The sequence below is a fragment of the Ochotona curzoniae genome, unplaced genomic scaffold (assembly GCF_017591425.1).
Source record: "Ochotona curzoniae isolate NIBS_2020 unplaced genomic scaffold, NIBS_Ocur_1.0 scaffold_3208, whole genome shotgun sequence".
In the NCBI taxonomy this organism is placed as follows: domain Eukaryota; kingdom Metazoa; phylum Chordata; class Mammalia; order Lagomorpha; family Ochotonidae; genus Ochotona; species Ochotona curzoniae.
The window spans coordinates 48,128,082-48,200,170 of NW_024467106.1; the positions used below are offsets into that span (position 1 = coordinate 48,128,082).

The 72,089-nt window shown below is 37.7% G+C and overlaps 1 protein-coding gene across 1 annotated transcript; it reads right to left on the reverse strand.

The window, feature by feature from the left end:
- Positions 1-16,380: 16,380 nt before the first annotated feature.
- On the reverse strand, positions 16,381-45,586 carry LURAP1L (leucine rich adaptor protein 1 like). Its single transcript, XM_040963511.1, has 2 exons — positions 45,278-45,586; positions 16,381-17,097 (listed from the first exon to the last, which is right to left on the reverse strand). The coding sequence occupies exons 1-2, from the start codon at positions 45,584-45,586 to the stop codon at positions 16,723-16,725; spliced, it is 684 nt and encodes a 227-aa protein (XP_040819445.1). The 3' UTR covers positions 16,381-16,722.
- Positions 45,587-72,089: the final 26,503 nt, after the last annotated feature.

Here is a 72,089-nt window from a genome sequence, read left to right on the forward strand (position 1 = left end):
GAACTTTTGGGTGTCTTTTCTGTTAAAGGCTAATTTGAATATTCTTGTTTTGATATCCTGGTACACATATGGGTGAGTCCTTTATTTTAATTAAAATTTTAATTTTTTGGAATATAATATACATTCAGATGTATTATTACAAAATCTTTTTATCTTTATAGTTTCTTATAAAATGAGCATAATTTAGACTCTTTTAAGCTTTTTGGTTGTTCCAAGATCCTAAGCATTATGAAACCTATAAAAACTCTAATGAATATGGCTGGCAATATGTATTTTTATACAGGAAAGATCCCATCGGAGCACTCACATACTGCAACATATTAAGATTCTTTATGTGAAAGAAGCAGATGATTGTCAAGGTTGACTATTATTCATTTTCAGTGCAGCATAATTTTGGAAGGATGACTTTACATATGAGTTTAATCTTAGTATAAAATGATCTCCATATTACCACCATTTGTCCCTGTGTCCTCTCATATAATTTTGAAAGGGGATTGCCTTTCTTTAAGTGCTCATGGGTACCTGACTGCACACCTCAGATGCAGTGTTAACAGGCTATCTTCAGTATTTCATTACAATTGGTTTTTATGAATATCAAGAACATTAGATTGCTAGTAAAATAATCTAGACACTTGCTAAGAAAGGTTCACTGGAATAAATATGTAAGGTCATTGTCTATTAGACAATTAAACATCCATTGTTTCAATTATATCTATGAAACAGAATTTTTGCAGGGTTTGCTACATATACACATTCGATGTGAAAAACTAATACATTAAGAAAGAGAAAATAATAAATGCTTGCAACGTTAAGAGAGACTATTCCACCTTTTTTTAAAATCAATTGATGACAATTTGCCTAAATGCATTTTTCCATTTAGATCAGCATCTGATCAGTCTTTGTGGGCTTACCATGACTGTATTGCTTCCCTCAATGACTGGAATCAATGATAATAAAAATGTGAAAATAAAATAAGGCAAATTTAATGGTTAATTCTCCCAGAATTAGCCAATTGCAAGCATTATGGGTATGTGTAATTGTGCTATTTATGGAAAGGAGCAACAGGGCATTGTTTATCAATACTAACTCTGAGCAATCTGCGAATTCACACAGAATTCACAGATATATACATATATACAGTATATATACAGCATATATACAGTATGTATGCATATATATGTATATGCATGTATATATGCATATATTACACACATATGTGTATATATATGTTTGTATGTATGAATTTCTTATACAGCCAGAAAGTAACACTTCTTAGTAAATAAAATTTAAGTTCTACTTTAAAAAATGGGAATGCACTGTCTGTCTGATTTTACTGTCTGATTTTACTGATTTTACCTCTTGGACTGAAAAGCTAGTGTTTATAAAGTTTCATGTTTTTGACCTTAGCCTCAGGGAAAAGTCTCTTTCTAGTAAATGGGACTTCAAATCGTCACTTCTGCAGAAAATGGATGTCACCTTTCTTGTTGGAGACAAGGCTTGCACTTTCAATAGGGACCCCTGGAGGTCCTGAGGTATGCTTTTTCATTTGATGTGTAAGTAGGAATCTTTACCCTAACACTAAATTCATCCTCCTGGAGGTTTTAAATGCTTTTTTTAAATTTTATTTTTTTTCTTCTTCTCCATGCAATAGCTAGATTATCTTCTCATTTTAGCAGTTCCCCCTTTTAATATTGCCTATAGATTCTTATATCAGTGTCATATTCAGTTGTTGATTATGCAATCCTTTCTTTAATAAGACAAGCTCAAGATTGCATACAGCACACAATTCTTTATTATCTGCCATTTCAATATCAAAATTCATGTGAATCTTGGACCTCATTTAGTCTGCAAAAATTTTCATAACCTTTATCCAGCCAAATTCTTTGACTGCATCTTCTATTGCCTATACTTTAGGTTTTTGTATTGCGTACTTTCACTTTCCCTGATACTAATGTATTTTGTTCAAATTGACTGTGAAAGGCTCTATCATACATTCCTAATAATGGAAGAATGAAAGTCCCAGAACTTTTCCCATTCATATGCTGTATTATATTTCTAATCATATAATGCTCATATCAGGGTCATCCCTTCATTAGTTGTTATCCTCAATACTTTCAACTATTTCTACAATGTGATTCCACAAATTCACAGTGCTCTTAATATAGTACAAATAAAATAAATATCAGTACATTTGGCCAGGTATCTTTATATATTGTTTTTCTTTTTTTTTTAAGATTTATTTTTTAATTTTTATTGGAAAGGCGGATATACAGAGAGGAGAGACAGAGAGGAAGATCTTCCGTCTGATGTTTCACTCCCCAAGTGAGCGCAATGGTCGATGCTATGCCGATCCGAAGCCAGGAGCCTCTTCTGGGTCTCCCACACGGGTGCAGGGTCCCAAAGCTCTGGGCCATCCTCGACTGTTTACCCAGGCCACAAGCAGGGAGCTGGATGGGAAGAGGGGCCGCCAGGATTAGAACCGGCGCCCATATGGGATCCCGGGCGTGCAAGGCGAAGACTTTAACCACTGCGCCACCGTGCCGGGCCCTATATATTGTTTTTCAAGCATTACACTTAATGAAGAGTGTATGTATTGAGGGGAATATTACAGAATCATTGTTCAAAACTATAAAATACGTATCATCCAAAATGTTATATGATTATAACTTCACAATTTATAATAGCATACAGACGGTCTGGAAACAAAGACTCAACATAATCAATATATTTGTTTCATTGATTTTAATTAAGAGAACTCCTCAAAATGCAATCACTAAATAATATGGATTAAATTTGAATTATCTGTAATGCTATATGTAAACCTGGGTTCATTCTATCAAGTCAGGATGGAATAGAACTGTCCTGTTTACGGAGACTAAAATGAATCCTTGGTGCATAAGCTTTGAGGGAAACACTAACTACACAGCATCCCATTCTGTTCAATTAAATTAAGCAGGATGCATTCAAGGTCAAAGTCAGATCACATAGCGTAACTTCATTATTTCTATGTCTGGTGCACTTAAGGGAAGCCCACACAACTTTTTATGCACAGTCCTGCTCATTTTCCAGAACAAGGGAAAAGGCTGGGATCCAGAACCAAAACATCTGGGATAGAAATGAATAAAATTATACATGTTCTAAAATTTCTATGATCAGAAATAAGCAGATTGTCACCTCCCGGGGAAGCCTAGCTTGCAGTTCTGACTCCCAGCTTCAGCTTAATCTAATCATCGCCTTCGCAGGCATTTGTAGAAGCAAAAGCAGCTCTCTGCTCTTTCTCTCTGTCTTTGCCTCTCCAGTAAATTTTAGCTACAATCTTTGTGTTGCTAAGACAGTAGTTGTTGATGTTTCTGCGGTTCAAAATCCTCATTGGGAAGCTAAGAAAGCAATGGTTGCCCTGATTACAATAGAGGAGCCACATATATCCACACTCAGCCCAAAGATACTCATGAACAAACTTCTGAAACCAATGCATAGATTCTTTTCGCATTTCAAACCGCCCCAGTTATAAGCATTTGGAATGTGAACCCATGGGTTGAGAATTTCTTTCTCTCGCTTTCTCTCTTTTCTCTCTCTTGCTCTCTCTCCATTCTCTCTTTCTCTCTCTGTCCTTTCTCTGTGTGTTCCTCCTCCCCCACCTCGTCCTCCCTTTGAAATAGATTAAAAAATAAAAATAACTTGGATTCAGCCTTTTCTTTTTAATAATAGTGTAGCACTTATCTCAACCAAACACATCATAGCAAAGTTGGTGAGTGAATAATAACCCGGAGGATAAGTTTTACTTTCCTGAAGAAGTCTTTTCCCTTGTATGATGTCTCACTGTTCTTCCTAACATGCAAGCAGGAATCAAGAATGTGTGAGTTCTACATTCTATGCTCGGTCAGAAAGTTTTAGAAGTGAAACCACACGTATACCAATTTTCTAAAGCCTTTTTCTCTGTGTGTAAACATCTTTCTCTTCATCAAAGTAAAAACTTCTGCTAAATTCCTAGTGTTGAAATGAGCTTTGTATTTATTTTACAAAAATTTGACTCAGATTACATTCAAATCTAAGTAACAAACCAAAATGGTAATTAGCTTATAAAATTAAGTCAAGAGAACAAAAGAAGCACCCGTGCACACTCGGACATGGATGGTCTCAAAAAACACATTTTCAATAAGAGCCATTTGGCCGAGGTTTTAATCAGGAAACCAAGCAGAGGTTTTCATGAATAATGCACACATCAAAAGTCATTCTGCAAGTCTGAGAAATAAAATGCATTATTCCCAAACCAAATTACACTAATCAAGTTACAGATCGATTTAAAACTAAAAGGCTTTCTGAAAAATTATATATTAGTGGGATTTTTTCTCATATTATCCATACGATATACAGCAAGTATCTACAATGTATTTAGCACTAGATTTTACTGATTTTTTTTCTTTTTTTCTTTTTTAAAATCTTTTCACACGTACAGATCAGATTTTCTTTAGTTACAAATACCAAGCATGATGTAAAAAAAAAATGTCAGCCTTAGTTTCAATAAAAGGTGATTATCTTTTCCAGCTTTTCTGAAACTACAGCATTTTTAAGATGGTCATAATCTATGCAATACTTCACTTGAAAGTTGTGAATAAACCTCAAAAATCCCCAAACAATAACAAATGATTGATAGATCCTTCTGCGGAGAACTGTCTTCTAGAGAAGTCTGTGGAATCATGTCACAAATCAAGAAGCAGGAAATGCTGTTTCTTAACATTTGTGGAGGATTTTGCAGTTGAATCACACTGTTGAATTTGCTCCTCCTGTAGCTCTGGAAGCTGAATTTTCAATCTGATGTGTGACTGAACGAGGCTTTTGATGATCATTCTGCTGAAAAGTGGAGGCTTTGGATTTTCAACAGTGGAATTGACCATGAATCTTAAGAGCTTCTGACCAGTCAGATCCTCTGACATTGATAGCAGGTAACGATGACATTTCCAATAATACACTATTTAAACCTGGATGTGTCGAACTCAGTCCTTAAAATGAAAATAATGTCAGTGAAAATGGCCATAATGACTGGAGACATGCATTTTCTGTGTATAGACCAATGATCCAAATATCAGTGAATGCCACTAAGAGCCAGGAAGATGGGTTGGCAATGTGACAGTTGGTTAAGATGCTGCATGTGGCATTGGAATTCCAAACAGGAGCACTTGTCCATTTTCTGGTTGTTCCTCTTTCAGTCCATCCATCTAATAATGCGTTTAGGAAAGCATCACAAGATGGTCCACATGACTGGGCCCTCACGTCCATCTGGAAGACTCAGTTTCTGGTTACTGGTTTAACCTAGCAGAGTTCTGGCTATTGTGCTTTTTAGGAAGCATTCCAGCAAGTTAATGACATTTTTCTCACTCTGTCTCTCCAGGTTTCTCAGTCACTCTGCTTTTGAAATAAATCAATTAAATTATTAAGTAAATGAAAGTCCAGGGGCCAGCACTGTGGCATAGTAGGTAAGATCAACAGGCGCAGCACTGACAATGCTGCCCCACTTCTGATTCATTTCCTCTTAATGTGTGTGAGAAAGCAGTTGGAAACGGCACAAACCCATTGGCCCATGAACCCACGTGTGAGAATTGGAAGAGACTTCTGGCTCCAAGTGTTGGACAGGTCCAGCTCCAGCCGTTGTGGCCATTTGGGAAGTGAAGCAGAGGATGGAAAATCTCCTCCTTTCCCTTTCTGTGTCTCTTCCTCTCTCTGCACAACTCTGCCTTTTGAATAAGTAAATAAATAAATAATCTTTTCAGGGCCTAGTGGGTAAAATCCTTCCAACTCCCTGCCTATGGCCTGGGAAAGCAGTCAAGGATGGGACTGCTGTACCTGTGTTGGAGGAAGGCTCGGAAGAAGCTCATGGCTGCTGGCTTCAGATTGGCTCACAAAGTAATCAACATAAACATAAGAAAACAACCTACATAAACAAGAAAAGCATCAGTACAAACAAATATAAGCTTTATTCATAGAAGAAAATGAAGGTCCCATTGGGACGAATATATACTTAATACCATTGATTAGTTAGGAAAAAAAAAACACTGATAGCAATAGGAAATAATGTTAAAATGTTTGAAAAGAAAGTATGACTAGACATGGTGAATATGATGAAAAATGGACTCAAATGTTGATTAATATTAATATGAATTAATTGACATAACCTACTTACAGGGAAAATTAGCAAAGTACTTTAAAGTTCTCTATAATTCAGAATGTAAGCATAATGCTATAATGTCTTAAGAAAAATACACAATGCCCATAAGGCAATAAATTTCATCCATATCCATACTTCTTTATTTAAAAGTCTGAATATTTATTGTGGTAGAAATATTTGCTTCATCATAATTTTATTTTACCATAGAAAATTCATTACTATCAGTAGTATTGGTTGCATTTCATTCAAGTACATGAATAAAATTTAATTAAACTTTTCCCTATTGCTAGATATTAGGTTATTTCTACATTTAAATTTAATTTTATGTCAAACATCTTTGTCCTATCTTTGATAATTTTCCATATCTTTTAGTCCCTAAATTTTAAATTTAGATGTTTTGAAATTACAAATAATAATTAGTATACAAATTGGTGGAAAATGGAATCATAATATGTTAATTTTGGCACAAAGGTTTTTTTTTAATCCTTACGTAACTTTCATAATAAGCACTTTGCACAAGATGATTTTCAGATGTTCTTATACATGTAACTGCCACAGATAATTGACTCCCCTTATGAACACGATGGAATAGACCAGCCAAGCTGTAACCAAGACACAGGGGCTTCAATGAGCAGGAAGGTGGATCGACAGGAGAAGCCTCCATCCACCCTGAGGCTGGATGCGGGAGTTCTAAGCACCATCTAAAGTTCTGAACTAATTATCACCTCTCCCTCACGAGCTCCCAACCAAGACCGCTCTCTTATGCCACTTTATTCATTGAACACTTCAAAAACTTGTTATTCCATCATTCTTTTACTTATTAGTGTGTTGATGATTTTCAGTCCAATTCTGTTATTTTTTTATTTACTTACTTTTTTAAACAATTGCTCCAACTTTCACTTATAATAAATGACTTTCATTTCATTTAAATAGTTTCACTTTAATGCTACTTAACCTTATAATTTTCAAAATCTGGTTGTTAAATTTAAGCACATCAATTTTATTACATATGTTTATTATTTTATTATTTGTTATTTTATTACTACATGTTTCCTCCAATTCCATCTTTTTTTTCCCAAATTTCAGTGTATTGGCATTTACATATAATATTTTTCATCGTTTTGGAATTTGATTCTTATTCCAATATATCTTAGACTTAAATGTATCTCTTTCTCTAGTAGTCTTACAGTTATTTTTGAAAAGAATGTTCTGATACAAATGGGTTTTAGTTTTATTTGTAGTGAGCTGCACATCAAAAGATTTTATTCAAATTCCTAAGATTTTCTCAATGTCATAAATTAAGTAAACTATTTCTCAATTTTGGGTACTTAGTTGTATAAATATTAAATCATTATATATATATTATCTAGGTTATTCTAGTAGACATCTTTCCATACTAGACACATATTGTATTAATATAGATCTAAAGCGGTTTATTATTTAATAGGGAATTATTCCTTTTAGTGTTATTTGATGAATGCATTTTTTTCATGTTTTCCCACAGTCTTCTAGCTAGCTGCAATTCAAATGCATTTTTGCTATCTTTTTTATCCTGTAATAATCTATTTTATGCTCTTATTCAGTTTAATTAAGCATTAGCTATATATATATATGCTATATATATGTTTAAGTAACCTTCCTTTCTAAATTCTTACATATTTTCGAAAAATGTATGTTTTTTTAGGTAAAACAAACTCTTTTTTCTTAAAAATCGTTCTGCTGTAGCTGTAGCCAACTGCCTGGATTACCTTGAACCTAGGCAAGTATTACAGGGCTGGATAAAATTAGCCAGTGCCAGACAGGCATTATGGGCATGGTTAATGCCAAATTTGCATTAACTATATAAGTGTGCCAGCATAGTTGCTTATTCTGTTCTTTTGGGCCACGATGCACCACCCTGGCCCCTAGCTTGGGGGGCTGCAGACGGCCCATGGATGATGGTCTCTGGGCACAAGTTAAAGTGGGCACAGCTGGAGGTATGTTTGTTAGGAGAGATGACTTCTGGGATTTCCATGGACTGAGCCATGGACTCATGAACACATAGACTCAGAGGTCTGTGAAGGAGCTGAGACGGAGTGGTTTAGAAGGGAGAAGTCAGAAGGCCTGGCAGGGGAACTGTGGGCACTGTTGCACTGTACCTACTAGTAGCGGGAAGGAGAATCTCAGCCTGCAGGTAAACAAGCTTGGACAAGGTGGTGGTATCTGTTGGGCAATGAAAGGACCTGATCTCGGGATGGGTTGGGCTGAACTGAGTTACAGCAACTATGGCAGTGCATAAGAGCTGGAGGGATGAAAGTGGGCTGGACTAGGCTGTAGCAGATGGTACATGCAAAGAATGGGGTGGGGCAAGCTGCTAGTTGTTATTGGGTATTGTCCCAACTAGGCTGTGGCATCCACTGGTATATGAGAGGACCAGATCTGTGGTGGGCTGGCTAAGCTGGGCAGAGCAACAATCAGTTCACTTGATATGGGTCCTGGATGGAACTGACCAGGCGGCTACATCCACCAGCGCATGTGCTGTGAAGACTGTGATAGACTGATCATGACCCTGCACTGGGTGGCACACACAAGAGTCAAGTCATAGGTCACCCTGGTGACATTTCTTGGGGATCTTCTCAACTATGTAGCTGGACTCAGACCTGGCCACAGGATATGAAGTCCAGCTTTGGAGTACATATGCCAGGACTGGCTCTACTAGTTGCCAATGCTTGTACAGTGGACAACATGCCCAGAAGCACATGAGTACATGATGGCCAGCTCATCTAGGCCAATCTGGGACATCGACTACCTCACCAGAGGGTGGAAAACAGAACTGTTTGCACAATTCTCCTGGCCAAACTTTTCCTGGGTCTGTGGATCCTCTCAGGTGGATTTTGTCAACCAACAGACCTTGGGAAGATTTTTGTCAACCCTGGAACAATGAAACCAACATCCATATGGGAACCTGGCACTTGAAGGGGAAGGATTAACCAATTGAACCATTGTGCTGGCCCCAAAGGTTTAATTCTATTCCCAGTGCACATTATTCCTTGCATTATTCCAAGCAAGACTGGAGGGAGTTTAATACTTGATACATCAGAAGTGACCTGTGGAGATGAGGATTGTGGCGTGGTGGGCTAAGCTATCACTTGGAACTTCTGAAACTAACATCTCAGAACTATCAAAACCATTCAAACAACACCCTTGGAATATTTCTCCCCTCATTGGGGTCTCTAAGATGGCATTAAATGATCTGCTTGGCATCAAGGAGTAAACCCTTCTTTTCTTCTACCCTTGCAGATACAGGATGGAAAATATTGAAACATTTGTCCCACTCAGCTTCTTCCATACCTGACCCTTCCCACCCTAACCAAAGGTCAACATGGGTGTGCGTCCTTCTCAACTATGTAAACAAAAATAAAATCTAAATTAAAAAAAAATTAAAGAAAAATTGCTCTGAAATATGTTTATGTAGTTTGGGATTGTGATATAATACAGAACAAAACTAGATGTTTAGAAGTATTGATCTTTTCACTCATTTCTTTAATAGCTTTTTCAGTTTAGCATTTTTAGTTTAGCAGTTGGTATGCCTGTACACAGTACTGTGTAACCTCTCAGAGCTGCTCTGACACCTCGTTTCAATATTCATGTTTTTATAATTAATTACACATTTAATAATATTGATAATTACATAACAATAGGAATTTTTATTTTACTTACCTCAATGTCAGGAGAATGTCTGTTTTTTATGTGGATATTTTAAAATGTAAATTCTGTTCATTTATTCTATAAAAATATCTGTTAAATATATAGCAAAGATGAATATGATGAAATATGTAGTATAATGGATAACAACAAACTGATCATTTGTGATCCCCTTCATGTTGCTTGTAGCATCATAAAAACACATACTTCATATAAAACGATCCTAAATATCAAAGCTTATGCTACTCAAGATCAATGAATACTGCACTAAGATAAAAAATTTGATACCTCAAGGAGATAGATTTTCATTTTTTAAACATAAGATTTGTTTATTTTTAATGACTGGGCAGGTTTACAGAGAGAAGGAGATGCAGAGAGAAAAATCTTCCATCTACTTCAAAATGAAAAACTGATGATAAATACAGCTTTTATGTCTCAATTTTGGTTTCTGGAAACTATAAAAGAACATGGAGAATTCTATAGACATTGAAATGATTTTAAATATTCTTAACTTTGTGTCTTAAATTTCACTTGAAACTAAATTTTTGAAATGGAAAAGTATTTATCTAACGTGCTGCTTTCTTCCTTTAGATTACTTGTAGATGTTTAAACACCAGATAAATGTCAATGACTTACTTTGACAGATTTATGATAGATTAGAAAAAAAAGGCCTATATATATGAGTAGGGTTAAAAATGCAATTCAACTAGCTATACTTTTCCCTGCTAAGTTTGTCAAGTAAATCAGCCAGAAAATAACAGGTGTCAAATGATGATTTAAGATTTTGCTTGTAGTCACATACACTATTCACCATAGAGATCACTGAAGTTTAGAAAGTCACCAAATAATTTATCAAAAATCTGTTATGATTCTACTTCATCCCGAATTTTTACTGCCACTCATAGCACTTAGAACAGTAAAATTCTTAAGGATTTCACTGGCATTAAAGTCCAAATATTTGCCCTTGGTTAGGGTAGAGTCCTTACCGATTTGATGGCTAGATGTTCCCACTTGAGTTAATGAGAGGCATAAAGCAAATGCCACAACATTCCAAAAGACTGGTACCCAAAGGTAACAGCTAAGATCTCATGGCTGGCAATGCAGGTACATTGAGCTCTTGAGCTCTTAGAAGAATGTATCACAGCTAAAATTTCACTGATTTTCTTTGTGATATTTCTATTTTGATGAGGAACAGCCTTACAGGTCTTTGAGTCCAAAATTATTTTGAAGTTTTGCTGTGGAATTGGGACATTGTCTTTTCACCATAAGATTGTACCTAAACAGTGCCAAAAAAAAAAAAAAATCTGGATCACCAACATCTAGGGGCACTGTGATTTGTAACTGAAATTACTTGGTTTCAAGATAAAAATTAACTTTTTTTTTTTTTTCATTGGAAAGGCGGATATACAGAGAGGAGAGACAGAGAGGAAGATCTTCCGTCCGATGATTCACTCCCCAAGTGAGCCGCAACGGGCCGATACTACGCCAATCCGAAGCCAGGAGCCTCTTCCGGGTCTCCCACGTGGGTGCAGGGTCCCAAAGCTTTGGGCCGTCCTCGACTGCTTTCCCAGGCCACAGGCAGGGAGCTGGAAGGGAAGCGGGGCTGCCGGGATTAGAACCGGCGCCCATATGGGATCCCGGGCGTGCAAGGCGAGGACCTTTAACCACTTGCGTCAACGTGCCGGGCCCTAAAAATTAACTTTTCAAGAAATACCATGCTGTGTTTATTTCTTCAGTATTGCAAATATTTCCACATTCCCTTTCAACATGTGCACTTCTAATTATGCAAGCTTGCCTTAGCTCTTATTTCATATAGATTCACTTTGAAAAACTTACAATGAATTTTATTTTTTATGTGAAGGTTTCCTTTGGCAGTGTTTTTTTCTGTATTCTAACATACTGCTGTTAGGTAATTTCTGTTTTCAGATGACCTCTTCATGCTGGCATTCAAGTCTACAGCTTCATCTCCCTAATATCACTTTTTCAGTGTAAGAGCACTCCTACTTACTAATACAATGAGCAAAACAAACAAACAAACAATAAAAAACCTAGTCATAAAAATCTAGGTTATAAACTAGAAAACAAAATCAATAGTAAGACCAATGCTAAAAGGTTATGCAAAGCCACAAGCTGTGCTCAACCACCAAGAATCCAAGACCAGGAAGATAATCAGAAATATGTGCTACATAGGCAAAAGATGTACTTTGCCTAAAAAGCATTTGATGTCAAATTGGTACATTACGGGAACTCCAAAAATGATGAAAACCCTGTGTAATTTAAGTTACTAGTTGCACTGCACATCAACCCTAAAGTGCCCACTTTACTTTCAGTGCCTTTTCTTACTAGGCTTTTAAAGATACTGTAGAAAATAAGTGTGTAAAAATCTCCAAAGATCCCGAGTTCAAGAATGGCTGATACAAATAGCTCAAAGACAGGAAAACTTCTCCAGGATCCTTTGTTATATTTTAACAAAATATCTCATTGCAATGGCTGACCACAAAGGTGATCACGGATGTTGATACTCAGTTTCTGCATTTTCTACCGAGAAAATTCTCAAGAAGGAACTTTGTTCAAAATGGTTACTAGATTGGTCATATAGTAGTATATAATAATAAAATTCTTTTGAATATATTCCTGAGTGTAGTAATTGCTGGACAGATATACTTCAAATTCAGAACATTCAAATTATATACGAACCCTTAACTGTCTATTCCATTTACCTCCCTGTCTTTTTTTCTGGTTACATTATTTATATTTTAAATGCAATTTACATATCTATTTTGCATGAAGACACCTTGAGCCAGTCATTCTTTGTGCAAGTATGAGTCATTTTCCGACATACAATATAGGAAAAACATTTTATCTGCAATTTTGGTCATGTGTACAAGTTGCTGAAAAAGGCTTCATTTATTTTCAAGATCAGATATTATTCAAAATCTCCTCTAGCCATCCAACACCATAAGATATCTGAATTAAAATGAAAAATACAATTTTTAAAGGTCTAGTAGAATAAATGTTTAATCACTTGAACCCAATTTTTACAGTCATAAATCTTAGAGGTCACTTGGCAGAATCATCAGTAACAATTTTTCATAGACAAGCCAATGAAACCAGAAAAGAAAAATTCTTTGAGAAAAAAGCCAAGTGACAAGAAGCTGGAATGTATCAGCCATAAAGGAGTAAGGAATCTCCTGGTTCTTCATAAACACCCCTTTGCACTAGAGGAAAAAATGCACAGTTGATAGCTGGAACTCTTTTTGATTTATAGGCAGATTTGGCTGATGTGAAAATAATTGTAGTAAATTACTCCAAATGTAATCTAAAAACATCAAGAACGCATACATTTCCCTACTGGTCCAAGATTGCTCATTAGTAAAGAATGAAATAATGTGACCCCTGAAAATTCTTCCTCCCACTTTGGAGAAACAGGCCTCGTACACAACGTTAACAACTTGAAGCAATGCCAACTTTGGGCAATGTTTGGAATGTAACTAGCGCTCAAGTATAGGTAGATAGCGCACAAGCCCAGTGTTGGCTCTGGTCTAGCTCAAGCCGACCTTGGATTAAGCGTGCATCACAAAATAATCCATAATGATAGGTGAGAATATTGAGGTGTTGGCTAATGTTCACTGAGGATGTTCCACAAACATTTGAACAATGATAACAGTGATTATGTAGAAGTGGTGCAAGATTTATGCCCCAATCAATAAAACTCATGTTGAGAAATAAAAAAATAGACTCTGCACTTTGCTAACAGCCTCTAGTTGGCTGATCAGCTAGAGTGTGTTTCATAAAAACACCCCAAAATGTACTAACTTTAACTCTAAATCCCTTACATTTGATATTTTCTTATATTCTGCTTTTAAGAACCCTTGTCACTACACTTGGCCCATTAGAAAACCAAGCTCATCTTCTCATCTCAAAGACTTTAACTTAACCACGTGTGATTTCCTTTTTGCCATAAAAAAGCAAATGCACAGGTTCCAGTAATTAGAACATGAACAACTCTGAGTAAATACGTTGCACTTAAGTACTGGAGCATTCTTTTCCAGTACCAAAGAGGTACTTTGTACAAATGACCTCCTTAATACAAGGATGGCAGCTTTTATAGCTTAATATAGGAAATTGAACTTGACCTTTTAGGAGACAGAAAAATTGCATTTAGAAATACAGGCTGAAAAGTGCAGCTTTTATCTGAGAACATTACTGGGAAATGTTGAGCACTGGCTGTGGGATTTAGGGATGGAAATAATACAGTACCACAGCAGTACTCTAAAGGAGACCTGATGGTGGCTTAGGATAGTGCCAGCAAACAGTGAGAACTTGAAGCCTGGCAGATATATTTTTAAGATGAAGGTCATAAGACTTGGATGCTGTGTAGTGGAAAGGGAGTAGTTAACATTTACATGAAGGATTTCAGCTGAGACTTTGCTGAGTGGAGGGAAGTACCATCTTTTCTTTATTCTTCTTACTTGAAAGTCAGCATTACAGAGAGAGACGGGGAGAAACAGAGGGCAGGGAAGAGAGATATCTGGCTCACTCTTCAAAAGTTACAAAGGTCAGAGTTGGGCTGATCTAAAGCTGGAAACCAGGAACTTTTTTCTGTTCTCCAATGTGGGTCAGTGGCCCAGACACTCTGCCATGCTCTGCTGCTTTTCCAGGCCATTAGCAGGGAGCTGGATGGGCAGTGGAGTCACCAGAATGTGAACCAGAGCCCATATGTGATGCGGGCAAATATGCCACCATGCTGACTCTAGAAAGCACAATTTATTAAACTGGGTAACGCTGCCAAATAAGAAAGTTCCAGTTTGGGATATACTGAGGTTGATTTACAAATCAAACACTAAGTAAATGTTTAATGGGGCAAATGGATGTAAGAGATTGGGGAAAGACTCATGCTTGAAGTGTGCATTTAGAAATTTAAGCACATAGGCAGTATTTCACATTATGAAATTAAGTGAATTCTTCAGGGGGCTGTTTGCGAAGTTATGTCCGTGGGTTGGAGCTGCACAGGTTCCTGTCCTGGCTGCTTAATTTCTGATCCAACTCCCTGCTAATGTGCCAGAGGAATCAACTGCTGCTGATATATCAGCAAGTATAGGACATGGAAATAAACATGGAGTGGGGAAACAAATGCTTGATTGTGTCTGCATAATGCACAGAATAGCAAGGATCTCTGTTGCCTTTCTAAACATCGATAAACACTTAAGCCTTTACGCTATGCGATTTGGAACTGATGAGTGATATAAATTTTAGTTTCCTTGAAGTTGAAGTAATGTCTCCAGTTGGCTGATCAGCTAGAGTGTGTTTCATAAAAAAAACACCCAAAAATGTACTAACTTTAACTGTAAATCCCTTACATTCAATATTTTCTTATATTCAAATCCACAAAAGTGGAGAAGCTTACTATAACTCAGGAAAGCTTTAAATTTTTTTCTGGTAAAGCATAACATAGCACAGGCAGAGTATAGTTCAAAAACAAAATTAACTTTGCTGAATTTCCTTATGATACTGACAGGGTCAAATATCACGAGCTCCAGATCAGAATTTGGTTTAAGCGATTCTTTAGTTGAAAACTGACAGTTGTGTGTATTCACTCTCCTCAGACTAATAGATCCATTGTTAATTGATGCTGATCGGCTGTGCATTCACTCCTCTTAGTAAAAGCCACTATTAAAACATTTTTGATACATAGGACAGTGCTTCAAAATTTGCAGAGAAATAAAATTAAAAGACATTTATTTTGGTACAACAAAATTTTGAAATTTTTTTTTCCTAATAAGTATCTTTCATGAACATTTTGAAGTTCCTTTGTATATTTCAATCATTGAACGGATACTTGATACATCTAGGAAAAGAAAATAAATGTTTTTGCTAATGTTCATTTCTTAAAATACAATGTATAAATAAAAAACATTATATACCATTCTCCAACGTTATGCTTTTCTCATTTCTTTTTTATAGAGGAAAAATTAAAAGATGATAGGAGGTATAGAGATATTAGGGGAAACTCTTTGCAAAAGAATGATATAAAATAATTTCCCCAGATTTCAACTTGAAACTAAGAGCTGAGAGCAGAAATTATCTTTCATGGCATGGATTCCTCCAGGCCAATAATGGATTTCATATGTGTTAGCATTTGCTCTTGTTGCTCTTACGCCCTAGTTATTTGCCCATTTTTCACAGAAGGATTAATTCCTGGCGTTTCTGTAGACTCATGGTCACATATTTCAATACTTTCTGTTTTGACATTCACCGGTTTTGGCTTTAAGGATACTTTTCATGACCAAGCATAGGGTGTACTTTTGAATTTCAATTTGACAAATAATCTGTGCTAAAAATGCCTTAATCTAATTCTAGTTGAAAACCAAATAAAGCAGTCTAATATCTAAATTCTCGCCTTGCATGTTCTGGCTATTTCCATCATTTAGGATGTAAAATAGCAGATGAAAGATCTTTCTCTCTGTAAATCTGTCTTTCTAATAATAACTAAATCTTAAAAAATAATAAGAATACAAGCCACAAACGTACTGTTATGGGACTTTGGTTTATTGTAAAATTTAGCAAAGATTTTTTGTAATCCCTGACCCCTTGTTCAGAAAACCATAATTATTGCTTCTTTTCTCCCCTGCTTTGTGCCATTTTAAAAAGGGGGGAGAAAAAATCATGACAATAAATAAAAATAGAAGTGTAAGAGAAAAATCAGTCCAGATGAGAAATATTAGGAGCAACAAAAACAGCAGCAAGCAATTTCAAAATAAGCTTCTTTCAAAAAGGTGTCTCATTAAAAAAAATTCACACTAAAAATACAGCAGTGGAGAAGAAAGATAAACATAAGTTATTTGCACACCAGTCTCATGCAGAAAACTGGGTAGTTAGCCAAAGCAGTAGTACTCAGATGCCAATTTGGGGTGCTTGTGCAGTGCCTGCGAGTCCTCGATTATGGAGCTGTCGCTGAATTGGTCCAAGTCAGAGGGGGTCTGATGGCCTGGGACATCATCAACCAAAGTGTCCAGATAGCTCCCCACAGAGATGCCGTCCAGCCCATCACTGCCATCGTGCAGGCTGTTGTAGCTGCCGTGTAAAGAGGTGTCTTGACTCTCAAGTAAACTACACAGGCTCCCGCTGAGACTGCTGCCTCGGCTGGTCATGGTGGCTTTTTCCTCAATCATCCACTTAAAGGACTCGATGCTGTCATTGATCACAAGCAACTGGCGCATGAGCCTGACATCTGTGGCTCTAAGATTAACCTATGGAAAAGAGAGAGAGAGAGGAAAGGAGTATGGTAATGTGACTGCTATTATTACACACGTTCAACATTAATTAGTAAAATATTATAATACACGACTATGGAAAATATTGTTCTTATCTGCATTTCATAAAAGAATGCAATCCACAGAAACGATCTCCTATAATTGCCCAGGTTCTTGTTGGAACTGAAATCCTGTGCCCAGAATGGAAAGTAGGGACATTTGTGGCCACTAGAGGTCTTACATCCATTGTGGTTTGAAAATGGATTCTGCTGTCTCTGGGCACTAATGTTCTCCACAGGATCCAAAGCTAATTCAGACTTGTGGCTATCTAGATGATCAAAGGTGCCCATTCTTGAATGACTCAAGGCATGAGGGTAAAAGGAGCCTATTGTCTTCAAAATTTACATTCATATTGTGAAAAATCCTTCCTGTTAGGAAGTTAATCCATAACTTTGGAGTTGAATGCACATAATGAACAAACACCACCAACATGCGGTCTCCACTAATGACTCCATAGATGCAAGATTACAGGCTTTAAGACTTTAAGTATAAAGACAAAAAGCGTAAAGTATAATTTAGAGCCTTAATTTTACTGGGATACTGAATGAACCTCAGTGATTTCCTCACCATCTCTGGGAAGAGCAGCAACATTAAAATTGCATGGATGATAATGGGGATAATTCTTTTCTTTCTAAAGAGGCCAGGAGCAGAAGGATGTGACTTTAGTATCCTGAGATGCTTTTATATTGATGTTATCTCTTTAGGCTGACAATGATGTGCTGAAGAAAGTCTTTACACGAAAATTCATATGTCCCCCAGATACCCCTACATACACACACCATGAGCCTCTAAGACAATGTGCACATTAAAATATCATAGAATGGATCCATTCTACAATAGTTGAGAAGGCTTGCTGTGCCCAGTACAAACACGGTAGATCATTTCAGAATTGCTCTCCTAAAAAACCACAGATCCATTTGTTCACATTCCCATCAGGCCACAGGAACATGTTCTAGCTCATGCCCATAGCTGCGCAAGCTTTCCTTTTATTGTGCTTGCTTGAAAAGCTTTATTCTCTACCTCTTCAAATTCTCTCCATTCTTCCTGCCCTGTCTTCCATTAAGCACTCCTTGCTGACCCCAGCCTCCGCTGGTAGTCACTAAATTTAGTCTTTTATATCTATCTCCCAGGATACCTTCATTTTCTAACACTCTAGAGGGCTAGCAATTCTTTTGCCTTTTAATCTTTTCTTCAACTAAGGTGTAAGAAAAGCCACATCTTAACATTATCCATATCTTCAAGTCTGTCCAAAGTATTGAATTTTAGGAATGGTCATAATTTAAGGATTCACAAAAATTCAGCTCTCAAGACAATAATAACCTAAGTTCCCAGCATTCAAGGGTGTGTCATTCAAGGGTTAAAACAAGCTTACATTGAAATTGTGCTAGCTTTTTTGTTTGATAGACTGGCTTAAACAAAAATAAAATTCTATTTTATTGAGCACTAAGAATAAAATGGGGAAGAGAATACAATAAACAAAGCCTCCTTTGACCATGAAATGATTTATTTGAACAAGAAAGCAGGTGTGTTTTTTTTTTTTGAAAGTGAAATATTCACAGGCAATGGAACCGTTGTTAGCAGAAGAAATGGTGAGACCAAGTTGGTTAGAATATGTTTATCTGGCTGATAATGATTATGAATGTAAATGTCTAACCATGAGTCCTGAGAGGAAAGAGTAAACAGCTTCCACCTGTGGGATAGCTGGGCTAGCAGGCTCAAGCAGTCCCCAGTCCATCACCAGCAGCTCCAGGTACAGAGGACTCCTACCTGCTGCATGCCACTTCCTTTGAGGAACTCAGGTATGGTTACACTCCTGTGAAACCTGAAGGCATGAACAATCTGCCGAACAGCTCAATCACAACCTCCCTTCTGTCTGCTACGGTTGTCCTACCTTTCTGCGCCAGTATTTCTTCCAGTCTTTCTGAAGTGTGGCCATCAACTGAGAATACAGAGCCTTGCTCTGGTGGCAGGAAACCATATCATTTCTGCACTTATGATCTAATTAGGTCCCATTATTTCATGCTAAGAATACTGAGTGTTGGCTCCCATGATCACACACACCTTTCCATTTCATTTCCATTTCTGTTGTTTCCTCAATAATATTTACAAATAGTTGAAATCATCCTGCCTATTATTTGCTTAATTTTGTCTTCTTTGTGAGCCTGGAAGCACAGGAGATCTGCTCTGTCCTGATCATCCCACTGTGACTAACCTAGAAGACTGCTTGGCACATCCTCATTTCTCAATTAGTATTTGCCCAATGGCTCAATTACAAGCTTTGCTTCAGGTTGAAATTTTCATCAGGAACATGCCGTTTTCTTGTGAGTTAGTGATCTGTGCGTTGAATGGACAGAAAAGTAAATTTCAGTATTGATGCTTTCCTAGCATATAATCTCATTTCTGTATCTTCATAGAAATTATACACAAGGTAACTAACTGGTGAAAGGTTACTCCCAGCTTAAAATTGCACAGTACATGACATCATTCTAGAAGAAGTGGACTTCGAGGTGTGAGTCACAGTCTAAATATTACCTGTTTGTTCAAAGGTGATAACTGGTTCTAGCACAGCACAGGTGTTCTGTAAACACTTTGCAAAATGGATTGAACAAAAGGGACAAACAGAACAGACACTGAGAAAGAAAAGCAAAGAAAAAAAAACAGAAATGAGGTTTGAGTCAATTGCCCCCCACCCCCAAAATGTGAATATACTTTCCTCTTTGCTTCCCAACTCTATCCTGGTTTTCGTGTTGTTCATCTTCCTGGTATCTTCTACCTAAGGATGCTCATATAATGTGTGTTGGCACTCAGGGGAGAATGCTGATTTTATTTTTCATTTTTCCTTTCCTTTGTTTTAATTGCTTTTGATAAAAACATTTTATACATGTCATAGGTGCAGTTCCAAGAAGATAACCAGGTGTCTTCCACTTCCTCCCCCCTCCCATCTCTTCATCACTTTTTACAAGGACAATTTTAATTCACTCTATATCCACAGGCTTAACTCACCACTACTCATAATATTCAACAAATAAACAACTTGTGATCTCACATCATGCTTTAGATTTTTTTATGGTAGAAGTTGAAATGAGGAATATTCATGGTCTTCATAGTTAAACCTTTCCACAAAACTGTTTTTTTTTACCCTGCCAAGTTAACACTGGAAGAATCCAAGGTTTTAAATTGGCACAAAGGAATTCAAGAAAGAATGTAGTTGGATTATCAATTGCTTCAGGAATGGGTAATCAAATTGACTTCTTTTGTGGTGTTGCATGAGAACGGAGTACAGGAATCTGCTCTGTCATTGCCATTATCTTCCTCTGTGAAAACTCAACAAAGTGGCTTGGGACACAGAACCTCAGTGGACTGCAAATCTGTTTCAAGAGTGCATAACAAAATGTTAATGAAAAGTAGAATTAACGGGCATATTTATTTTAATGCAAAACATTTTTGCACTCTAGCTATATGATATATCTTCAAAAAATTCCTGAAAAGTTCATTTTATGAAAAGTCTATGCATGGAATTTAAAAAATTGCAGTAAGACAAATTTAGCTTGTTATTCCCATTTTGAAGAACTTTCTGAATTACTCCCACAGTTGAAGAAAAATATGAAGATTTATTTCTACCTCCAGTGCATCAAGAGTAACAGAGATGGTAATACGATGTGAAGAAACACAGACTGATCTCACTTAGCTTAGTTTAACCGAAGTGTAGAATACATAATATTTTTGTTAAGTACTATTTTTTCTGGTATACTTTTTTCGGCTTTTCATAGGAGGGCTTCATTTCAATGCTACTTGATAAGGTTTTACACATCAGATCATCCCAAAATTTTCTTCCAATCTCATATCATTTCAGTTAGTTATCATTCCTGGATCCATGTGAACACTATATTGTTTCAGCCACGAGAATATTATTCAGGCTATAACACAACAGAACTTTTGCTTCTTAGTTACTCTGGCAAAAGGTGTAGCTGGTAAAAACTCCATGTAGATGTTAATAACCTTATCAGAAATTTCTCTCACTATTTTAAGTTAAATAAAAATTGTTTCTGTGTACCGAGACAATCATATATATAATTATATAATATAATATTATTTACAATATATTATGTATATAATATATATTATGTATGTCTTATATAATATTTAGCTATGCCCACCAAGCAGGGATACTTTTCAATCCATCTTGTTATTCTGGAGGCTTGAATAGCAGCCTCATCCACTACCTGTTTTCCATATTTTATTTAGGAACATCAATGAGGCAGATAAAAGAAGACCATCTTGCAGTTATGAACCCCTATGGTAACATCCACAATACTCATGTTGTAAATGTCAAACGTCCTGCCAGCTGGAGCATGAATTACAAGAGAAGAAGCTGCCCTTGCAAGTCCATAATCTCCTACAGGAATAAGGGAAATAAAAAGACTAGCCTTATTTTTTAACCTACCCCTAGTGTTTAGTAAGAAGTGTTTCAGTGCATTCTTCTCCAAACTTACAATTGATACAAGATGGTTAATGCTCATATTTATTTCCACACACACACACACACACGTTAAAGCATCTACATGAACTGAAGAGCTATTGTGAAGGTGTTGGGCATACTGTTTCACTAGCACTTTATCCCATTTTATTTGCATGTACCTTTTATTCATCTTCCTCATATCCAAATCTGCTCCCTCTTCAAAGTCAACACATTCTCAATTTAATAATGATCATCAAGGGTTTTCTGCCCCTGATCCTCACAGTTCCCAGCAGATGCATTAGTAACTACATTTATGAAACACTCCTTTGTCTTCTCAGAGAACCAATAGTTTGCTATTTCCCTTTTGCCTGCTGAGAGGACTTTTCTCTCGCTGTTGTGGGTTTGGATTGTTTCCGGCCAAAAGTCTGTGGCCAGACACAAGTCACTGCTGTTCCTGCCAACAAATCTTTCCTTGACTGCTACATCAACACTTAGAACAAACGTTGTTTCTAATTGGCAGGCAGAGGATTCCATTTTGGTATTAGATTTGTCTTTCTGCACTGGGGCTTCTGTATGGAAATGAACAATAACAGAAGTGGTTCACTCTTTCAAAAACCTTTGAGGAGCAATTTCCCTGAAGATGAAACTACGCATAAAAAGACCATCAGCAGCACAGGTGACTGTCGGTCATTGCTTTGATAATATAGCAAGCTGCAGCTGGTTTATCTGAAAGGAGCGCATGTGACTCCCTTGACCCTAATCACCGCCCCCCCCAGGTCTCCTCGTGAGATGTGTGTGCTTCCGCGGGTGAATCTTGTGAATATCAAACACGCGGCTTTCCAGTATTATCCCACCAGGTGTTGAGTCAAATTGAGACTTAGTGCCTGTGACATCAATCTGTTTGTCATATACTAATATAGTAAATGTTGCTTCCTGGAGTGATTTCAATATGTATATGCAAAGTATGTTTTTGGCTAATGGGCTGGACTATAATCCTGAGATTTCATCTGCAATGATTTAACAAAACATGTAAACTTTCAACACTGAGAGGAAGACTCTAAAGCACACAGAACACCAACATAACAAGAAGTATTTCTGTTAATTTGTAATAAAAACTATGTGCATTTTTCAATGTGGAACTTAACATGTATTGTCACATGGTACAGAAATTCAGCAATGCATGTATATGTTGTTAAGAAAATAGCCTATCAATTTTTAAGTGAAATTCTTGACTTGCTTCTCACCCAAATGCACAATCCTCTCCTTTAGTACTTTTTATTTTCCGTGGTATAGTTGTGTAGGTATAGGGGTTCATCCCTCACCCTTCTTCTCTCCACACTTTTCCTTTCCACCATTTTTTCCCCAAATTATCACGGTAGTACAGTCCCTTAGTAACAGTTACAAACTTAACTCATAGTAATTTAAATGTGTCTTGGAATGTTGGGTATAGGCAAAGACAGAAAATATGGTTTGATTGCTTGTAAATACCTAAAATTGTAAATACCCCTTTCAACACTGTTTTACTGTATCTCATCTTATTGCAGTTTCTTCAGTGCCACATGGGCGATGCAGCAGCATCAATTTCTATAAGATGTTTTTTGATCTATTTCATCACTCCAGCAATGCACTTGTATTTTGTAGCAAGATTGTTAACTTCACGTTAATGAAAATGTACTATTTTTTCTCCTTGTTGTGGACTGTGTTCACTGACTGTGTATTTAAGCAGATGTATAATGGAAGTGTAACGGAGACTGACATGTTCAGATGTGGACACAAAATGCAGTACGTCTCTCTGCATGCAGACCAAAGATGGAGTCCCAGTGAAACAGTTGAAAATATCCTAACAGTAGGATGCTGGACTCTCCACGTTGTTCATGCCTACAATGTCAGGAATCACGTCAATAAACGCATGATGGACTTATGACTGTTCATGAAGGACCACTCACTGTAATACCAGAGAATGGTGGAGCGGGAGAGGAGGGAACAGGTGAGGGGGACAGGAAATCCCAGAGCCTATGGAACTGTACCATAAAACAATAATAAAAAATAGTTTTTAAAAAAGAGAAAGTCTAGTGTCATAAAGGTATATTTAAATGTTTCACTGGAAGTCCTACTTTTATTCAGGAGTAGAGACACATATTGCAATGCATGTTTACTCCCCAGGATGCTAGTGTCTGATGTATAGTTCATCTATGAGAATACATGTATATAGTTGTTAACCTATATTTATGTAAAAGCTGTCATATCACAAAGAACATATTTGGTATTTCTTCTTTTGGGGTTGACTTATTTCACTAAATAAATAAATAAAATTTTCATCAACATTGACTGTGTCTCTTGCTGTACAGAACCTTTTTAATCTGATGTATTCCATTTGTTTATTTTGGCTTTAAACACCTGTGCTTTTGCTGTCTTTTCTAAGAATTCTTTGCCTACATGTGCATTTCATAGAGTGTTTTCTACATTTTTTTTCTTATAATTTGATGGTATCTAGGTGCAGATGTTGGCCCTTGATTCATTTAGAATTTATTTTTCTAGAAGGTGACAGATGTGTGTGTGTGTGTGTGTGTGTGTGTGTGTGTGTATGTGTGCAGGAGTGGGCAAGTCTTATTTCTTACTTCTGTAATTTGCTATCTAATTATTTCAACAGCCTTTGTTGAACAGATTGTCTTTTCTCCCTGGGTTATTTCTTGTTTTCTTGCTGCAGATCAGTTAGCTGCACATGTGTGGGCTCACTTCTGAGGTTTCTGTTCTGTTCCATTGATCTTCTCAGACTGTTTTGATGACCACTGCCCTGTAGCACATCTTGTACTCTGGTATTGTGAATCTTCCAGCTTTGTTTATCCTTTTCTTATTGTTTAAGACAGCTTTAGCTATTCGTGGTCCTTTGTTCTACCATATGAATTTTTTACATCATTTTTTTTTTTAGCTGAGACACATGTTTCTGTGATATGATGTGTAAGTAGGGATGGGTGTTTCCTCACTCATCAAGCAACCTACTCTTTCTACAGTGGATGCCAGCAAGTTTGAATTTTACTTACAAATAGTATCAGAATCTTAAACACTGCAGATTAGGACTCAATCCCACAAGATTCTCTCTATCCCCTATTATGATACTGATTGCCAAACCTAGGGTATTGTGCCTATGCTTCTAATTTCTTACAAATTGGGGTCCCACAAACCCCTTCCTAGATTTGACTATTTCCTAAACCAGGTCATAGAACACACAAAGCATTGTATTTACATTTAGTTATTTATTATAAATTATATAATCAAAGACAGATGAAGTTACACTTAGGGCAAGCACAAGGGAAAGACACAGAACTTCCGGGCCAACCTCCTGGGACCTAACTTCCTGTGCTTGGCTGGCTGGCTGCCAGCGCTCTGCTCCCAATACTCATAGGCTTTGAATGAACCTGCATGAAACAGATATAAGTGATTAAGCTATTGGCCTACTTATCTTACAATCCTTCATTTGGGTGATGGTTAAGAAAGTCCCACCCTCCAATCTTGTCTTGATCTTTGCGGTCACATTTCTATGCTGAATTTACCAAGAGGCTGCCAGTTCTCAGTCAACTCTCTAATATTCAAAAAGCCATTGGTTGCTTTGGCCAGTTTCAATGATTTCAGGAATTGTACACCAGGAAACAAGGATGAATATCAATATTTCACCATATCACACAATGATTCAGCATATAATAAGTATTGACTATTGTGATGATTCAGCACTAATAATTTTATCTCTACATTTTGTTTCATAAATATCTTAATGGCATCCTTGGTACTATAAAGTGACTAAATTTCTCTCAGGGATTAAAGTGCATGAAGTGTCCTTTATCATGCTGCTGTTTAAATTATTGTGTTGGAAACTTTTCAGGGTTTATTTCTTTATTTGAAAGACAGAGCCACAGAGAGAAGACACAGAAAGATGGAGAGAGACGTTTCATACATGGTTCACACCACAGATGGCTGAAAGGACTAAGGGTTGGCCAGGTCAAAGTCAGGAGACCAGAGATTCTTGTGGGTTTCCCTTGTAGTGCAGTGGCACAAATACTTGGGCCATCCTCTTCTGTCTTCCCAAGTTTAACAATGTGGAACTGGAAGTGAAACAGCTACATCTCAAACTCACACCCATATAGATGTTGTCTTTACATATACTTTGCCACCTTTACATTTATGCTGATTGGTTTCACATGTAAACAGCATAACAAAAAGTTTAAAAGAGAGGATAGATAAGTAAAAATTAATGTTCAAGAAACAGTATAGAGCCCTACATTTGATAAAAAGAAAAAAAGGGTTCCTCCAATAAAGTAGCTTAAACCTAATCAATAATCTTAAACCCTAGTGTGGAACTCAGCAGATTATACAAGACAGGGCCTTAGTGTGTGGAATACCCAGAAAAAACGATAATGAATTTCTTTCATTGGCAAAAGAAGTCATGTTATTGAGATGCCAGGAAGACAAGGTCTCAGAGATACAGGTATTTATTTTTTATGAGGTAGCAAGCCACACACAGTGGCTGAGCATCTCATCTGTGGTTCAAGGTGAAGGTGGAAATGTGTCTTGGAGGATCTGGAATGATGTATATGGATTTTTCATGGCAATGCTGTCACACCTTATACCATATCAAACCTCACCACATTATCCTTAAGAGAAGCTCTTCATTGGAGCTGCCACTTACTTCTCTTCTGTGGGTCACTAACATGGGATTGCTCTTAAAAAAACAAAAAAGGTTTAGAAGGTTTAAGGAGAATCTCTAACACACTACCTTATGTCAGTCAAAGTGCACTAATAACAGCAAAGGATGTTGCAGGAAACAAAAAATGCATCTGGTTACATAGGAAGGACCTGCAGCTTATGTTGACATGAGGTCCACCACATCAGGGCTTCTCTTTCTGGAATGGATGTTAACACTTCACAGTACTCATCTTACTAAACTGTAAGGGAAACCCATTTTCTCGAATTGGGAATGACAGATTTACTCTTAGGAAGCAAAGGGCAGTTAATCAAAAATAGCTAATTTGTACATGTGAAGCAGCTGTTTTCTGTTTCTCCATTAGAGTTAAAATAAGGACCAAGTGTTTTTCAAGTATGTGACACAGAAGGCCCAGAGGGCTTGACTCCAGATTCTCATCATATTGTTTCATTTCCTCCCCATAAAGTGATTCTTGCTACTTCAAAGATTCTCATGACGAATGGCATCTTCCTCTTGGGTTTTGACTCCTCTCCATTTTGAGGAGACATCCTTCAGTTTTTCTAAAGTTCATTTTTGTACTTTTATTTAAGGCCACAAAGGAAATTTGTCATTCAAGTTTCACACGCAATGAAACACACTGTTTGGAATTTTAATATTTAAATCCACTTTAAGTTTAAAAATAATCAAGTGATACATGTTTAAGTAAGATTTACTTTAAAATATATGTTGGTAGAGAGAATCCAAGATGAATGACTAGGAAGATACACGATAATTTTGACCACAGGAAGATAAAAGAAGAGAAATATAGTAACTGCATTAAGCCAGGAGAGTTGGAGAGAAGTCTGAAGGAAAATTTTTACAAAAGAAAAAGAAACACTGCGGAGCAGTGTGGAAAAAACCAGCAAACAACAACAAATTTTCATCAGTGGCCAGAGAAAACAGACAAAAAATATCAACAGGGGAATATTATAGCTAATCACATAGGACGAAATGAACCTAACTGATGTTAATAGATTGTCCCATCCCACAGCTGCTGCATCCACATTCTTTTCTTCAGTGCATCAGATTTTCTCTCTATATTAGACCAGATGCTAGGCCATCAGCAAGTCCAAACAAGGTATTAAAAAGCAAAATCCCACCATGTATCATTTCTGACCACAATAGAATGAAGTTCAAAATTGATATTTTAGGAAACTCTGAAAAGTATGCAACAAGACAGGAAACTATGCTCCCGAATGAAAAAAAAAATTAAAAATCTAGAAAGAAATGAAAATGCCAGCAAAACATATAAAACTTTAAGGCATGTGGAAAGAACCATGCTAAGCAGAACATTTAGAGCAATTAGTGTCTACATTCAGAAATTGGAAAGGCATAAAATGAATGAACTAACAATTCATCCCAAGGACCTAGAAAAACAACAATGTAAATTCAATTTAGTAGAGGAAAAGGAATAATTAAAATTACAGAAAAATATATACATGTGAGACAAAAATTACAAAAGGTCAGTTAAATGAAGAGCTTTTCTTTTTAATGGATAAAATCGATACATCATTGGCTCAATAAAGCAAAAGAAGAGGCATGGGGGATGGGGGCAGGGAAGAAGAGAAAAATTAAATGAAATAAGGTTTGCAAAGTAGATGCTATTGGATATTCCTGAAATAAAAGAAATCATCAGGAATCACTATAAGCAGCTATACGTCAGCAATTGGAAAATCTAGAAGAAACCAGTAGATTCCTGGACACATGCAAGCTACCAAGATTGAGTCATGGAAGACTTGGGACCCTAAATATACCAATAATGAAGATGGAGACAGAATCACCGAGACTATCCCCAAATAGAAAAGCACAACACAGGATGGCTTAAATGCTGAATTCTACCAAAATTTTAAAGAAGCATTAATTACAATTCTCAGACTACTGAGAACAATAGAAATGGAGGCAACAAAGGGAAGAGGCAACCATTAGAATTTGAGAAAATATTTGCAAACTATGCGACTGATAGAGGATTAATATCTAAGACCTATAAAGGCTTTAAAAAATCAATGACAAAGCAAGCGATCCAGTTAAGAAATGGGCAAATGACATGAATAGGTCTTTTTCAATAGATGAAATCCAAAAGGCCAATGGACACTTGAATGAAAAAGTGCTCAGGTTCACTAGCCATTAGGGAAGTGCAAATAAACCAAATGATATTTCACCTCATCAGCTAGAATGGCTACCACACAGAAATCAGACAGCGATGAATGTAGGTGAGCAGGTGGGGAAATGCCCCCTGCCTCCATGACACTATTGGTGCATTATGGAAGACTACATGTCTATTCCTCAGAAATCTGAAAATAAATTTATCATATGACCTATAGCCCCTCTATTGCTGTGAATTTATCCAAATGAAATGAAATCTATATATGAGTTATCTGTATCCCCATGCTTATCGCAGCACAATTCAAAATAGTTCAGATATGGAATTAATCTATATGTCTATCAACTGATGATCAGAGAAAATATGATATGAATCTACATATATAAATATACATGTTGTGAATATATATTACAAAATATTACTTTTGTCAAAAAAAAATGAATCCCTGTCTTTCCTCAGATGTGTGGCAATTAATATAGGATACCCAGAAAATGAACCTCATAGGATATTATTTTGCAGCAATTTAATGAAAATTACAGAGCAGAAACTTAAAATGATGTGTAATGTCAGAAGCATTCCTTCCAGGTGAAAAAAAATACATACACACACGTGCGTGCACATTCCTTACACTCAGTATAAAAAACAGAGGTAAAAAATCCGAACCTATACATCCAATAAATCTTCACCTTGAGGAAATTTTCTAACATCTCTTTTTGTATTGCGCATAACCACATTTAAAGCTATATACTGGGAACTAGTGCAGTAGCCTAAAGGCTAAAAATTCTCACTTTGCATGCACTGGGATCCCATATGAGAGTCAGTTCGAATCCAGCTCGCTGCCTGTGGCCTTGTAAAGGAGGATGGAGGATGGCCCATAGCCTTGGGACTCTGTACCCATTTATATGCAAATCCCTCCTCACAGTTTTCTAATTAAAAAAAATATAAATAAAACTATGGAGATGATTCAGTTATCTAAATGATATAACCTGGATCAAAAAATGGGGTTGAGAAGACAGATACTTTCTCACTTCTTTGTCTTGATATTTATTGTAAAGTCAGATATACAGAGGGGAAGAGAGACAGTGAGGAAGAGGCACATCTTCTGTTCACTGATTCACTCCCCAAGTAGCTGCAGGGCCGCCGGGATACAAACCAGCACCCATATGGGATTTCGGCACATGCAAGGTGAGGACTTTAGCAACTAGGCTACTGTGCCTGGCCCTATTTCTTACTTCTCTCCCTAGCCTCGTGTACTCTTACCTGAAAATTATTGCTGTCGCATTAGATGGTTTGTAAATATCTGCTCTCTAAGTTAAATTAGCAAAAATTCCATGTTAATTCATTGCTTCTAGCGTTGAAGGACTACAAATGAGGGTGACTAAAGCAGATGTCCGGCATATGGCACCAGATGGGCCACCACATTCAGAAAAGATACTTGGATTAGGCTGGCTTATTCTCTTCAATTTTATCACAAAAGGTGAAAAGGATGGTGAAGAAAACAACCTAGACAGTGCAAAGTTATTTGTGCCTTGACTACAACAGTTTTAAAATATCCTATCAAACACAGAACTTAGAGTTTGCTGGTTTGCTTTATGTCATACTTTTCTGTCCAAAGCTAAAGAGAAAATTCCACAATAGAAAGGGTCAAATAATGATAGCTAGGGTCCTACAATCTCCCTTGCAAAATATGGGTGTTAGAAGCAAGACATATTGGAGCAGATGGCTTGTGATGTCTGTATCAGAATGTGCCCAGGCACCCAGCTTCATCAAACCAACTTCGGCTGCTTAATTCAGATGCTATCCTAAAGTTATACTGAAAACTGTACTTACGAAGAAATTACAATTTTCTATTATGATATTGTATATCTTTTGTTGTAAAATAGAAATAAGAATGATGCATATGTTAAAACTTTGACTCAAAATCGATAAAACACTACAGAAATACCTTGAGACAGGATTCATGCCCAAAGATTAGCAGCTACATTACTATTCATTTTTTGAGGCGTAGTTCATTATCCATCTGGAGTAGATTCAATAGAAAACAAGCTGCTCATAGTTATATATGTCTACATAAAGAGTAATGAAATTTTATTAGATATATTTTGTTGCCTTAAAATTAGCCGCGATTACGCCAAATTACATGCTGTCTCTTGATATGTTTTTAAACAAAGCTCTCTATCAACATTAGTACATAGTTCTTAAATCTCAGAGAATCTTCTGAATTTAAAAGAAAGCACAAAATCTTGCCCTAAATTGTAATATAGAAAAAAAAAAAATAGGTCACAGAACAAGTGCAAACATTTTTACTCAAACTGTCACTGAGCTTGAAATGAAATTCTAGTAATCATAATCATGTTAGACACACTTTTGCTTTAAAATAATCTCAAAAATTTTTTTAAAGACAGTGTTTTTTCCTGTTTGCATTATTGATGTCAGTGATTCAGAAATATATTTTTGTAAAGAAGTAAATTTGGCATTGATTCCCTTTAATGTTTTGGGCTTCTTTATAAAATAATTAGAAACGTGGGTCCCATTGCCACAATTCAGTAATGCAACAGCAGCTTTCTGGCTTGGTTTTGCAATGATCAGAGGTTGCTACTTAGGATAATAGGGTAAGGGGTAGCTGGTTATGAGATATTGAATTCTGAAAGTCACACATTTTGAAAATAAAGCTCTTCGGTTGACAACAAAAGTAGCCCCTGTTGGCAATGAAATTTTTCAGAGGTAGTGGATGTTTATGCTGTTTTAAGGGTATTTCTGTCTTGATTTTTCTCATTGGCTTTGCCTTGTAATCCCATACACAGATTTTTGACTGGTTTACATGGATATCAGTATTGATAGCACAAAAATCATCATTATCATAATAATGGCGTACACATGAGTTGCTAACTTTCAAAAAGTGCTAGTTCAGGCACCATGAAAAGCACTCAGAAAATACCTCTTCTCACCTAGTCTTACAATTTCTAAAATCCTCAAGGGAAGATATCACTATCTCCAAACTCAAACTCTCTTGCCAAGATTATATAACTAAACATTTCTGAACACCATATGCAAGAACTCACAAAATTCAGATTATAAGCCTTCTTATCGTAAAACTCTGCTCTAACATTGAATCCGACAAAAAAAAAGTAAATCAAGAATTGTAAAATTATGTTACAAAAGGAATACCTATTTATCCCACTGTGCAAAAGATTGTCATCACAACAAAAATTTAAGAATAACTTGCTTATCAATCTTAGATGTGTATAGAGACATAGAATATTTTTCAAGTAATGCAAACTAAGTTATAAAAAAAGGTTCATAATCCCATGCAAGGGAGGAGGTTCTACAAAAAATAATATTTCTATCAATTCAAAAATACCAAAAATTATAGAAAAAATATGCAAAAAAGTAAAATGCCCTCTGGGTTATATAGTGATGAACTTGATTCTAATTTTTTCCTGATATTTTATGTACTTAGAAAATATTTGACAATAGTGCATATTACATTTTATTCAAAAATATTCTTTAGTTGTAAAATAAACCACCTCATAAAAACAGAATTTTATAGATGGATAATCAAAGCTAAATATAATTGCATTCAAAAATCCTTCTGCCACATTTGACTTTAGTGCTTATTATCATTCCTCAGAAATCAACAGTGTGTTTTCTTGATTCTTGTTTTCTTATTTCAAAAGTCCAACATTTCTATGGCCCATAATACAAAACAGATGGAAATTGTTTTGTTTTTTTAGAAGAGTACTGAAGAAAAAACTAAAGCAGCAAAAGTGCAATATACGTTTTTTTTGATAGCTTCCCCAAAACAGCCATGACAATTTGTCCTTACTGCCTATCAAACCATATTTAAACTTCTTGTTATTCAATATTCTGTTTTACTTTGGATATTTTACTTCTTAATATTGGTTTCATTAACTCTAAGATAACCACCCAGCCTGTCTCAATTGTTCTCATTACAATTTCCTGGACAATCTGTACTGATCACCACCCCAAGCCTACTGAGCTCTTCTCTATTTCCTCACAAGGACAATGTAGCTAATTAAGTCACTCTTCATTACCAATGAATCCTTCCAATTCGGAGCTCTTTACCCTGTTTAAGTCTAGAAATGAAATAAATCAGGCATGAGTTAAGTTACGGAGAATGCATAATTTAATGAAAGCTACAGAAAGGCTGAAAAAGCAAAACCAAAATTACAAACAAATAATGGTAAAGCAAACGTTACACAAATAATACAATGTTATAACAAACAGTACAACAGTAGAATCACTGGCATGGAGTCAAAGATAATAACATAGAGTTATCGCAGAGGGTAAGAGACAGCGTGGGAAAGCAAGAAAAATTCACACAAAAGAAAAAGTACTTACAAATGTTAACAAGCAAAGGAGTTCACAGGACCAATCATAGAAAATAAGATGTAGCTTGTCTTGTAAATTAGGATGCAAATGACCAATTTCTAAGCATAGCACTGAATGGCTGTGAAATATAATATGTGTGTACACGTATTATATTTTTGGAACATCTACAGAAGCAGGGATGGGGACACATGTCCAGCATGGATACTGAAGCATTAACTAGGGTACACCTCAAAGTTTCTAGCTGTCAGTATGACTGAAATTAGAATGTGCATATGCGTATGTGAGAAAGTTTGTATCATATGGCATTAAATAGTAGGTTTACTGTTGAAACAAAACTTATGAAATTATACACAGATGAAGAATCTCCCAAACTTATACTGAAAAACTAGTCTCAGATTTCCGATTCTTCTCACCAAATCATTTACCTTTTAGTATTACTTTCTGTGAACATTTTGAAATCCTCTTACTATACTTGAAATACCCTTTACTATACATCCCCCTCATCAACACTTAATTATAGGAAACAAGAGTTTGGGCTAGGACAAAAACTAAGTCCATATGTAGTCATAGAGATGAGAAATGAATTCTAGTTAGACTCATTTCCCAGTGTATGACTCAGTCTGACATTCTTTGCCTAGATTTAACTCACTTTGTTTGTTCTCAGAGTTAGCACACTCTAGTCATTCCAGATTCTGTTTACAGAAGTACATTGGAGAATTTTAATAAAGGGAATAACGTTTTCAAGTTATTTGATTCTATTGACATAAAATCAACTCAATGACATTAAACAAAAGTAAGAGTACATTTCTCCTTCATGTCTGGGTAAATCTATATTTAATCAACTCTTCTTAAGAGAGAAAGCGAATAAAAATGACTAACTCTTTATACTATGAAATGACTGAGTATTCCCCACTATGACGCCTGGACTTTTGGACTTGGATCTCTTTATATTTATATTGGCCACTGCATTACACCTGATTAACCAGCCGGGGAAGTAGAAAAGCTGGTCCGGTCTTTATCTGCTATGAATCACTCTGTTTCTGTATCTCCACTTCCAACTCAGCAATTCAAGCATTTGATATTGTTCCTGGGAAACTTAATTAATGGTTTGTGGCTTTGAATAAAGAAGTGTTAGAAACTCCAACAGTAATCATCTCCACCCACTCACCTGCTAATGGCAATAATGGTTTATGCTGTGATTATTTAAAGTCTCCAACACAGAAAGTGATATCTACTTACATTTATGCTCATCTTTCTTTTTCTGTGACTTGCTAATTACCATATTTTTGAATTCATTTTACTAATTAAATCAAAACATGTGAGTAGTTCCATTTTGTACTTCTACTACTCTTCAAAGCATGCTGATTTTCCATGCCTGATGAAAGTAAAGCTGTATTTTTGCTAAGAGATTTTGCTGTTCCATGACTGGAACCATCATGTTCACTCTTACTTTTCTTTCATATGTATTTATTTGGAAATCAGAGGTACAGAATGAGAAGAAGCGATAGACAGGTTTTCTTTATTTCGTGGTTCACTCCCTAGATTGTCCTAATAACCATGGCTGGGCCAAGCAGGGCTGGACCAGGGCTGAGTCAGGATAAAGCCAGCATCCGAGAGCTGAGTCTGCTGCTTGGGTGGCAGAGGCTTAAATACTGGAGTCATCTTCCTTTGCCTTCCCTAGGCCATTAGCTGGATTGAAAGTGAAGTACCAGGGACACGAACCTCCACTCCTATCAACCTTCACTCGTATGTAGCCTGGTGTGACAGGCTACAGCCTCACCACCTGTATCATGACGCTACCTGTTTCCTGTGTCTTTAACATATGTGTAGTCATTCGAATATCAAATTTCTGATTTTATCCTGCATGTATACACAAGATTTTTAGCAAAACAGAATGGAAATAGTCACTTCACTCAGTAATTTCTCTACTTTCAGTAAAATCAGTCTCTTATAACACCTTTATTGGTGTGGAATAACTGAAAAGGAGAGCATTAAGAGAGTCATGCTAATCATCTTTAAGTAATAAAGTAAGTCCAAAAAGTAACTGCAAGAAAATCTAGAATGTCAGCTTGGCACGATAGCTAAATAGCTAAACCCACACCTTATATGTGCCAGGATCCCATATAGTCACCGGTTCATGTCCTGTCTGCTCCACTTCCCAACCAGCTCCCTTCTTGAGACCTGGGAAAGCATTAGAGGATGCCCTAAAATCTTGGGACCCTGCTCCCACATGGGAGACCCGGTGGAGGCTCCTGGCTTCTGTTCAGATGGGCTCAGCTTTAGCTGTTGTGGCCTCTTGGGGCGTGAACCATTGGGTAGAAGATCTTCTTCTGTGTCTCTCCTCCTCTATATATATATCTGCCTTTCCAATAACAAAATAAATAAATCTTAAAAGAAAGAATTGATTTTTTTAAAACATGTAATCTGAGTTAATCAACATGAGCTTGGCATTATCAAAATATTCTTTTTCATAGTCTAGCTCTTTTTTTCCCCACTGACAAAACACACATATACAGAAGACCATAAATCTCTTAATTGCCCCTTTTCTCACATATTTATTCTGGCATTTCTAAACTAACTTTTAGAAATGTCCAAATAAGGAATAAATGGAACAAGTATTGCATTACAGAGACATTTTGAAAGTAAATTGAAAACAAAATTAAGAAGCAAAAATACAAAAAAAATATTCAATGTCATTTCTCAGCGTTCTCAGAGCCACACTCACTGGTAAATACTAATCAGAACCAGATTAAGGCAACGATTGGGTCATTTCTACGAGTAAATTCTACAATTTGGATTTTACTATTAAATACAATTCCTTCATGGAATTTGAATTTTTAAAAACTGACCTATTTATATATTTCAGAGAGGAAGAGAGGGCGAGACAGAGCAGTGAGAGAAATAGATCATTTTTATCCACAATTTCACTCCCCAGTGTTTTCAACAACTAGGAGCTGAATCCATGTTGAATCCATGCTGTGGTAACACAGTTGGGATCTCCCATGTGTTTGGCAGGAGCTCCACAGCTTAGGCCATCACCAGTCCCTTCCAAAGTCTGCTTTAGAGGCCAGTTGAAATCAGAAGTAGCTAGTTAAAGAATCAGAGTTGGGAAATCAAGCCTAAGCACTTCAGTGTGGATCACAGGTGTGTTAACTCTTAGGCTCAGTGCCTATTCCCTTAGAACCAGATTTACTGTAGATCACGGTAATAGTGGTGGAATAACTTGATTCCTTATCTCCTTGGCCACATATTTATACTATCAAGGGGAAGTTTATTACTAATAGCCATACTTATTGGGCAAGTATCTATTTTAGGAAATACATACTAAAACATTATATATATATATATATACACATGCTACAATTGCTATATTCATCTCATCCAATTATTGTAATCTCATAACTTAAGGCTGGAAAAAAGAAAACATGAGTGAAAGTATTTGCAAACTCCTTTCTTCCTCCCTCCCTCCTCCTCTTCCTTCCTTTTCTCCTTCCCTTCATTCTCTCCCTCCCTTCCCTCTTCCTTCCATGCCTGCCTGCCTGCCTGCCTTCCCAATGATAGGTCTTAGTTACTGGAATTTAAAGGAGATGCTGAGGTCTTTGTTCCAGTCCAAAAATGAAAATGCTGCTACTACATTCTAGACAAAAACTGGAAGTAGAATTAGTGTGTCCGTAAAGGCACGTTATGCGAATAGCCATCAAATAATTGCTGAGGCCTTGGGCAAGTATGAGTATTGATCAGTCACATTTTCTTCCCCAAGGTGATCATGTTTCAGGAGCAAAAGAAGATTAGAAATTTTATAAAGCAAGTTGGAATACAGAATCCCAAAATGGGAATGTTAGGAAAATGATAGATGAAATCATGTATATAGAATGTTTGTCTGATTTTCACTCTGAGAAATTTTTAGATACAAAAATGTATAAATATTTTTAAAGCAATAAAATTCTTAATCTTTGGAAAGGTTTGTGTTGATGCAGTCTAGTGTAATATGAATAAAATTATTGATCTAAGTGATAAAATGTTATATTTTGGAGGCTACACAATATCATCACATTTTAAAAATGATAGCAGAATAGAGTATGCTTTGACTCCTTTTCATGGTTACTGTGAAATCCTAAACAGGTATTCATTTGTTATCTTAATTATTTATAGTCCCAGTCTGGTGTCATAAAGGACTAATCTAATCATGTCTTTAGAAAACCTATATGGGGCCCGGCGCGGTGGCGCAAGTGGTTAAAGGTCCTCGCCTTGCACGCCCGGGATCCCGTATGGGCGCCGGTTCTAATCCCGGCAGCCCCGCTTCCCTTCCAGCTCCCTGCCTGTGGCCTGGGAAAGCAGTCGAGGACAGCCCAAAGCTTTGGGAACCTGCACCCGCGTGGGAGACCCGGAAGAGGCTCCTGGCTTCGGATCGGCATAGTATCGGCCCGTTGCGCTCACTTGGGGAGTGAATCATCGGACGGAAGATCTTCCTCTCTGTCTCTCCTCTCTCTGTATATCCGCCTTTCCAATGAAAAAATAATAAAAATAAATCTTTAAAAAAAAAAAAAAAAAAGAAAACCTATATGAACATTTACGTGTGCTCTAATATGCTCTTTTAAAAAATTATTCATTTTTATTTGAAAGGCAGATTTCATAGAGAGACAAGGTGAGGCAGAGATATTCCATCCGTGTTAGTTTACTCCCCAAATGGCCACAACAGCCAGAGCCGAACTGATCCAAAGCTACGAGGCAGGAGTGTGGTCTCCCATGCAGGTCGAGGGGCTCAAGGACTTGGACCAGCCTTTATTGCTTTGACAGGCCCTAAGCAGGGAGTTGGATGGGAAGTGGAGCAGTCAGGACATGAATGGTATGCAGGTCCTAGCAGGTGGAAGATTAGCTGGTGATCTGACCCTCTTAATTTTATATACATATATATATATATATGTACACCAGAATATATGCTGAACCAACAAAAACAGGTACAACGTGAACTTCTAAGGGTTTCAGATTGAAATTTTTAAATGTACACATAGGCAGGCACACAAATATATTGCTATAATGAAATATGGTGAAAGTAAGCATGGTTGCACATGTTCAGTAAAGTAAAATATTATATTTGTCATTTCTAGAGACTGGAAAACCGGAAAGGAACTTGAGCAACTTATTTTCTACCATAAGTACTTTTATCCTGTTTGCATTTTGAACAAAATTGTGCTATAATTGTAATAATGATTTAGTATTTAAATGATATTGAGAATATCAGTAGTGCTTACTTAGAAGTCAGTGCTCATCAAAGGAACTCTAGGTGATTCTCTGCAATAAAGAGCCACGAAAACAACTCCATGCCTGTGGATGTGTGAACATTTCTTCTTTGCCATGAGTCAGAAAATACAAAAAAGTCCAGTTGCATGTTCTTTGCAAAATATATGTATCAGATATGAAAAATCGGTTAGTATAAAAGCTTTTTATCAACGATCATGAAGTTCTAACAGATATATCTCACTATTTGGGATGATGGCATCAAAATTTTTTTTATGACTGTGATGAGTTAGATATTAATGTACCTGTGACTTTATACAGCCCACCAATTGCATGGAGGATTAGATTTAATTGTAGTTCATCTCAAGTGTCCTAATTTAAAATATATGGAAAGGGGGAGGAGCTTAACTGTGGTTAAGCCACAGCTTGGAACACCCAGATTTCACATTAGAGTTTCTGGAATCATGCCCCGTGTCTACCTCCAACCTAGCTTTGTGCTAATGCACATTTGAGAAACACAGATGAGGGTTAAAGTACTTTCCGTCCATAATGGAGACCTGGATGGAATACCAGACTTTAACCTTTCGTTTGGGCCTTTAACCTTTTGTTTTGTGAGAACACTTGGAGCATGAACGAGTAGATGTAAAATACATTTTTTCTCTCCTTTGTCTCTTTTTTTTTCTTGCATTTTGAATAAATAAGTAGATAAAATTTTTAAAATGTTTAGTCTCCTGATTCTGGCGTAATCCTGCCGCAACTAGGAAAAGAAAAAAGCTTAGATTTGTACCCAAACTGGATCAACACTTTACGATATTTAGCTTCAACAAACCTGATTATATATAAACTTGCTGCAAAAATTGCATTTAGTTAGAAATCTAGTATATGATTTCAGTAGGATCATGCCTATCAAATTATGTAATCAATACTTCAGTGATCAATTATGTGATCAATAATTCAGTGATCAATACAGATAAAGATCTTGCTGTAAGTACAGTTGCTGGTCTCGGTTCCTCCGATTTCCTGGGCTACCTAACTTTATGATCTATAATTCAACAAGTTCCCAACATGGCTAACGGAAAAGGCAAGCTTTGCTCTGCCACAGAAAGATGCCAGAAAAACGAAGAAGGGATCAAATGCATTTTTAGGGGACTGGGTACAACATTATAGACTCCTTGGGACCACAACAGAGAGAATATATACAGGTGGTATGTCCGTCCACCCCTGAATCTAGGCAAGTCGCTCCTACCTAGGAAAAAGCCATTTTGCCAAGACAACAGAAAACAATAGTGCCATGTCCCTTAGCACATCCTGTTTAAAGATCATCCTGCTTCAAGAAACATACATAAATTAACAAAAATGGTATGTCACGCGAATTAAACGAGGGACAAAATCTGTATGATTATATCAATCAATACAGAGAAAGTAAATGATAAAATACAATATCCTTTCATAGTTTAAAAAAAAATAAACTAACATTGAGTATGGAAGGACCATAACTCCACACAGTAAAGACCTTTAATGTTAGTTCTTAAATTATTTCCTTGAATTCTTAAAATACTTAATAGAGATGTTCTCAGCACCGTGTGAACCTGAAAGCTGAGTCCTAAAGTGTATAGCCCTCCAGCAGAGATGTTCTAAAGGTCTCCAAACAGTGATAGCTCCCACTTCTCCTTCAAGAAATTCCAGGCTTGTCCAAAACTCTAGCTGATCTGGCTTCAAAGTTATTCAGGCCTCATTAAGTCAAATGCCCCCAGTTAAGACTAGCTAAGGAATATCATTCAAAGGAAAATTTTTCAAGTCATAAATTCTTAAGAACCCCAAGTACTCCAGCCATGAATCTCAGTTTTAGTGGTGCCAATTTTAATAGTACTTTTACCAGCTAAAATCATATATAAAGATGTCTTAAAGGTATGACTCAGCACCACAATGAAAGGCAAAATGTTTACATTTTTATGTAAATGAACATTATCAATCAAAAGTCTTCGCACAGCCCGGAGTCTGTGGAGAGGTGAACATGCCCCTCTGGATTGCATTTCTGAGTGTCTTCACTAGGGAAGTATGCTTTTGCAACCTGAATGGAAGATTTCTGGAAGAAAATGCTGTTAGATGCACCCAATGTACATACGCCCATTGTAAACGGTAGAGTAGGGCTCTCTGTGTCGGGAACATCGCTATCTGAGTTGTGCATAGATCCTTAACTAGTACCACGTGCTTCTGCCCAAGTGTGTCTGCTCTGCTGTCAATCTGTCAGCCACGTCATGTGGATTCGGTTGCAGCAACATTTCTTTGCTAGATGAATAGACTGTATTAATAGGCTATGGACAAAATGATAGAATAAGTTAGAAATCAGATTGCCTGATCTTGACGTCTTTATAACAGTAAACCCGTAATTTGTATAGTTACCAGCACTTTTAATCCCAGTACGGAGCCTATTTCCTTGAGAACTCTCCTGAGTTCTGTGCGATCATCTCAATCGTATTTCTGATCTCTGCAAGACATCACACACCTGCTGACATGCCGGGTTGCAATCCTTCTCTGCCCAAATCGCATTCCCCTGTTATCTTTTCAGTTATCTCGTGAGCTCATCAAGGTATATTCCTTCCCCATTCCAGCTTCTCAGCCATCCACCTGAGGGTAACTGCCTGCTGGAAATCACCTTGCCTTCTTTGAAGCATGTCCAGAGCAATTATGAAGTTAATTTAATGACATTTTCTCTTTTACAGAGAGTTTAAAACAGGGTTCTCCTTTTCATTATAACAGCAAGCCTTTTTTTTTTCTTTTAGAAGAAGGAGGATATGGAATAGAGCAGTGAGAGAAAATATCAATAAAAAAGCAAGTATAAATCTACCATTCTCAAGAAGTTGGGGATTTTGATTGGTGTTGCACTGTTTCTCAGTTTGTCTGTATCTATGTTTGTGTCCATTCCTGTGTCTTGATTAGAAAACTTTCTTAAAACAGATGTTGAGGCAGCAGGCACAGAATTTGAATGCGTCAGTTGGAAAGAAAGGATAGGTAGCTAGCTTCTGATTGTTATGGTTCTCCTTTACTAAGCAGATATGCAAACTATTGCCCACAAAATGGAAATCAGGACACAAATTTTTAAGTCTGTTCTCCTAAATACATTTGATTCACTTACATTGCTAAACCTACTCTATATCAAAGAGAACGGTCTCAAATCCAACATGGGCATCAACAGATAGCATAAGGTATACTTTTTGCATAGCAGTTATTTAAAAAGCAAATATGGGACCTTCATTACACACCATTTCATTTCAGGTTCCTGTTCCTTAGTGATGACTTCCATAAGCATATGTATTTAAGAATTCTTCCAGAGTAAAATAATGCAAATGCTTTTCACCCTCAAACTATGACATGGTCATATTGCAATAGCACCCAAAATCTTTAACTGAGAAGTAAAATGCAGAACATAAAATTTAGTGCTAGATGTTTAAGCATAGATTTGGGCAGAGTTTTTTTTTATCTTTACTAGAAATTTCAGGCATTATGAGATACTTTAAATCTCATAGAAATATTTAGTTATAAATATTTATGTTTTATTCTATGGCATTTTTTCAAAGGGGGTCTTTAAGTAATCAGCAAATGGAAACTCCAAACTCAGGGGCTCTGAAGACTGACATTTATATAATTTTAAATATCTACTCATATGAATGATGCAGTGACAGAGAAAGCATGGGGGACAGAAAGACAGAAGGGGGTTCATTCCCTGCTTCACTACCCAGTGGCTACAACAGCCAGGTCTGGCCTAGCTGAAGCCAGAATCCAGTAATTGCATTCCAGCTTCCATAAAGGTAGCAGGAATCCAAGTTATTGGGTTATTTTTCTGCTGCTTTCCCAGGTGCATTAGTAGGGAGTTGCTTTTGAAGTGGAGTAGGTGGCACTCAAACTGTCACTCTGGTATGGAAGGACACTGTTGCAAGCAGATGCTCAGCCCACTGAGCCACAACAGATTGAACGTTGATCTTTTTGAAAGCAGCCATTTGGCTCAAATTTCCCATGGCCGACTAGTGCATTGATGATTTGGCTGATTCTGTGTGTGCAGCTTCCTTGTCACATCCTTTTTCTAAGTCACGTGCCACTGTGAAGTTGCTGACAGTCCACAGATTTACAAAGCTTTACTGAAGTATGAAGGAAAATTCTTGGACTACTCACTGTCGTGGAGAAAGAATCAGCTATAGGGTTGTTCACTAATGGGTTGGTTTGCCTTGCTCTACTTCACAGATTGTATATAAACTACAATAATCACATTAAAAGCACAGATGAGAATACCTCCTTCTTCTCTGTCTGACTTCAGGAGCAAGTGATATGACAGACGTCAAATATCCTGCACAAATGTTACTGACAGAGTTTATTTTGGAATCTTGACATTTATTTCCAATTTTATTATGAATTCCATATTGCATCTCTGCATTTGCTCATTGTATTACCAATTTTCTTCATCTCTAATTTGTTCCCTCCTCAAAACATCCTGAGAGCCACTTTGGATTGGACTATAGTTTCAAATGTATCTTTGCAAATTCCCTTTTCCAATGGTTTTCCTCCCATACTGTTTGTTACAAATGGTGATTTTTGCATTTTTTGAATAAATGTTATTTTTTAATAATGATTACATGGTGGTTCAGGGTGGAAAAGATGGAGGTTTAGGGGAAATTGGGTGTACTCATTGCTTCCAAATTTGCTATTTCTTCTTGTTGTTTCTGAGGGAAGGGAAAGACAAAGGGGGAACCACTCATGACTTTCCACATGTTCCCGTATCCAGTGATGAGGAACCGCCACCCCATATCAACCCAGAGTCTCAATGTGTACATATCTCGAGGATTCTGCCCAAGTGGTGTGGATGGTTCTGAAATGCTGCCAACTCCTACTTAGTGAAATAGGCAGAGCAGTGGACACAGGCAGGCCCTGTGGCAAGAGGAGAATATGGCAGCTCATTTGGTACTACAGCAGAAGAAGAATGGAACTAACTGGACAACTACCCCAAACCAACAATGACGCCAAAAGATCTCAGAGAATGGAGCCAATGGACATTGGGAGGGTGACGTCATCCTTGGGTTTTGTATTTTTATTCAGCATTAAGAAGCTTGGCCACAAAACCAGCTTCTTTCCATTCTTTAATCCCTTTTATAACTTACCTCTTTCACAACTTTTCTTACAGGTCTGTTAATGCTTCTAGATAAGAGTGAAGGAAAACTGAATGAAGGGCGTAAGCACAAAGGTACAGCATCTCTTGGAGAGGAAGAATGATGGAGTTATTTCTGGAGTGAATGAGAGTGCATGGATATATTTCTCTCTTTCCTCATGTGGGGTGGCTCTGGCCATTGTAGCCATTTTGGGGTGAACCAGTAGAGTGAAGACCTTTCTTACTGTCTTAACCTTTTTTTTTTTTGTAAATTTGTCTTTCAAATAAAAATAATTAGGTATTTTTTTTTAAAAAGAAACAAATATCTAGAAGTTATCCTTATTTGAAGACAATCAGATGTTTTTCTTTATCCCATGAAGCATACATTTACATTCCTATGGCACAAATAATTAAAGACAGATAAGATTTGAGTGTCTTTAGTAACTGGGCTTCCATTTTTTTTTTATTTTGTATTTCTAGCACCTATTTAATTATCAGGATATAGCAAATGTTTAATAAACACTTATTAAATGAGTAATATATTTATATATAACCTTATGTGTATATGCAATTAGCAAAATGTGAGTATAGTAATGAAATCATTTGCTGTCAACATAGTGAATGAATGTATAACATACATGTGGGTACTGGTACACATACAGAGGAGTAACTTAAAAAATTTAAATGCATTGCCTTAAATGTTGTTTTCCACACTTATTTTAAAACACTTTCATGTATGTGTGAGTATATATATGCCTATCTGTATATATAACTTATTTGTGTGTATATATATATATATACACATATACAAATAAATTAGTTGTCAACACCTGGAACACACCAAGTTGCAAGAAAATGAATACTTGAGACACAAATATCAAAGTTCTTAGGCAGACAGAACTTTAACAATCTTGAATGAGCTTCTTAGAGTGCCATTTTAGTGTCCAGAACATAGGACACGACCTTGGAAGACAGGCTTTTTGCACTAAGATATTTGTCAAGATTATTTCATGCTTGGAATTTATTCCTTGCTGAGTCTCCAGGCTGCAGAACTGGAGGAGCTGGTGAAACTTCTTTTCAATGCAAATCCCAAGTGGAACAGACCTTTTGAATGAAGGTCTCACCGTCCTGCAGGAGGCAGGCCTGCTGTTCCAGCTTTGCTCCTCCCTGAGCTGGTTGCTTTCTTGGAAGGATTTAGGGGAAGTAGGATGTCCTGCAATCAGTTCATCCGTATAAACACAAGTCCACGAACAGAGTAAGTGACTTGTCCAAGAAACCATGGTAAGTAAAGATATCTTAGTCTAGATGCATCCAGATCAACTGCGAGGTGAGATCCAGTGCATATCCTGTTGTTCTGTACTTATCCTAACATTGGCAAACAGAGAACAATTGCTGACTGAGAGCTGAGGGAAGGGTTAGGAGTCCGCTAATTAGCAAATCCCTAAGCCCCGGGATCACCTGTTTCCTGGATCAAGACAGCGAAACAAGCCATCCACAAGCACTTCAAGGACCAGAGAGCCATTGTTTTCACAACCAGCTGTGGTTCTTCCACAGTGGCCTTGGAACAGCTGCAGCTGGTACATCAAGGAGGGCGGAGGGGCGGGACACCGGAGGCGGGGCAGTTGTTGGAAGACTGAGCTAGGAAGGAAAACCGCCAGGACCCGGGCGCGCCGCCTCCCGGTAAACCAAGAAGTCTTCCTGCAGTGAGAGCATTGGACCGAGCCACCTTTAGAACCCATCTATGTGTGATGGGCGCACAGCAGGCCCCAGACGGGTGCAGTAACTGCACATCCTCGGCCAGTGCGGCGCGGGAAAGGCTGCTGGCTGGCAGAGTCCGAGCAGGAAAGTACACAGAGCTCAGGCTCTGCTGGAGTAGCAAAGCATGACAGAGCAAAGTCCCTGGTAAATAAGCCTGGCCGCAGCAGCCTCTAGCCGCTCGTCCCCAATCCGTTCCTCCACCACGTTTCCCAGGCGCCCTGCACTCGTCTTTGCAGCCTCTGCCACCCGTGACTCTTTCGCCCCATCCTTCAAACGACCCGTTTTTTTCCCCACGCCCCGGCCCTCAGTCTGCGGCGGCCAGCGCCTTACACTCACCATCTCTTGCTTGAGGAGGTGCAGCTTGGTTTCCAGCCTTTCCAAGGTGCTGGAGTGGCCACGTCGCGGGGAGCCAGAGGTTGGGGAGGACGAGGAGGACGAGGACAAGGAGACAGGGAAGCTGCAGCTACTGCTGTTACTGGTGCTGCAGCCGCCGCCGCCCTCGCTGCAGCTCCCCCCGCAGGGGTCCCTGTCTTTTTCCCAGGGAACCGGCTCCTCCCCGCGGAGCGAGCGCACCAGGCTCTCGGGGACTTTGCGTCCCAGCTTCAGCTCGATGTCTCTAAGGTCTGGCAGCGGGCAGTCTTCCATGACTTCCCGAGGACGAGGACAAGAAAATTCAGCAGCTGACGGTGCAGCCACGGCCTCCTTGGGAAGCTGCGGCGAGAGCAGCAGTCCCCTCCCGGCGCCCGGGTCTCTACCCTCGGCCGACGCTGGGCACCGTCCACTCCATGACCGCCAGCGCAGAGTCAGCCAGCCCCGGGAGCCTCACGGCACGCGGCGGGTGGCAGCCGCAGTTCCCAGACCCGTGCGACTCTCCTCTAGGACTGTCGAGATCTCATTCTCCTCCTTTCTGGCCACTTCACCGCAAAGTTAGGTTTATTGATATTGCAGAGAGGGTGGAAAAGCAAGAACTCAAGATCAAAAATGAAAAATAAAATTTGATTTTTCTTTCAGAGGGAAAAAAAATCGCATCATAAAAGTGTGCATTCACATCCCTGCGAAGTTCAGTGTCTGCCCATCTGGCACAAGGCGACACAGAATGATGTGGCCACACTCCTGGGTCGTTTCATTTTCTGAGCCATTTGTCTCCAAGCTTTCGTAATATCCTGGATTGGTAGAAGCACTCCACTCAGTGAAAGAGGAGGACGGTCCCGTGCTCAGAGGCATAAAAAGCTAGAAGATAGTTTAGCAGGAGTTTAAAGCTTCCTTGATGCGGCAGAAATGTCCTTCTTCCCATTCAAGTTGTTTGATCCAACTCATTGTGCTTCTCTGAGCCACGGAAACTTTAAACTCCGCTGGCAGGTGGACCAAACCAGGGCCAACCCCAGTACCGTATTTCATAGGCAAGAAGAGCCATAGGGATTTTTCTAACTCTGCAAGCCACTAGTAGGGTTTCAACTCCACGCCTTAGTTGAGAATACCCACAAGAGAATGTTAGCGTTTTCCATTTTCCCCGGAATATCATCTGGGAGCTGCCACCTTTACAAACGTTTTTTACAAGTTTAAAGTTAAAGGCAGAAGAATTACTTTAATGTCATTATTCATCCTCCTAAAAAAAAAACTATATATATATACTATATATATATATATATATACACACACACACGAAAATTTTCCTTACTACTTCACACAATAAAAAAAGAAACGATTTTACTAAAAGTCCACTGAAAAATTCCAACAAAAGTTAATATTCTTACCAAATGCTGCAAGATGTCACTGCAACTAAAGGGGAGTAATAAAAAATCTAGATAATTGTAAACACTGACTTAGCAGTGGAATTTTAAAACAGGACGATATTATGAGATACTGTTATTTTAATTATAGGAGAAATGCAACTGATAAGAATTTAAAAAATGCATCCTTGTAATTTGCCAATAATTTTCAACTGCTTAACAGGAATATTATCATTCTGAGATATTTCTTGCAGGTATGTTAGCAGGAGCCATATGGATTGTATGTTTGATTCAGAGATGAATTTGTGTCAGTGATGTTCAAGTAGAGGACACCGTTTTCAATCTGTAGTTCTTGGATTTTCCTGACGTGTTTGGAAACATGAGTCCTTCATTCCCAGGACGCGCAATGATTTGAATACTTGGTCTGTCCCAGTCTCTACTCTCAGAGACGTTACTCTGGTTTTACACCTGTAAGAGCATAGCCAGGTGTGTCACAGTGTTTTTGTTTGTTTGTTATTGTCTCTTCTGGGAAGTATTGTGCTGAGAGGAAATAGGTCATCTAAATAGAATATTTCACACAGAAAGAAAGCTGCTGAAACTCCCTGTCAACATGCCAGAAATGTTACATATGCTATGTTTCCATTTTCTTTCCTTATATTTAAATTCACTTTATTAGAAAGGCAGAGAGATATTTTGCATCTCCAGGTTCAATCTCCAACAAAAATGGGGGGTTGGGGGGGTGAAGGGTGGAGAGGGGAAAGGGAGGTAGGAGTGAGAGTTGGGGAGGAGGTGTGGGTCAGACAAAACCTAGAGCATGGAACTCAGCCAGGGTCACCCAGGAGGGTAGCAGAGGTTCAAGCGGTTGAGCCACCACCGGCTGCCTTCAGGAGTGCACAGCATCCAGGAGCTGATACAGGCAGAGAAGTGGAGGCTGAAGCCCAGGCCTCCATAGGGGATGTGGGCAACCCAAGGGAAGGCTTGGTCATTGCAGGGCATGCCCACCTGTGCTTCTCCCTCTTAAAAAGAAATGAAGAAAATGGTTATTTTAGATAGCTCATTTCAAATTTAGAATCACCATTTATGAAATCCCAGAACAAGATTAAATTTTAACTTGCTAATAAAACCTAATGCTTTTTTTTTCTAAATTTGGATAACCGCAAACTGATTCACAAGGATTTTATTATGACATGTAATTATGTAGAACTTGCATTTCAGTCAAGAACGTTTTTTTTCCCTCTCTCTCTCTTAACTAAAGTTCATGAACTTCAGCAAAGGTTTAACTGAAAGGAACAATTTACAAAAGCAATATCTAACTTGAACTACATCAACAAAATTTTTTATTATCAAATTGTCATCATTGCAACTGTAGAAAATAGGAATAGCCACTTTTATTATGAGTTACAAATAGTAAAATGGTATTTCATGTTGAAGATAGCTCAAAAGCAGACTCAATTGCTATTTATTTTTATATGTTTGTAAGGAATACTTAATTTTTGTTTATTTGAGGAGAGAGAGGAGAAGGTGGTGGGGAGAGACACAAAGAGAGATTTTCCATCAACTGGTTTATTCTTCCAAGTTCATACAATCAGGATGAGATCAGGCCAAAAACAGAACTCCAGAAATCAACCTGGGCCTCTAAAGTGACAACTGGGACTCAGCTACCTAAGTCACCACCTGCTGCCTCCCAGGGTACCCACTAGCAGGAAGCTGAAGTCGGAGTGGGAATTAGGAACTGAAAGCTAAGAACTAACATGTGCTAGAGCCCAAGCATTATGTTTATCACTGAGCCAAAAACCCGGGCCAGTTTGTCTTCTGTTGATTGATTGATTAAATGATTGGCGGGAGTTGCTTAAATAAATTTGCAGAAGGAATTCTTCTGATAGTTCAAATAAATATAAAATATCATAAAATAATACTTTGCTCAGTGAAATAGCAAGCAGATGTCAAGCGTAAAATAAAAATCAGTTACATTCAGCCTTTTAAAAACTCATCAGCTGGGGCTGGCACAGTGGCATTGCAAGCTAAATCTCCACCTGCTAGCACCAGCATCCCATATGTCACTGGTTCATGTCTTGGCTGCTCCACTTTCCATACAAATCTGTGCTTGGAAGGCAGCAGCGGATGGCCCAAGTTTGTGGGACCCGCACTCATGTGGGAGACCTGGAAGAAACTACTGGTTCCTAGCCTCAGATCAGCTCAGCTCTGGCCTTTGGGGCCATTTGGGGAGTGAGCCAATGGCTGAAAGACCTCTTTATGTTTCTCCTTCTCTCTGTAAAATTTGCCTTTCAAATAAAAATAAATCATTCAAAATAAAAAAAATAAATAAGAGTTCTCAGATTAACGGCTTGTGACAGTTTAGTTTAAAGTTTTTCTGAATGCCAGTTTAGCTAATTTTCTGGGCATTTATAATCTGGGCATTTATAATATTATTTAAAGCCATAAAGGTAACGGGTTAACACTAACCATTACTGCTTTAAGAGCGTTGATCTGAGGACATCTTTGAACTAAAACATTTTAAAATAAGGATCCTTTCACATTTAGGCCTTGGACATAATTTTCGTTTGTCTGTTTTTAGAATTCCTCTGTGATTTGAAGATGCTTGTGAGATTTCAGCAGTTGTTCTTTGCAAGATATGTTGATCATGTGACTTTGGGAAATTAGTTGACAAGACTTTGAGTTTGGTCAGCAATAAGTAGAAGAGGGAGGGTAAGCAGAAATGAGAAAAAAACCATATGTTGGAGCCCTGCTCTGGGCAGCTGCTCCTGCGCAGGATCCAATGAAGCTCACCATGTCTCTGTGAGCCTAATGTATTGAAAAAGCGGAATTGTAGAAACTGTTATTGTACTGCTGTAGCACTTTATGCTATCTTTTATCATGGACTTCCTTTTGAGAACAGCTCAGAGTACAAACAAGTTTGTCTTTTGTTCCTCTGTAAAGTACAGAAGTCATCTAGGCTTAGCTGTTAGACTACAGAGAATTTTAAAGAGATTATGCTTATTCCCCAGTAAGGTGTGGTCACAGAAAAGGAAGGATGGGGGTAGGGGAATGGTGGTGGGGGATGGAGGACTCTTACTTAGCATCAAAGAAGAAAACAGTCACCTACTACACGGTGCACTGACGGACTGTCAGACTAGCACTGTTGGACTCAGATGGGCGGTTGACAAAGAATGGCTCAGTCACAACAATTGTGGTGAGGCACACTTCACACGTTCAGAACTTAGAACATTTCCCAGTATGAGGCATGGAATTACAGCAAGGGTAGACTGAGAAGGGCTTTGTGAAGAGTGGTAAGATGGCCCTTCATCTACTGCTGGCAGTGTGATTCAGAGAAGCCTTGTACCTTCTCTCTGGTGGTTTTAAAGTTTGTAGCATTCCCAACCCTTCCTGGAACACAGTTCAAGGACGAGGGCCAAGGATTACTCCCCACCTAACAGCATAATGTCAAGCAGCATCAACCCCAAGTTACCCTTAATAATTTTAGGGAGTAGCCATTTAGTGGATCTAAGATTCTTTGAATGATTGCTTTACCTGAGTAGGGCTGTTGTTTCTATAAACATGGTTGAGTTTATAGGCATAACAAGGAAGATGCCATAGCAAAGCTAAGGAATGTGACTCTTTCCTTATATGGGAAATAATATATATATATGAAAGCTACTAAACTTTTACCCTGCCTGTTATTAGAGTCATTTAATTCACCTGTAATTTTGCAGCTGGCTTGGTTGGCTCTGTTTTAAGAAGTAAAACCATCTAGTGTCTTACCAACCTGAGCAACTTGAGCATGCATTCACTATATGCATTTTTATATCTTTATATCTATCTCTAGATTATCATCTATTTGTCCTGAAAACGTTCTTCCATACTTAGCAGACACTTTAAACAGGACTGTGGGTAAAATCTAATTAACAGTTCTACTCAGAGCTAAACACTTCCTTGGGAGATTTTGTAGAGGACACTCAAAGTAGGTCACTGCCATGCAAATCTCCCTGATCCCCTCGCCGCCCCAATCCCTGTTAGATCTCTGTGCCTTCAGTACTTGCGGTGGTCTTTATTTGCTTTCCTACTAATAGGTGCAATACAGGGCCCATAAATAATCTATCTTTAGCTAATCTGGGTCTGTTTGTCTATAGTCATTCTGGTTGGTTGTCTAGGTGGACTTTGGAGATCATATCAATGTTGTGTTAGTAAATACAATCAGCTCTCTGAAAACACAGAAGGGTCTTACTTGTGGTTTTTGACAGGCTTGGTGGTGTATGTTCTCTCACCATGGTTGGTAGTAAGCCTCCAAAATGAGTTGGGTGAAAAGATACATGGTTGAGCATTACTTAGTGTTTTCAAAATACAGATGGGTCAGAATTAAATGGTCCCAAGAACATAAAAATTGATAATATAATTACAGAGGGAACAATGAGCCCTGATTGGTTATTCTTTTTGATATTTTTTAATTTAATTTAAAAACTTATTCCATGCCATTAAAAATAAACATTTTTGAGAAACAGGTAAAACTTTTTGAAATTTTAACAATTGTCTTCTGATAACTGAAATAGATTGGCTTACAACACCTGTATTTCCTAAACCATTGCAAGATGACTATTAGTTTTGATTTAGACAGAAAAAAAAAAAAAAAAGAATGCTAGGGACAGGAAAGCGAGCAGTATATGGTTTAGGTAAAACCATAACTGGGGAAATAACTCCCAAGCAGAAATCAAGGGATAGCAGAGACCTGGTGAAATTGTGCATGTTAGTTTCCTTGGGTTGCCACAATAAACTACTACAATCTGAGTAGCTTAAAACAATAGCAATTTATTGTCTCCAGGTTCTTCTAAGGGCTGAAAGTCCAAAGTCAAAGGCCAAGGTCCCGTAAATCCTCTAAGGGAGGAGCCTTCCTTTCTTACTCCAGCTTCTGATGGTTCTGGGCATTTCTTTTGTGGCAGGCATAATCACAATCACTGCCTCTCCTCACATGGCTGTGTTCCCTCTGTTTCTCGGTATCAATTACTTTTGTCCTATAAGTACACTATTCATAGCGGACTAAGGACCTACCCAGCTCCATGACATCTCAACTTAGCAAATGATAACTATACTGACCTCTTCCTAAATCAGTTCACATTCTGAGACTTGCTAGTAGGGCTAGGGGTTCAACTATTTTCAAGGGAGATCATTTCTTGGTGTTATGTCTTGGGGGTATGGTGAATTCTTTAGAGGAGGCTATGAATAACGGAATCTTTTTTATGTTTATATATGCCATATATACATATATATGAAGAATAAGCTGTAAGGTATAGAGACACAAGGAAGAAACTCTTTTTCCTACTCTGTGTTTGTGCTTCTTTCGCTAAGAAGATGTGACTCAGTGAGAATACTTATGTGGTTATGACATATTGAGTATGTACATCTTGCATTAAAGACGAAGACTGTAATTGTGTCTCCAAAATATTAAACCAGATGCTCGCTGGTCTTGAATTCATTTGATGAAACAAACAAACAAAAAAACCTTTTATTGAAGTAGAAATGTACTTTTAAATCAGAGCAATCGAAATTCTTAGTAACATGGGAGCAATTGAAAAAGTGCTGAATGTGAAGGGAGTTGCTGTGTATTAAAAACTCTCTTGTGACAGACTTTTAGAGGGTTTTTTTAAAAAGTGTTGAACCCTCATAGCAACTCAGAAAAAAAAATATTGCTAACTGCCCTTTGATAAGATGCATTGGAAGATCTAAGGCTGAAATTACTCACCCAACATTCCAATGACATCAGGTAAGGAAGTTGGAATTTTTCCCAAATTATAGTTTGCTCCCAAAGCCATGTTGTTTTCATTACCTACCGATGGGCATTGGCCCTTTTTTGGGAACTGCTAAGGAATTCTATTGCTAAATATATACATCTAAGATATTGAAATTATATTACTGCTCTTAGTGATTCAGGGGAATTCATATTCCAACTGATATAAAACTAAAAAAACAAGAGAAAAAAAGAGAAAAAGCAAGTAAGTGCATTGGAAATGTATTTTCAATGACTGCTTAAAGGGCATTCTAATGTGGAAAGAAGTTACTCTTCTTTATTTTCAATTTCATGTGAATCATCACACCTTCTATAGCACAGGGCCAAATTTTTAAAATGAATCTGTCAATTGGGAAGCTCAGCTCTGAATAGAGAACTCATGATTTGGTTCACAAAGTGATGGATCTGAAGGAAGTGCCCAGGTGAAAGAGGAAAACATTTGCTGTCAGCTGATGCAAAGATCAGCACTGAACAGAAGGGTTCGTCACCTTTTGACCAGTGCGACTGCTCCAGGAAGGTTACTGGTGGCAAATGCCTAGTGCATGGCAAATTCTCGGGGTGGGGTTGGGGATTGGAGTTTGAGGCACACTGCCATTCCAGAAGATAAAAGGCCGATACAATTGTTCCATCCCTTGAGTCTACGATTCTCTAGCACTGGGTCCATGAGTTGTAGAAGACTTTGTGGTTGCTAACTCTCAGGCCATCGTAAACTTTGGTTTTGGTCTTCTGAACACTTCAAAGCTTGTTTAAAAACTATGCTTAGTTATATTTAAATTTCATCATACTCTCCCAGAAACCACTTCATATTTGGTTTGAGATTATGAGTCAATGCCAGTTCTTCAAGGGTCAGTTGTAAAGAAGGCGCTTTAGCATAAAACATGATTTCAAAAGCAAAGAGGGATGAAGGGAAAGAGAGAAGAAAAGGCTAAAGAGAGAGCTTCCAACCGAGAATACCTAAGACCCATGCCCTCAGAAATGATCACTGTTGTGATAATAACCAATCTCCTTTGACAGCTAAGCAGAATTTGGGTCAGAAGCAATCTCTCTCTCTCTCCCTCTCTCTCTCTTACTCTGCTAAGTTTTGTGTTTGAGTTGACTTAAAGGAGTTATTGAATTCTAAAGTGATGAAAGTGTTTTGTCAGTAATCAGGTCACAATTGCCTTGAAACAAAAAAATAAAAGCATTTGTTTCTTTACTCATTTATTTCTTTAAAAATTTCCCCAGCTTTCCATGTATGTGAATTCTGATTATCCCATGGGCAAATGAAACATATTGTTTTTGTTGCATAAATTGTTCAACATCTTTGAAGGGTTAGTGATCAGTTTTTAAGATCTAGCATCTCAGCAGAGTGAGCAACTAGCTTCTTGGAATTTATTGTGAAGAAGGTAATCACTAATATGTCAAATGCTGAATTGAGTTCAAGCACAAAACTTAAGAAAACAATCAATAAAAACTGTTATAGGAAAGTCTAGCACTAAAGAAAATTGCTGGATATGTTATATCTAGCCATATCCTGAACGTCTTTGCAACCAATAAAACATAGGTGATAGAGTATTTCATGACTTGGCAACAAGTGTCGGCAGCCTGCCTCCTCTCTCTCTTATCACACAAGCAGAGTTTTATATATATATATACATATATATATATATGCATACATTGCTTTAAATTTTTTTTTGCTATTGTTAAATTTCATTCTTTTAGGCTTATAGATGACATTTTTATTCTGAGGAAATAAAAGGGATGCTTTTGAAGATGCATTTGGGATGTTTTAACAGAGAGAAATGTCATGTCATCTTTATTTGCCTTATGATTACAGAATATTTTATGAATAATCTTTGTTTAAGCTCGATATAAAACTAAAACTGTAGAAGTAGGCATTTGGCAATGCAGTTAGGAAACAGTTTGGGACAGCCACATTCCGTGTTGGAATACCTGGATTCAAATCCGGACTCCATTACTGTTCTGACTTTCCATTAACCCACAATCTGGGAAGGGAGGTTTGGCTTGCGTTTCCAGGCTCCAGCTTCTTATTGGCCCAGCCATGATGGTTTAGGACCTGAAGAGTCAACCAGCATCTATGAGTCTGTTATCCTTTCCATCTCTCTGCCTTTCAAATAAATAACAATTGCTATGCCTGGAAAATCCAACTCTATAAATATCAGTAGTATTAGTACTCTCTAGTTTCTTCACAGAAAATTTGGCATTTGTCTCCTGTAGTTAATTGAGGTAGATATTCTGCTATGTTGTTCTTTGGGTTAAGTTTTCTAAATAGAAAGCAAAGGGTAGGTCTAGGACTTTACAGGTTGTTTTATATAGCGCATAACATTAATAAAATAATTAACAGTAGAATTAATGTGGTTCTTATGAAATAGTAAGTACTCGGTAATTTTAGTAAGTGGCTTAACAAAATTATCTTCCCGGCAGCAAAGTCATCACATTTTGTTTTTCTTAACTCTTCTCATTTAGTTGCAAATAGGTTAACTAGAAAGAATTGCAATGCTTGAATACTCAGAAATCCTTTGCCTGGGTTATGCTGTATTCTGTTGGATCACATGTAACTAGTGAGGATTGAATTATAAAGCAAAGGGGCCAAACAAAAAAAGCAAATCTTGATTAGGAGATCTGTATAGGAGAACGGTTGAGTCACTGTGTGTCTGTGCATCTGATGGAGCATCAAATTCAACTGTAGGTACATACTAAACAATGCTGCCTGTGGCCAATCTGGTTGTGCATAACCTGCACGTTAAATATTTATCAAAGTCTCTTGGTCACCAATGACAAAACTGTCCTATGAAAAGCATCTCAGCTCATAAATAAATTCCTAAAAATACTAACTTTAAAATAACTTTGCATCTCCTATAAAGATCCGTTTTATAAACACAATGGAAACGTTTTAAACCAAATTAATTTTGTTTCTTGTGTAAAAAGTAATGTATAGAGAATAATCAGATTACAGAGGTTATTTGTTTCTTCAGTATGTTATAAACTCCAGATTCCACAGACATTTGAGTCAGATAATTCAAGAAAAGAATGGTTGAGTTGATATATAACCTGGCATTACATCATTTTAAATTGTGTATGATTAAGGATTAAAAGAAAAAAGATTTGCTAGTTTGCTGAAATTGGCCTCTGTTTTACAGAACTGAAGTTTCCTGGTGTAATATAATAGTTTTGCTTTGTATAATCGTGCTGCTCCCATTTCTATAAATGTGCATTGTTTAAGATACTGTTTGTAAAGCCTGAGCCATAGTTGACTACAAAGGCTTATATGACATATTATTTAGATAAGCCTCTTATACAGTGATAGGTATTAAAAAGGTGGACACTGGAAGGAAATGGATGAAGTCATATTCCACACTTTCAGTTAATTCCCATATGTCTGACACTCAAAGCTTTCCATCTTTTGTTTTTTTCCTTCCAGTGAATTTTTCATCAAAATAATACATGGACATGTCTAAGTATACATATTAATTTTAGCAATTCTTTCCCTGTTACCATTTAGCAGATCTCTTCTCAATTTTTTCTTCTACCTGATTTCTTATACTATTTCTCCTTCTTTTGTAAATCCTGCTGCTTCCTCTCTCTTTTGGTCCCATTCTTTCTCTACTTCCCATCTGTCTCTGGGGTTGTGGCACTTAATAACTTCAACTAAGTGTGTGTCCTCATGCTGGTTAAAGGATACTGACCACTCTTTCCTGTTACAGATGTTTAGCTGGTGATGACTGAGTACCGACTGTCTCATCACATTTTCACAAGCATGGAAGTTAGGTCATCTGATTGTGCCTACATCACAATGAGTGGCTTAACTAACTTCAGCACATTTCCCACGGCCAAACAGGTAGAAACTGTGTTTGGCCTGAAGATGAACAGCCTTCTGTCAATCCAGAGGCAATATTAGAATCATGCCTTTTCCTTCAAAATCAAAATTCTCAGGGACCAGGTCCCTCCCTCCACCTGTTTCTAGTGCTTGGTAGGTATGCTATATCCCAGACAGTCCTGCCTCGCTCAGCATCACCACCTTCCTCTTCTACCCACTCAGTGTCTCTGTTTATAGGTGAGCTGAAGCTTGTAAAAGGAATCTATTAAATGGGTAAGAGATGACCCATTTTTATTTTAATGTCAGGAAAATAGAGAGGTTTGACTGGCAGAAGAGAGCTCAACAATAACAAAATCACATGATGATCTTGCTACTTTTCATTTCTTTGAAAGTAGATGAAAGTATATAAAGGTTGGCACACCACTTCCATATGTATCAGACAAAATTACCCCCGCCTCTAACCTCTGATTTATGACAGAATTTTGTAATTTTCAAGAATTCTAATATTCATCATAGAATTCTATCCCATTAACAATAAGTTATGTGTCCTTTTAATAGTTTTAGAAACATAAACACTCAGTTATTAAGTAGTTTAATGAAAATAATGATTGTGACTTTGATTTTGTTTCCCATGAGAAATCCTTTCTATTGCCTCCCAGTACTACCAGTCTGACTTTTGAATGCGCCAACTCCCCTCCTTTTTTTTTTTTAATTTCATAGTGTATCTTCTACTGACTTACTCACCATGTCATACATATTTCATGTTCCTGGGACTGGTGCTGTGGCATAGCGAGTTAAGCCAACCTCTGTGATATTGGCATCCAAATGGCCAGTGGTTTGAGTCCTGGCTGCTCCAATTCTAATCCCAGTCCCTGCGAATGGTAAGGAAGATGGCCCAATTTCTTGGATCACTGTATGCACATGAGAGACCTGGAGGAAACTGGAATACTGGCTTCAGCCTGGAGCAGCCACAGCTGTTGTGGCCACTTGGGAAGTGAATCACTGGGTTGAAGATTTCTACACTTTGTCTCTCTCTTTCTTTGTGTAATTCTACCTTTCCAATAAATAAATAAATACATCTTCAAAATATTCTCATGTCCAAAATTAAATTGATCATCTTCCTCAAACTATTTTTATTCTTATTTTAATTTATGACATCACAATTTGTGGGCTCAAAAACAAGGCTTGTTGGAAGGTTTGAGAATATTTAGTACAACTCCTTCTTATGGTTACAATGAGCTCTACTGAATTTTTCTAACAATATTGCTATCCCATTTTGTTAATCTGCTATATTCATGTTCATCAATTAATGATCACATTTCACTCTAAAGTCAAATTTCTTTTTCAGTGTCTCCTTTATTGTCAGTCTTGCGTGATATTGTTTCTAAGTAATTTTCCTAAATACGTCAGTTGTCTTAAGGTCCTGCTATGGCGGCATTGCCTCCAATGCTAATTCTAAATTATTCATTCTAAATTTCCAGTTCATCTTTTGTCTGGAAGCAGGGATGCATGATGCATCACGCCCACATATCTGGATGTGGTAGTGTGTCTATAAATTCTGTCCTTGTAGCCTCATAGGAGTCTCCTTCAGGATGTCACATGTGTCATGTGAAACCCAGTGGAACAACAAACGGTGACACTTGGTTGTGCTTAGGCATTAAATATTATTTCTAATACTCTTGTAAGTTTCAGTATATTACTATAAGGCTACTCATTCTTTTAAGAGCCCACTCAGCTTTTGCAACTATTAATGTGTAATTGGGAAAAAATAACAAATAGATAAAATAACTTGCAAGGGCTCTTCAGGAAAGTTAGAAGAATCCTGGATGTGAAATAGTGACATCACACTCACGACTTTCAAGATTCTCTGGAGATGTTCATAGCAGAAGATTGTTATGATTTGCTTTTTGCATGCACCTATCAGCCCTTCAAATCGCTCAGTGATTATTTTTCCTTTACTTTTGCTCATAGTGCACACAGACTTAATGGTGGATGCCAACAATAGCACTATTGTTAGCTATATTGTTCGGCCTCATTAAATATTTCTTAGGCAAGGATGTTCTCAGAGTGTTGTTGGATGAATCATGCTTATGAACACAGTGAAGGGTACAGAAGGATTGAAGCAGGAAAGTGTTTATTATTCAGCTTCAGAGCACCTGTGCTTTAACCTGTGCTGTCCTGTGGATCTGGCGTAAATTGTTTAACCTCTCTGGGTACAATTCTCATCACCTGTAATAAAAAAAAAGTATCACAGAATTCTCAGGAAGGCAGAGAAGTGCCCTCTTCCTTTTACCTTAGAATTTAACAAAAAAAATTGAGGATTTATTTTATTTTATTAGAAGGTCAGATATATAAAGAGGAGGAGAGACAGAGAGGAAGATCTTCCATCCGTTGATTTACTACTCAAGTGGCTGCAATGGCTGGAGCTGAGCCGATCTGAAGCCAGGAGCCCGGATCCTCTTCTAGGTCTCCCAAGCAGGGAGCAGGATGGGAAGCGGGGTTGCTGGGACTAGAACCGGTGTCCATATGGGATATTTGTGCTTGCAAGGTATGGACTTTAACTGCTAGGCTACTATACTGGGCCCTACATCAGATTTTTTAAAGACAGAAGATTATAGCACATAAGACACACAACTTCACCTTGCGAAATTAAGAATTCTTCAGTAGCTAAGTTAAAAAAAAAAATTGAGCTGCAAAAGTTCACTACATTGGGCCTGGTGCAATAACATAGTGGTTAAAGTCCTCATCTTGAACGTGTCGCCACGATGCCATATGGGTGCTGGTTCTAATCCCGGCAGCCCTGCTTCCCATCCAGCTCCCTGCTTGTGGCCTGGGAAAGCAGTCGAGGACAGCCCAAAGCTTAGGGACCCTGCACCGGCTTGGGAGACCAAGAAGAGCTCCTGGCTTCCGATTGGCTCAGCCCCAGCCTTTGCGGTCACTTGGGGAGTGAACCATTGAATAGAAGATCTTCCTCTCTGTCTCTCCTCCTCTCTGTTATGTCCGCCTTTCCAATAGAAATAAATAAATCTTAAAAAAAAAAAAAACCCAAAAGCTCACTACACTGATATGTCCAAGCCTGAAGAGCAAGTGAGGCCTGCTGGATTCGTTTTGAGCGAGCTTTCTGCAGTGGATGAGCCCTGAACCTTACTAATTTGCCATCGTCTTGTTTTCACCTGTTCGAGGGACACAGCAGGAGTTACTTCTGAATGGCCAAGGAACACACTGGAAGGCCTCTAGTGCTGCTCACAGGATATAAGGTAGCAGAACAAACACTTTAAATTAAAAACAGCTGCTAAAGGTTCCCAGAAAACATGGCCTGGACTCTGTTGCCATAGCAATGCAGCCATTGTTTGTGTTTTGTTTGGTTTCAGACACTGTGTCTGTATAGCGTGTGGCAGGTTTCGTGGGCGTGGGTGTGGGCGTTTCTGTGTGTAGGACTGAGAAGGCCGGCCATGTACTGGGGTGTTGTATTTCTGCTATTTGTGATATATTGTGCTGTGGAGATTCGCTCCCATTTCATTGCCATCAGACTAAGAAGTCAAACAAAGGAGGATTAAATACGAAGGCTTTTTATTACAATAGAAAAATAGGGAGGATAGGAGAGGTCAAACAGAGGAAATTTAAAAAGAAAGCAACAGCTCGCATTTAGGAAAACTGGTGTAGAAGCATGATTTTTTTCTAGTTGTGCCAGTCATCAGTGTTGATAACTATAATCACACCATTGGTCCTGTCTGCTAGCATTATTATTGTTTTTCACTATAACAGCACTTACTGAGTATTGACCTATATAGGAAGTGGTAAAAAATTGGCGCGTATATATCTTCTTAGAAATGAGAAAGTCCTGAAGAAATACAAGACACGAAGATGTATGAAAGTTGCTATCTTATTTTCCTCCACTTAGAAAAGATTGGCACATGAAGATAACCCTCATATGCTAAAAGACGAGTATCAGAAAATATCTTCCTCTTGATGGAAGGCTGCAAAAGCATGCCCAGCAACTCCCTACTGAATCTTTCATGTGGCGCAGATCCGCACTTACAAACAAGGCTGAAAAAAAAATCAAACATGTTTTCCCTGAGACGTCTGTTGGGATGGGCACACGCAGTGTTTTTGAAGACGTATATTTTACGGGAATTTCAGCCACCATAAGGCTATTGTTTATATTTTTCTTTTTTATTACTTACTAGGTGCCAGTTACTTTAAATATCTCATCTTAGTCTTTTAGTAGGTTTCTTCATTCACTTTACCAGCTGAGGCAGTGCCACATCTGAGAGAGTCTTTCATGGAATCAGGTACCTTGTAAATGTCAAGGAGGGCATCAGGTTTGCAATTTTCCATGATCTTCTGTGACCTCCCTCATTTGTAGAAACTTTTGGTACACAGTTGTTTCACTTTTAAAACAATTTTCTAAATTTTAAGTAAAGACAGTTAACACATAATCTGTTAGTGATTTGTGGCTCCAGTGACTACTTTTTCTTGTAGAAGTATTTTACATAGCATTGTAATTCATTCTTATCACTGAGTACATTATGTTGTACCATAAGTTTTATTAGGTAACTCAGAGACATATAAAATCTGTTATTACTCTGCTGGATTTAATAAGTAATTTTGAAGTTTAGATTACTGTGGACAACAAACCACACAAGTATTTTTCAAGGATGCATATTTCTCCCCGAAAGTTAAGCGATGCAGCGCCCTTTTCACTGTTCATTCTCTGCATTGTGGAAGAACGCACTTCTTCATTGAAGCTGTGCTTTTGTCTCACATTCTCTCCAATTTCCCTGTGTGAGCATGTTAGATAATCCCAAATTAGAACTCATTCTTTAAGATAAAGGAGTCATCTCTCTTGGCCAGCTTGTATCAAAATGCAGATGTTCCCTGAAGAGGCTGACCTTAGCAGATGAGTAAGATTCCATTTATCATAGTAATTTCTCTTCTTCCACAAGAGGACCTCAAGGCTGGAGACTCTGGCAGGTTCAAAGCTTGAGCTATTTGCAGAGAGGATGGAAATAATGCTGCAAGCAGGAACACAGTTTAACAGGAAATGTAAGATGGATTTCCCATTTAACCACTGTGCTTATTTGGAAGGCCAAAGGGGGAAATAAGAACAAAGGAGAATATTGGTAAAGGAAACTATGGAAGGCTGGGCTATAACTCTTCATTTGGAAAGGAAACACTGAAAATCAAGAACATACAATCAGATACTTTACTTTCCAGAAAAGAGAGCAGAAGTTTGGCTCTGCATGGTAGCTCGGTTTCTAAATCCTTGCTTTGCAAAGTGCGAGGATAACTTGGAGGTGCTAGCTTGTGTCCCGGCTGCCCCGCTTCCCTTCCAGCTCCCTGCTTGTGGCCTGGGAAAGCAGTCAAGGACGGCCCAAGGTCTTGGGTCCCTCCCGGAGTGGGAGACCCAGAAAAAAAACTCCTCGTTTCTGGCATTGGACTTGCTCAGCTCTAGCCATTGCAGCCATTTGAGGCGTGAAACAGCAGATGGGAGATCTTTCTGTCTCTCCTTCCCTATAAATCTGCCTTTGCAATAAAACTACATCAGTCTTACAGAGAAATAGAGTGAGAAAGTACAAAAGCTAAAGAAAGCAACTGTTCCAAAGCCCCATAGATAGCTGGGACCAGGAAAATAAAGATAATCCTTCTTCCATCCTATGTCCTCTAGAGATCAAGTTTTTAAATACCATTTGGATCTCTGATGACATAAATGGATAAATCTAGAAATCTCTCGCTCTAAAAAAATGAAGACGTTTCTATAAGAATATATATGAATGTTTTTGCAGGTTGTTTAAAAATTCAATAGATTTATAATATCTGAAGTTTATCGATAGTCTCCCTAGTTTTGCTAGAAACCAGATTCAGAATAAAAAAAAGTCAAGGAAGTAATTTATTCCTTCATTTCTGAATGTTGAAGAATTCAACATAATAGTCTTTTAGAAATAGTCCTTTATACTATAATGTATTTACTTTTTAAATTTTTATTTATTTATGTAAAAGAGTTACAGATGAGGAGAGGCAGAGAGAGAGAAATAGAGAGAGAGCTCTTCCATGTGCTGGCTCGCCACCCAAACGATTACAACTATCTGCTGAGCAAAGCCCAAGCCAGGAAACGAAAGCTTCCTTTGGGTTTCCTACACTAGCGCAGTGACCAAGGACTTGGCTCATCTTTCACTGCTTTTCCAGGTACATTAAGAGCCCATTGGAGAGGGATTTGAACCAGTGTCCTTATGCGATGCTGGCCCTTGAGTTTACAAGGATAGAGATTTCTCCCAAATTTCTGCTGTGGGTTTTATTGAATAAAAATTTCTGCTGTGGTTTCGCATAAGCTTAATTTTACACACACTAAATTATGTATTTATTCCAGACACAGCAAATTGGACCGTTTGTGAGCTGCATGATTCAATAATCACCTTTTTTTTTTTATATGTAAGTCGCTATTATGGGGAGAGATTTTTGCATAGTTATGCAATTGTGTGTGCTTTGTGACAAATACACTATTGTTCAACGGCTGTCCTTAATTCAAAATTGCTAATGCTTTTATCATGATCATCAGGCTGAGAAAATACGTGTATCTTAATTCACATTAATAGCTAGGTAAATGTGACTTGTTTTGAAAAGTATACAGTCTAAAATATATAAAGTCACCTTAATTTTGATACGAGCTCAGTCTTTTCCCTAGTCCCCCAATAATACACTTGTGTATTTAGCACACAAACAGGGAAACACAGTTTCTAGGACAGAAAACTAGGAATCTTGCTTCTTAAATCACTTCCAAGATTAACTGCAACAATATAATAGCAAGTGTGTTTGTATTGGAATTACCTAGCTTGAATTACTTTATGTTTAAAATTAAGACTCTGTTATAATAGAAGATAAGCAAACCTGTAAGAGACAGCTTTTTTCATTAATTTTGCATTTAAAAATCTAGTAGTGTAAGTATACTCAACTCCACTTCTCATTGAATGCAACAAAAAAGCTGAACAGAATCCGTGGAGCAGTTATCTGAGGACTCTCCACATCAAGTGGTAGGAGACAGAGTAAGAAAAGAACAGCACAACATTATAAATAGTCCCATTGTGAGGTCCTTATTTTGTTTATTTTGTTTGATCATACTTCCTGCTTGGACTCAAATGAAGCCCAAATATGAAACTATGTACTAGGTAAGAACAATAAGAGCTCCAAAGAAACTTCTTTCCTTATTGTCTGAAAAATGACGAAAGTAGCCCCGAGGATTGAGATACCACAAAGAAACTTCATGTACTCAATTTCATTATGTTTTTTTTAACAATTCTCTTTACACTATCATTGCTTCCAATTAAGCGCCATCATCCCAAGCTACATTTTCTCAGCATCTTGAGTGCTATCATGCAATAGTGATGTCAACAGCTGGTAAACAGAGAAAACTCCCCTTCATTAGAAAGAGAATCCCTCTGTCTAATCAGAATGATCCTCAGAACACAGAGGAAATCTCCATTATGTTTTGTCCCTCTATGCTACTGCTGCTTGGTCCTGGATACCAGCTCAACAATGGGAAGTGTGCAGTAGAGCACAGAGATTAATTCCTTGGCTGTCTATGCAAGAGACTAGCAAACAGAGCCCCTGGGAGCTAGACAGGGTTAGGGAGATTAATAGCAGCCCGAGGAAACAATCACATGAAATATGCATGAACTCTTGGCTCACCTGTGAGTCAGAGTGGATCTGGTGTTGAACAGACTACCAAAGGAACTCATGGAAAACTAGATGTAGACAGCATCGGATCCACAGACTGTGGATAGTGAACTGACACTACACAAGAGTGGGCAATCAATACATGTGGAGAATCTATCCTATCTGAACAATAACAGTGACAGCGGCCACCCTATTTAAGCAGGCTATAGTTTAAAAGTAAAGATGAAAGGTATGCAACTCAAATGTCAATAAAAGAATTGAAGAAACATATTTATATCTGACAAAGGAAATATGTCAAGAACAAAGATCATTACATAATGATGAAAAGATCAGGCCACAAAGAGGATCTGATAATACTAAGTGTATGTGATTAAAAAAAAAAAAGATTTATTTTTATTGGAAAGGCAGATGTACAGAGAAGAAAAGACACAGAGGAAGATCTTGCATCTGCTGGATTACAACTCAAATGGCTGCAATGGCTGGAGTTGAGCTGATCTGATGCCAGGAGCCAGGAGCTTCTTCTGAATCTCTCACATGGGTGCAATATCCCAAGGCTTTGAGCCATCCTTAACAGCTTTTCCAGCTACAAGCAGGGAGCTGGTAGGAAAGTGGGGCAGCCAGGACATGGACTTGCATCCACATGGGATCCTGGTATGTGTAAGGCAAGGACTTTAGCCACTAGGCTACCACACTGGGCCTAGTGAATATGATCGTAATAATATAATTTCAGATGCATGAAGCAAAAACTGAAATCACTGAAATAGGAAATAGATCTGCAATTATGCCAGTAAATAAAGCCTGTAACATTTTCTCTCACAGTATTTAATGAAACAAGTTGACAGAAAGAAAGTACAACTAAAAGATTATTTTCAGTTACTAGGACTGAAATGGCATTCACGGGACAATCTTCCCAGCAACAGTAAAGTATGCTACCTTTTGCGATGCATATGGAAAGGCCAAGACAGATCAGTACCTAAGTCACAAGATAAGACTTGGAAACTGTAAAGAATTCAGAGTATATTTATTGACAACAAAATGATAGAGACAAAGAAAAGTCATTTGGAAAACCACTAATCAGGTACAAATTTTAAAAATCATGTGAACGGTCTATGAGATCTAAGAGGAGGACTTAAGGTAAATATCAAGAAAACATACTAAACTGCATGAAATGAAGCTCAGAAGCACAGTTACAGCCTAACATGTTTGTAAAATGATATAAAAGTCTGTACCAAAAAAGATCAGTGAAAATTTCATAATTCTACTGGGTTCACCAAGTAATGAAAGAAAAAAAGATTAAATTATCATTGTTTCTAGGAAAAGTGACTGTATCATTGCAGACATTAGTAAGGGCAGATGAAGGACCATGTTAAATATATATATTCAACAGTGCCTGGATTTTCTGAAAGACATGAAATATCCAAGTCAGTGAAGAGTATATCTAGAAATAGATCTATTACACAAACTGAGTGTGTAGTTTAAAGTGTTCCCAAAGCGAAATTTAATCCATAATGATTTCATTGGTGAATTCTACCAAAGTGTTTGAAGAAGAAGTCTTTCCAATGATATTTAATATATTCCAGAAGGGATAGGGATTAGGTCTAGTGATTGATGTTTTAGTTAAGGCACATACATTCCTCATTAGAGCACCTGAGTTCCAAGCCAGACTCCGGCACATGAACCCAGATTCTTGCTAATGCAAACCCAAGGGGAAGTGGTGATGGATCGATTGCTGGGTCCATGCTGTCCATGTGGAAGACTGTCCATCCTACTGCGTCTGTTATTTTCCACTACTCAAATGAATACATATAGAAATGTATCTTCCAGAAGATTAGAGACAATATGTCAAATTCATTTTTAAGGACAAAATTATACTGAAAAAAAAAACACAGTAAATTAGAGACCAAATTTGCAGAAAGAACAAATATAGAAATCCATAGCAAAATGTTACACACAAAATCTGATCTCATAAAAAGAATATATAATAACCAAGTCCACAGCAAAGGAAAGATCAAAGAATATGCCTCTTCCAGACCTGCCCTAGAAAGATACTTAAAGATGTTCTCTTGACAGATAAAAATCATAGCACTCACAAAAACCAAAGGCAGATATGAAGAAAATCCTAGTAAATTAACAACAGAAGACTAAATCAAACGAGTTACCACCTATTCATATTAATCCTTAATGTAAAAGGCTTAAACCGCTCAAACATCACACATTAGTAGAACAGATCTATTTTTTTTAGAATAGATTTAAAAAATCAAAACCCATCTATCCGTTGCCTACAGGAGACACATATCAACAAGAAAGATCAGTAGAAACTATCTCATGGATTTTGAACTTTTTGTTTGCTTTCATGTCTTCCAAACATTTTTATTTTTCTCAAAGTCTTTACTGACCCATAGGTTTTGTAACATAGCATCATTTTCTTCAAGAAGGTTCTTGCTTTTCTTTTTCATTTATTCAGTGACACATTAGTCATTCAGTAGCATGTTATTTATCTTCACGGTATTATAAGTTTCAACTTTTCTTCCTACTGTTGATTTTGTTTTGTGGTTTTTCATTTAAGGGGATGTATAGCAACTGTGTAATGGAGACTGTCATATCCAGATGTGAGGATACAATGCAGTATGCATCCCTACTTCCAGATCAAAGATGCGCTCCCAAAGACACTGCTAAATTTATCTTGATAATAGGATGTTGGACCCTTTGCCACTATCCATGCCCTCAATGATGGACTTATGTACGTTTATGAAGAACTATACTATTGAAATAATATAAGGCTAATCAGTGGTGGGGAGGGTATTTGGAAAAGTGGTTAGGGAAATCCCAGAGTCTATGGAACTGTAATGTAAATAATAGTACAACAAATGGAAAATAAAAAAAAAAAAGCACCGAATTATGCAATATTCTCTACTTTCATTTGGGAAAGAGAAAGATAAGTCACTGATTATATACCACACAAGTTAATACGTTTAAAAAAAAAAAAAGAAGGAAAACTAAGAAAACAAAGCAAGCAAACACAAAACAACTTCTGGAGGAATCGGGAATATGAAAAGAACTTCCTGAAGCCGATAAAGGACTTCTGCCTTTAGCTAAATGTCAGTTAATGATGAAAGCTCAAATACTTTCCCACTAGGAATCTGATCAAGGCATGATATCACTCTGTCCATGGCTGTTCCACTAAAAACTTCAGCCAGCTCAACTGGATAAGAAAATATTGTAAACATTTATGTAGGAAAGGCAATGCCAAAACTATATTCACATGACATGATGGTTTATAAATTCCAATGAATCCTATGACGATGTTTCTAGAGTTGGTTTACAGATTACAAAGCATCTATAAATTTTTCTTGAGCTTATGAGCTTAAACTTACTGTTTCATAAAATAACTATTCTTCCTTATATTATTCATAATGAACAATAATTGAAACAGAATGCATTTTTTAAAGATTTATTTATTTTTATTGGAGAATCAGATATACAGAGAAGAGGAGAGACAGAGAAGAACTTCCGTCTGATGATTCACTCCCCAAGTGACCTGAATGCTGGAGCTGAGCCAATCCGAAACCAGGAGCCATGAATGTGTTCTGGGTCTCCCATGCGGGTGCAGGGTCCCAAGACTGTGGACTGTCCTTGACTGCTTTCTCAGGCCACAAGCAGGGAGCTGGATGGGAAGTAGAGCAGCCAGGACTTAACCTGTGCTTGAATGGAATCCCTGCGCGTGCAAGGCAAGGACTTTAGCCCCTAGGCTACCACACCAGGCTCAAAACATAATACATTTTATGGTTGTTCTTAATATTGATATATTTAAGCATATAAAATTAATGTGATGTGTATGACCTGGGCACGAAAACATGAATAACTCTGGATTACAAGAAAATTGGAGAGGATTTGTGTAAGTACAGAAATAAACAGCGATCATAAATTGGAATATTCAATGGAGTTAAGATGTCAATTCTTCCCATATTGATTTACATATTTTATCCAAAATCAAAACAGCAACATGCTTTTTGGACATTTAAAATTTAAAATTTATACGGAAAGGAAAAAAAAAACCTGCCTACAACCATTTTATAAGAGAAATCCAAAGGGAGAGAGTTAGAACTATTTGATTTTAAAACTTAATGTACAGCTACAATGATGCAATCAGTGTTATTATTAAAGGGATGGACTCATAGGCAACTGGAAAAGAATGGAGTAAACAAATGTATGAGTAAAACAAGTTGATGTTTTGGCAAAGCTGGGAAGACCATTTAGTGAGTTTGTTTCTCCCTCCCAAGAGAAGGAAGGATGATTAAACCTGCCAGATCAGGGGGCCAGGCTGGGAGATCCTCCATGCCCCAACACTGAGATATTTTTAAGGTAGAAAAAATAGAAAAGATCTGATGCACTACCTGAGACAATTTAAATTCATTCATTTGCTAAGTCTGTTATTGCTGCAGTGTGATATTATCTTGCTGAGCTGAAATGAAAGACCAGATTTGTACTTTCTATGGGCTCTTCTTAATAAGGATATGTATGAGGAAGAGAGAGTAACAGCTTGTGAACAAATGCAGGAAAATGGGTGATAGGAAGCACCTATGACCGATTTACATCGGGAACCATCAGGAGTGGGAAAAGTGTCTAGACATTCAGAGAGGAGTGTTATGGCCAAAGACGAAGCGTGCACAAATCTAGGGAGGTGAGAAAATAAAGAGACTTCTGGAAGTAAGTGTTGCAGAGTGAGTCAGGGCATTGTCAGCCAAGGAGCTGTGAGAATTGAGTCACTAACCACAGCTAGTTAGCAGCACTGAAAAGGGCTGTGTGAATCAAAGGTAATTCACCCTTTTCCTGGATCTCTGAATCATCCGTCTGCAGAGTCGCGGTGCTGTTCTGTGTAATAAACAGCCTTTGTCTAGGACGGGAATGGCAACACAGTCCAGTTCCAACGGGCTCTAGTGGGGACCATGAGGCGGGTTGTGCACAAAGTCCAATCTACTAGTTTCGTGTTCCTATTAAATATAAATCAGCACATGCACTAGGCAGAAGCCGAAAGGTGTCTTAAAACAGTATGAAGTATGCAAATCATAGTGGAATAGAAGATGCTTCTTGGGGAAGAAGTTTTTTCAACAATAATAATGAACAACTGGATAGTTTCATAATACAAAAGGAAAATACCTTTACCTTTGCCACATGCAAAACATAAATTGAAAGGGGGAACATGACTGCGGTTTCATAGGTTAAAAAATATAGACATTTTCTGAAAAACCTCAGAGCACTCTTTTTGATTCAGATTATTTGTACCACCAAAGGCATTATCTACAAAAAGTTAAAGAAATCTGACACAAAAAAGTATGTACAGAATGAACTCACTTACATAAAGTTTTAGAACTGAAACAAAATCAGAACTGTAGTTGTTTTGGTTGGGATGCATATAGATATGGCAGGAAGTACGAGGAGTATTTCTGGGCTTGTGGTAACCGTCTGTACCTAACTGGAAGTTAGGGTTGCACTGATAAATACAACTGCCAAAAGAATTGTACTATATAATATAATATAATATAATATAATATAATATAATATAATATAATATAACATAATATAATATGATACAATATAATATAAGATAATGTTATTTAAATTTTTGATATTAACTTCATTTAATGTTATGTATGCTGGAGTGCCTGGTAGAAAATGTACTGATAACCACCATTTTCTGTGTAATGGATCAGAAACTATCCCAAAATGAATTAATGGATAAATAGAGGGAAGGAGAAACGAATACATAATTATTAACAACTCATTAATATGCCAATGATACAGCATAGGTTTTGATTATACAAGCTGTTCAGCATAATTTAAGAATTTTTGCCATGGAAGTATATTGAAATTTTTCACAATAAAAAGGTGGAAAATACTACAGTCCATGTTTTCCAGCGATAGTTTACTTTGTTTTCTTAAGCAACAGTTCCAGAACTACATCCACCCACTTATCCTCCCTTGCATTAAGACAGAAATGAAGTCACGGGGTGGGTGGGGACTGTGATGACTAGTTAACAATCAGCTTCTTGCCATTCCTCATTCCAATACTCTGCCCCAGGGAGCAGAGCTGACAGTAACCCAAACACGAGTCGCCTCTGGGAGCACAGACTGCAAGGAGACGGGCAAGAATGCAACCAGTAAGGACAGGGAAGGTTGAAAGTTTTGAGAAAAATCCATGGGGACAGGACATGCATGCAATGACTGATATTCCCAGCTAGCACAGAGTTTATGGATGTTTATGGAATGCCTTCAGCCTGAACAAAAATAGCGGAGCCAGTTAAATATTCTGTTTATCATGTACTGTCTCCTATTTACTTTCCAAATAATAAATTATGCATGAGGAAATGGTAAAATCCAATTCATGTATTTTTGAAAGTTTATTTAGATATCTGTATTTTATTTGAAAGGTAGGAAAGATTTTCTATCTACTGGTTCATTCCACGGTTACATACAATGGTCATGAATGAGCCCAGCCAAAGCCAGGAACCAGGAACGATTACCGAGTCGGCCATGAGAGTGGTAGGGACCCTAGCATTTGGGCTAGTATCTGCCGCCTCTCGGGATGTGTATTAGCAGTAAACTGGATTGGATGTGGTAGTAAAAGCTGAACACAGACGATTCAACATAGGGATGCGGAATGTGGGCTTTTTAACATTCCGTACCATCACAACCTTCACCAACCAGTAGCTGTATTCTCTACTTCGAAAGGATTAGCAAATATCCAGTGATACAAACCATAAACTCCGAGTCATTTCTGGTTGCCTAACTTCCCCAAGTATTCAATTTATCATCAACTCTTGATAATTCCACATGTTCTCACTTTCTGCCATTGTCTTACCGTTCAGTGCAGGCGAAGGGGAAGGTGTTGTGGAGCAATGGGTTAAGCTGCCTCTTGGGACACCTGCAATCAGTAAGGCAAGGCTGGTTCACGGTCAAGCTACCCTGCTTCCGATCGTGCTTCCCGCTAATGTGCTTAGGAAGGCAACAGATGATGGTCTAAGTATTAGGGTTTTTATTATTAAATCTGAAACAACTGTGTGGAATTGCAGGCTCCTGACTCAAGCCTGGCTCAGCCCAGGCCGTTGTGAGCATCTGAAGAATGAAGTAACAAATATCATACTCTCTTCTCTTTCCCTGTCTCATTTGGCCCCTCCAATAAATGAAGGAACAGATCTTGGAAAAAGAATTGGAGCTGCATGATAACACACTTGAATTCTTTTGTTCTGTTTCTCCTCATGCTTTGTCTCAAACCACCCTATTTGTAACAATTTTTAGCAGCTCTACTTTGCAGCCCTGGGTCACAGCTCCAGAGTCATCCCATTCCATTTTGCCATTGCCAGGACTGCATGACCTGTCAACTTTGTCATGCCACACCCCACCTTTGACATATTCTTTCCCCTGCTTTGTGTGCTTACTTTTTTCTGTTCTTTTAAGTTTCAACATTGAATACCACCCTTTTAGAGAGACTTTCCTGCACATTGTGTTTCAGTTACTCACCCTCTTTGGTGTGTCCTTTAGTTCTAACTTCTACTTAGGAGCTGCTCAAGTTGATCTCTTTACACTCTGCTTAGATAGCTCTCCAAATATCTTTAGACCTATTTTAGGAGTTATTGAAAGTGATGGAAGAACATTTATGTAAACCAAGAATTGCTTTTGTATTGAGGCAGGACTATTTTTATGTTCATAGTGAACAATTTTAGGATATATAATTGTGAGTACGGTTATGCAAACCTTTAACTGTGTTTTGAATTTCCAGGAGATTTTGATAGTTTTAAATTCAGTACATAATAAAAAGTAATAGTGCTATTAAAAGATACACAATTTTTAATAAGAGATGTTATCATCCTTAAAACGCCTGACTCTCTGCTCCATAATTACAGTTAAATTGCTCACATGATACATTTTGTTTTCAGACATCTATTTATTTGCCTTGAACCTTGGAGAGACTTAAGCATGTGACGGAGATCACACAGAGACAGGGATCTCCAATTTACTGGCTCACTTACTAAATACTTGTAGCAGGAATTCAACTGGGGCCTTCTAAACTTGAGATAGGGACCCAAATGTGTGAACCACCACCTGCTTCCTCCCCAAATGTGCATTCATAGAGAGCTGGAAATGGGCCAGGACCAA

What these genes read in the sequence shown, in the direction of transcription:
- LURAP1L (XM_040963511.1), bottom strand. Translation starts at nt 45,586, where the DNA reads ATGGAAGACTGCCCGCTGCCAGACCTTAGAGACATCGAGCTGAAGCTG. An exon ending in ACCTCCTCAAGCAAGAGATG is followed by an intron (nt 17,098 to 45,277) that starts GTGAGTGTAAGG and finishes TCTTTTCCATAG; the next exon opens with GTTAATCTTAGAGCCACAGA.